The 71,196-nt window shown below is 42.8% G+C and overlaps 3 protein-coding genes across 5 annotated transcripts in view; 2 read left to right on the top strand and 1 right to left on the bottom strand.

Moving 5' to 3' along the window:
- sncaip (synuclein, alpha interacting protein) overlaps positions 1-9,418 on the top strand; it is a 12,518-nt gene extending 3,100 nt beyond the window's left edge. Inside the window, exons 2-12 of the mRNA XM_076731256.1 lie at positions 994-1,081; positions 1,534-1,606; positions 1,858-2,411; positions 3,062-3,230; positions 3,324-3,604; positions 3,783-3,962; positions 4,546-4,659; positions 4,890-5,015; positions 5,882-6,051; positions 6,455-6,544; positions 7,383-9,418. Of these exons, the coding sequence (XP_076587371.1) occupies positions 1,025-1,081; positions 1,534-1,606; positions 1,858-2,411; positions 3,062-3,230; positions 3,324-3,604; positions 3,783-3,962; positions 4,546-4,659; positions 4,890-5,015; positions 5,882-6,051; positions 6,455-6,544; positions 7,383-8,397 (2,829 nt within the window). The 5' untranslated portion in view covers positions 994-1,024 and the 3' untranslated portion in view covers positions 8,398-9,418. The remainder of the gene's footprint in view (positions 1-993; positions 1,082-1,533; positions 1,607-1,857; positions 2,412-3,061; positions 3,231-3,323; positions 3,605-3,782; positions 3,963-4,545; positions 4,660-4,889; positions 5,016-5,881; positions 6,052-6,454; positions 6,545-7,382) is intronic.
- A 12,869-nt stretch (positions 9,419-22,287) lies between these two features.
- rnf214 (ring finger protein 214) lies at positions 22,288-26,869 on the bottom strand. The gene is made up of 6 exons (XM_076730612.1): positions 26,608-26,869; positions 25,488-25,711; positions 25,227-25,360; positions 24,916-25,144; positions 24,572-24,781; positions 22,288-24,145 (listed from the first exon to the last, which is right to left on the bottom strand). Exons 1-6 carry the CDS (start codon positions 26,717-26,719, stop codon positions 23,336-23,338), a joined length of 1,719 nt encoding a protein of 572 aa, XP_076586727.1. The 5' UTR covers positions 26,720-26,869; the 3' UTR covers positions 22,288-23,335.
- An 820-nt stretch (positions 26,870-27,689) lies between these two features.
- On the top strand, positions 27,690-51,310 carry snx2 (sorting nexin 2). 3 transcript variants are annotated; one of them, XM_076730614.1, is made up of 16 exons: positions 27,690-27,918; positions 34,091-34,190; positions 34,463-34,623; positions 34,992-35,058; positions 35,936-35,979; positions 36,750-36,891; positions 37,102-37,180; positions 38,389-38,464; positions 40,861-40,974; positions 41,335-41,428; positions 41,703-41,908; positions 42,494-42,637; positions 46,055-46,066; positions 47,264-47,344; positions 47,427-47,498; positions 47,781-51,310. In XM_076730614.1, exons 1-16 carry the CDS (start codon positions 27,820-27,822, stop codon positions 47,829-47,831), a joined length of 1,542 nt encoding a protein of 513 aa, XP_076586729.1. In that variant the 5' UTR covers positions 27,690-27,819; the 3' UTR covers positions 47,832-51,310. The 3 variants fall into 3 exon arrangements, 2 of the variants coding, with proteins under 2 accessions (XP_076586729.1, XP_076586730.1); XR_013077177.1 differs by lacking the exon at positions 46,055-46,066 and having other exon boundaries at positions 42,494-42,657; XM_076730615.1 differs by lacking the exon at positions 46,055-46,066.
- The last annotated feature ends 19,886 nt before the right edge of the window (positions 51,311-71,196 follow it).

Raw genomic sequence — 71,196 nt, forward strand, 5'->3', positions numbered from 1 at the left:
CGTGACGTGCTCAAATGTCTTGTTTTGTCAGACCAATAGTCCAGAACCCAAAGATATTCAGTTTCTAATTATATCAGAGAAATGGGGGAGAAAAGCAGCAAATCCTCACGTGGGAGATGTTTGGCATTTTTGCTTGATTAAGCAACTGAAACAACTGTGATTATCAAAATTGTTGCAGATTAAATTAAATCTGTTGATTAAACACTTAATGTTTAACAGTAAACTTCTACTGACTGATGAAGGATTATTGAGGCCGCTAACAACCATTGAGAGTTTAAAAACATATTTGTTCTTTAACACGAACACCAAACGTGAACAGTTTGATTTTTAAAGATTGCAAACAGAGGCTCGGCCGTCTCGGGTGTTTGCTCAGTGTTATGTGACACATTTGTTTCAGAGTTCAGTCCGTCAGCATGCTCGGCTCTCGCTCTCGTGTTGGTTCAGCTTGCACGCTGCGTCTTTAAGTCTTTGTGCGCGCTGCGAGTCACACTGCTCTCTGATTAGTCCTGATTATCCTGCTGTTTGTTGCCTTTGATCACAACAGCTCAGGCAGTTTGTGCACTTGACAGTTTGGGCTTTAAACCGTTTTAAACCTCAGTGTTACCGACTGAGCAGAAACGGATTTGATTTCCCTCAAACGACACGTTTCACACACAGCCTTTGTTCGTTGGTAGGAGTGAAAATCCTCCTTTTTAAATAGAAGACAGATTTGTTATTTCCACAGCTTCCTCTTTATTCACTGAGCAGCAGTTCATCACCTCAGTTAGAAGCAGAAAGAAAACACTTTCGCCAGGACTGTTCTCCGTTTCCGGCAGCTAGTTCCTGTGTTTTATTCCTGCTGATCATATCACTGCAGCAGACGTGTTTTTCTTTATTGTATTTATGGATATGATGCTGCTACATAGAAGGCAAAGTACCAACGTATGCCACAGCTTTGGCTGCACAATGTGCATAAATAATGTTAATGTACAATGTGTGTGCTCCTGTTTGTAGCTGGTTGGACGGCTGATGATGTGGTGTGAACATGGAGGCTCCTGAATACCTGGACCTGGATGAGATTGACTTCTCCGATGATTCAGTGGTCAGTACGATAGAAACAAGCTAACGGCTGCTTACTGCTACACAACTGCTGAGTACAGCTGCCGAACTGATAACAAAAGTCTGTATCTGCCCAAAGCTTCATCCCATGGATCTGTGTGGGAGTGTCCTTATCTCACAACCACCAATGACAACCTAAACCTAAGCATTACATAGAGCGATTGGAAGAGAATGCATCCATTCTAACCCTGATGAAGGATTTACAGAGCCTGCATTAGTCTGAGCTCAGTGTAGAAATCTGGCCACTGTGAGAGTGTTTAATTACACAGCTGGAAGCTACAGCTGCCTAACTGCTCCATCTACTGAGAGCAGCAGAAGTGCTGCTGCAATTAACAAATATCTAAATATAACTGCTTTGCACAGCTGCTGCACTGCTGTGTGCAATTTTCTGACACGTGTCCCTCTTTATTTTTGTCTTTCTTTCTCGTCCTGCAGTATTCTGTGACGTCCCTGAAGAGCATCCCTGAGTTGTCCAGGAGGAGTGATGGCCAGGCCGAGGAGAGACCAGGTGACCACGTGTTATAGAAGTACAGCTTAGTGACAGTTTAAACTCTCTTCTTCACTAAAACTGTGAAGGAGAGTCGCTTCTCCTGAGTGTATTGTTTGTGAGTGTGTCTGAAAAATAATACCAGACCTCAACAATCCAGAATTTTAATGTCCTGCGCTACTTTTTATACATGTAAGCTTCAACTATTATCTATTCACGTCTATTCACCACCAAACTCAGTTGATCTCTCATCATGTCTCCTCCTCCTGCAGCTCCAGCCATCAACTGGAGTCGTGGCGTTTCCTCCCACAGCAGCGGCGGAATCAAACCCACGGGGCTCGCTGAGGTCCACAGTAAGTTCCGGCCGGTGAAGAGGGTCTCCCCTCTCAAGCACCAACCAGAGACCACCGACTCTGACTCTGATGGTAAAGTCCAGGTCCAGGGGCTGGGAGAGTCGGGGGAGGGCAGTAAGGATGACCCCAGCTCAGACAAACCCACTCAGGCCTCGACCTCCTCTGATGGGCAGGGAGGGAAGGCGAAGGACCTGGGCGGCAGCGTTGGTGTCGTTGGAGGGAACAACCCTCAGGCACTGTTTGGCGAGCTGGAGCACTACGATCTGGACATGGACGAAATCCTGGACGTGCCTTATATCAAGTCCAGTCAGCAGATGTCCACGCTGCCTCGCGTCCCCCATGACAAGCGCTCGGTGACGGGGAGCAACCTGGGAGGAGGCACATTGGAGAGGAGTCGGGGAGGAGGCCTGAAGAGCTCCGCTTTACCTCACAATGAGCCTCTGAGCCTGGGCAGCAGCAGCTCACAGACTCCGGTACACACTGATCAAGTTAAAAAAAAAAATTCTTTCGGTTGTTTATTCATGAATCCATCTACAGCCCACAGAGCCCTCGAGGGAGACTTCGGATGAAATGATGTGGAAATCATTATGTATGGATTGTTAAACTAAGCACACAGTTGAAACTGCAAAGCTTTATGTCTGCAAATTTGTCTGCAGCATATTGGAAAATATAGTTAAATATTTAATATAGTTATATATTTTGCAGTCCTTTTCTTCCTTTTCATTGTAAATCTTGCTCTTTAGGCTTTAGATTTTCCAGTTCCAGACCTCTAGTATGGGTTCCCGTTTTGTTTATCTCGTGCACATGCACAATGACGCACATGCAGGCATGCTCACACAGGTGATGTGATACAGATCTACCAATGGTGTCACACCACAGAAATGCACCAGTAAAGGTGGGGAAGGCACTGCAGACTAGTAAACATGGATGTAAACAGTGTGAGGAAATTCAGATGGCACCTTTAGCATTTATCCACTAAGCATGTTCCCAGTGTTCCTTTGGGGCTTCTGTTTCAACAGTGAATGTGTGAACGTGAGCTCTATTAATGAAAAACTTCATCGAGTGTAACGCTGTCAGGTTGGTTAGAAAAGTCATCCTGTTGTAATTCATGTGTTTCCTGCAGTATTGTGTCCTTTCTCCGGTGAAGTGGTCAGATCTGAGGAAGTCCAAGTCCATGGATCCAGACCTCCACCACCTCCACCGCTCCCCAGCTGGAGGAGGCTACCAGTCAGAGCTGCTCTCCTCCGGACTCCTCAGCTGCTCCTCTTCCCTCTCTTCTTTCTCTGATGCAGGTACGACCTTATGATACTCTCAGCTTGTCCTCACGTCTCTTTCACTCTTTCTTGAAGGATTGAAACACAGTCATAACATTGTGTGACTTCCAGACAAGCTGCTGTCTGCGCGGGTCTACCCAGACTCCCAGACCCAGAGGGCGGGCGTGGAGCCGGCAGGGGGCCCGGGGCTGATGTTCTCCCTGCCAGGCTGCAGCGTGAGCAGGCAGGACGCCTCCAAAGCCTGGCCTCCTGGACCAGGGGGAGGAGGTGGAGGCAGCAGTGTGCCGAGGGGTTTTGGAGGGGGTGGAGGAGCAGGAGGGGAGATGGATGAAGAGACCAAGAAGAACCAGAACATCATCAACATTGTCAGAGAGGGACAGATCTCTTTACTGGTAAGTGGGAGACCCTCTGACCAGTGGAGGAGTAGGAGGTGGGCAATGTAACATTTGATAATCACAACCGATGTTTTATCAACCTCTCCCTTCTCCACCTCTTGCTTGCTCACCTTCGTCCTTCTTTTCCTCCTTCTCCACCTCTTCTGTCCCTCCTCTGTGTCTCCTCCTCCTGCAGCCTCACCTGGCTGCAGATAACCTGGAGCTGATCAGAGATGAGGATGGTAACAACCTGCTGCACATCTCGGCCTCTCAGGGTCACGCTGACTGTCTGCAGCATCTCACCTCTCTGATGGGAGAGGACGGCCTCAACGAACGGAACAGCCAGCAGCTCACGCCTGCTGGTCTGGGAGTCAAGGTCAGTGTGCGTATGTTCACTTTGAGATGTAGTGTTGGGCAGACATATTAACTGTTTAGTTATTCCACAGTAGATATGAAATACTATCCATTACAACAGCTCTGCCCTGAGTGGTGTAGTTGGTGAGGGAAAAGAGGACCATCTGTAAGCTAACAAGGACACGCAGACATTTGATTGGCTGTTGGCAGCTGGTCAATGAGGTCATGAATAATTAAGATTGGAGGTTTTTGATAAAATGATGTAAACTTTTACCGCAGCTCCGGCAGCAGCAGGATGTTCAAAATGAGTTCCAGGAATGAAGCTGAGGAAAGTGAACTGTGTAAATACTCCACAGCTCCTGTTTTGTCTGCCATGCAGTGGAAACCAGGCTCTTGATTGGCTGCCAGAAAGGAAGTGTGTTATCTAGAGACAAGCAGGGCATCTGAATCCTGATTGGCTCTTATCAAGCCTCTTGTTTACTTACTCAGATTAATGGGATGACGGATTTCAAACCACCTGGTCCTAACTGAAACATGTTAACTGTGTGTGTGTGTGTGTGTGTGTGTGTATGTGTGTGTGTGTGTGTGTGTGTTTGTTGTTGCAGAATGGTCATCTGGAGTGTGTGAGGTGGATGGTGAGTGAGACAGAGGCCATCGCAGAGCTGAGCTGCACCAGAGAACATCCCAGTCTGATCCACTACGCTGCCCGCTATGGACAGGTAACATACCACACACACACTGATCGAACTACAGGTGTGAAAGCACCCTGAGAAGTCTTAAGAGGCCACCAGACAGAGGATTAAAGCCTTTTAATATTAGTGACAACAAAGCACAACCTGTACACTGTGTTTACTTATTCCTGTAAGTTTATCATTTAGCAACTAAATTGTGTTTAAGGTCAAGGCAGGTTAGGAAAAATGCCTTTACTGACTCCTGTGTGTCTCTGCAGGAGAAGGTCTTGTTGTGGTTGCTTCAGTTCATGCAAGAACAGGCGATCTCTCTGGACGAAGTCGACCAGAACGGAAACACCGCTGTCCACGTAGCAGCTCAGTACGGACACCTGACCTGTATACAGGTGTGTGCTAACAACTGTTTTCTCTCATCCAGCTGCGGTTGGTTTCATTAGGACTCTTCAGCACCCAGCACTTCCTGATGACACCTTACATCATGCAGTTTGGGAGGGGTGCCTGACTGGAGCAGAGGCTGAAAATGAAACACATTTACTCTTGAGCAGTCTTAACATTTTGAGTAGCGAATCATTGAAAGTGTTCAAAAAGGTGAAGAACAAAAGTTACTTTTAGAAATCTGTTCTCAGATTCTAATTATTGATGTTTGCCTTCTGTCACACATGGTGCAGAGGAAACGATGATTTAAAGCCTTCAATAATTCAACAATGTCAAAGTCGACATTAAATCCTTAATTTTAGTGCTATAAACTTTTATATTTTTCCAGGCTGGTGTGATAACCCACACATCCTGTTTCACTTGTTCTGCTCTACTAATCATGATAAAGCAGTGATTTGTAGTAAAATGTGTTTTACAATCCGAAGCTTATTTTCCTACAGTGGAGGCTGAGTGTTTTTTTTATTCCTGGTGGCCCACCCTGCTGAAGGAGAGGCGGATGTTATCAGTCTTGTCTGCTTCCTGTTGGCTAGCCAGGCCGACAGTCAAAATACTGGTTCAGTTAAAGGCAGAATGAGGAGGGTTTTCCTAAAGATACATATGGATTCACACAAGTAAATCCCTGTCAGTCATCACTTATGGTCCATTAGAGGTGTGTGACAGTGTCTGTATCTCTGCCACTTCCTTATTCTCTTCTTATTTTGCTATGTTCAGGGTGTTTGTGGGTGTCAGCCTTTGGGCAGTGGGTGTGTAGCTCCCAGCCAATAAAGATTACATAAAAAGGTAGCGAGCAGGTGCCAAACTCTGTGTCTGTTTCCAGACTCTGGTGGAGTATGGCTCTAATGTGACAGTCCAGAACCAGCAGGGGGAGCGGCCTTCCCAGAGTGCCGAACGGCAGGGACACACCACATGTGCTCGATACCTGGTCGTCGTGGAAACCTGCATGTCTTTGGCTTCGCAGGTTGTTAAACTCACCAAACAGCTCAATGAGTAAGTTCCAGTACTTTTAATTTTGTTGTAGTTTCTCAATTGTTGTCAGTTCACACAGTTCCTAACAATTTTAGTTGTTTAAAGTGTAAATTGCGCTACATGTCTATCCTGCTGCCTTTGAATGGCCTCAGTATAACTGAATTAGAAGGTTTTCATACAGTATAAAACAGATGCTGACCATGAAGTTTCCAAACAAACAGTTTCAAAATCAGCTGAACTGGTCTTAATTCTGCTAGGGAAGTTAGAGCCCATCCTTTTTGTCCCTTTCTGTTGCCTTTTATAGCTGAGATCAAGCTCATCCAACAGCCTAATGTTTACAGCCACATGCTGTTTACGCTGGACGTGACTCAGCAGCATACAGGCGGAGGTGTGTGTTAATCATGTTGTGTCATTTGTCATGCAGACAGGCAGCAGAGAGGATGACTCTACACAAACAGCTGCAGAGACTAATGGACCCCAACAAGGCAGAGGGCACACCGTCCAGATCACCAAGGTAACACACACACATACTGTATCCTGCAGGACCCTCGTTTTACACACTCAGAAACTCATTCTCCACGGCGGCTTCCATGAGTTTTGAGTTGTGTTATGTTATAATAACACGAATATTATGTGGGTATTTTATTTCTGTACAAAAATGAGTTTCTTCTCATCCATTGTGGCTACAAGACCACAGAATAAGACTAGCTTATCACCTGACAAAGAGAAGTCAAGGTGTTAAGGCCAAGATGTACAGGTCATGGAATAGTGACAGTGCTGGAAAACAGAGCAGTCACCTCAACGATAGTTTGTCACTCCCACACTCGGCAGTGGCGGCAGTTGTGATCAGAGCATTTACAGCAGCTTGCAGGAGGGCAGCACAAAAAAGAACAACACTTGAACCAGCTGTCAGGATTTTTCTCCATTGTTGAGCTTGAATCAGGTGGAAAACATGCAGGCCAAGAAGTACGGTGGGACATCAGGTCGACGCTTTATTATTTATTACAATTATTGCAGTTTTTTTTACCGTAGATAATGCTGTTTCAGAGCTGAAATGAGTTTACTTAGATTACCAATATAGTAGTGTTAGTAGCAGGTGCAGCTGTAGGAAGAGTTGCAGTAGTTGCATAAAAAGCAGTAGTGGTAGCACCAGTAGTGGTTAAAGTTATTATGGTAGAGAAGTACTACCGTAAGTTATAGTAGTATTAGTCATGGACCTAGCAGCAGTGAGGGTGTTGGTCTCAGTTGCAATAGCAGTAACAAGTTGTAGTAATGATTAAAGGCATTGATAATATACACACTAAAAAATATAAAAATAAATTCTAGCTTCTGTCTCCCTTTCTGGACTCCAGCTCCCATCAGCCCTCAGTGGAGGCGTGGCCAGAGATGATGTTGACAGCGGAGGGCACTCCGGGTGACGGTCAGTGGTTGGTTCGTCAGGGAGGGGTGGGTCCAGACTCTGTGCTGCGGCAGCTGCTGGGGAAGGACATGTCGGACACGCTGTGTCACAGGGACAGGCTGCCTCCAGCAGGTAGCCTGAGCAGAGAGGGTCCCTGTGGCCCCGGGGCCCCTGGGGCCCGCAGAACAGGTCTGGTGGAGAGGAGAGAGCTCAAACTAGCAAGATTGAAACAGATCATGCAGCGCTCTCTGAGTGAATCGGATTCGGATGGTTATCCACCAGAGGAAGGTAAAAATCAAGGAGCCGCTGCCTCAAACACACTGCGACCTGATAGGCCGTCTCACCTGCCAATCGCAGAGGAGGAGCCAGTGTCAAACCACCTTAACCTGATGATGAGGAAGCATCTGCCCTCCTCCTCCTCCTCTTCGACAGCTGAGAAGAAGCTGGCGTTTTCTCTCAGCGGGTCAAAGTCGGTGGACAGCATCGGTTACAATCCATCCCCCACCTCCAGCGACCCTGAGGCCACAGACGGTAAAACACCAGACACCTCCACCGAATCCCACGACACCATTAACGGCCAGAAAGTTGCCACCAGCCCCAAGAGCGCCCTGAAGTCGCCTTCGTCTCGCAGGAAGACGTCTCAGAACCTCAAACTGAGGGTCACCTTTGACGAGCAGGTCCACAAGAGCTCCAGTCAGGAAGCAGAGCAGACCAAAGGGCATCACACGAAGGAGAGGACTCCAACAGGTAGCTCCGAAAGCAAGCGGCCGTTCGGAGCGTTCCGCTCCATCATGGAGACACTGAGCGGAAACACAAACCACAACAACAACAACAACAACAACGGTGGTGGTCAGTCAGGCTCGGCTGTTAAACTGTCCACCTGTCAGAACTCACCTGGCAGGAAGTCAGAGAGTAAAGGCAGCCCAGGAGGAGGAGCCAGGGGCAAGAGCAAAAGCAGCAATGTTTAACCAGCTAGTGCCTACCGAAGGACAGAGAGCACATAACGAACAGACCACCACAAAGAACAAACAGCAAGAGGCAGTGAACATGACAAATTCAGAGAGATTCCATTGACTGACACATTTTGTGTCAAAGATTGTGTCCCTTCGTCTCAGTCTGTCTCCAGACTGAACACACATACACATCATGTGACATCAGCAGAACTCTAATCGAGGATTAACATCCAGAAATCCACTTAGAAATTATATTAAAAACACCTAAAATGTCAACAAATACAGGCTAAAAACAGTCTTTAGGTGTATCCCACAGGTAAGTCACTGGCCCAATCCCAGTGTCCCCAGTAGGATTCCAGTCCTGCTTATGCTTATCGATTCTGGTTCTTATCAATTCCCAATATTGATTCGAGTATGTTAAAGAAAAAGGCTAAATATTTCTTACACTTAGCGTATTTTATCTGTTTGATCAATAACTCTTTCTTATTTTTGTGACTCATGCTTAAACCGAACAGAACAACTAAGTCTCCTTAACTTAAACAGATAAAATAAAGTAACTCTTATAATACATCCGTGGGCTGATTACACAGTATCAGCTGCCTTTGCAATAATAAAGAGTAAACACATTTAGGAACCCACAAGCAGAACTGAAATCCATTTTTTATGGGTTTCTGATTCTTGGCATTTTTGATTCGGTGCTATTTTGGAATCAAATTTGATTTCCCTACTCTGCCCCTGAGGCTTTAAGCCCTGGTGAGTCGCTCCCTCAGGCAGTGTCTTCAGAAATGCAGACTTACACAAAGTGTGCATGAAGGGCTCAAATGTCTGTGGACAGAGCCCTCATGCTCTGACGGTTTGACAGTGGGACAGCTCCTTAGCCCTCGTGGACTTACCTGTAATGAGCCTCAAGGCCTGTGAATCAGTGTGTGGACATTGGGATTGGGTCACTGGCTTAATGGCAACATTGTACTTCCTGTTTACATAACCCAAAGTATCTTGGGAGCTGTAGTGCCAAAATTCAGAACATATTCATCTGAAAAAAATAAAAATAAAACAACAATGAAACATCCCTGACATTATCCATATGTTTATGTTTTTTTCAGTCCATTGTTTGACTGAACAGAGGCACACAGTGTCCCAGCAATGTTTGCTCTACCCCTGGAACAGCACTCCTCTCCTCTGTCGTTCATATACACATATTTAGTGTGCTGTGAAATCCGGTGAACATACAGGCAAAAATGACAGTATTAAATAATAATCAGATAATTTCAAATAATTTAAAGGCATTTCATAAATACTGTCCGACAGCATATGTAGTATGATGAGCTTATGCTGGACATTAGCGTCAATAAATGCCTGTGATACACCTGTAAATACAGGGAGTGACAACCAACAAACAAGCCAAGGGTCTGAAAGTTTTTCAAAGGACAGTGAACTACAGCAGCATATAAGACATCAGACACGTCATAGTTTAACAACTCAATTAGATGTTTGATATAAGTTCTAGTTATATCGACATCCACCGTTTGTTTATTTGGTCCAAACCACAGTGGTGGAAAGGCCCACTTGGCTTAATTTCTGTGTTTGCTTTGGATGCAGTGTCATCAGCTGATCACAAGTGGACCAGGTCCTGTAAACAAACAGTTTGTTGGATTGGATTGGAGTGTTTATGACCTGGCATCCTGCCAGTTTGACCCCTTTAACATGGGAGATTTCATTTGTTTGACAAAGAGTAAGAGTCAACATGTGTCCTCTGTCACCCATAACCCCTGGTTCACATTACCCTGACATCAGTTATCCACTGAGCGCTTTCATTTCAGTGATAACCAGCAGTATTTTATCGCACTTCTCTTAATTATACTGATGTTTTTATACTTGCAAATATAAGGTTTCTCATGTTCTTTGCCTCAAACGTTTGACTTTTGATGGTTTTTATACAGCTTAAGGACTGGAAGACAGACTCTGTTACTGTCTGTTAAAATGTATTTGATGCCGTCATTCAGAGGCAGGAACCCCTACAAAAACCTGTGTGTTAAATGACCCTGAAGCAGTTGTTTTTATAGACACACTGAAGGACATTTGTGTTGTAATTGGCATCCTACAGAGACCTCGCATCTCCATAATACAACTTTTCATGCATTTTTAGTTCTATCACATTTAGTTTGACTTTGTGTCAGACTACAGAACCTTCCCAGAGTTCATTGGCCCGCTAAAACAAACCAAAACAAGAAGTGTTGACGCCGAATCTTTGGAAATGGAGATTAAAGGTTTCTGTTTCTCTGCCTCTCTGTTACTGTACTCTGAACTACACTAAAGATGATTATTAGTATTTATGTTTATGCACACAATTATATGATTTGAAATTTGAAAACTGTGGTTATAGTCATGCACGTGGTTAACGTGCACCAGCACAGCAGTTTTAAAACCACTGTATATATATAGTAGTATTTAATTTGTTTTCATCATATTCCACACTTTTTTTTTTTTTTCATTTCCATGGTTATTATCTATGCAGTATTTTTTGGCATGAAGTAGAGTTTAGTTGTGTGATGTGTTTGAGACGGGGAGGTTTAAGGATGCACCTTCTACAGCGGCCGACAAACAGGCCGATTATATGAACTTTATGAGAAAGAGAGATTTTACACAGCTTTCAGGAGATTGTGAACATTAGCAAACTGTCTCAAAGCTTGAACCTGGAAGACTGAGGCTGTTATCTGATGCTCTGATCCAATGTTTAAATTTCAGTGTGGTAATAAATGGCGTTCAGAATTGGTGTATCCATTGAAATGCAGCAAAAACAAACAAAAACAAGGTTTTTTATGGCCGTATGACTGTTCTCAGCTCTTTTCTGGACCTTCAGTGATGAATACAGACTTTAAAGCCTCACTAGCGGCCCCAAGTGGCTGCAGTGCTCATTACACCTCCCAGTGTACCAGGGTCGGACAGAACAAACATGTTAGAATGAAGTTTTTTTTTTTTATAGTATTGGGAATAAAAATGTCATGTTCATTCGTCTTTCATATCATGTTTCAGGTCTGTGGTCAGTTCTTACCTCTGGTCATGTTTTACCTAGCTTAGCACAGATGTCATAGCATACATTTTAGCCTCGCTGCTAATGAAGCAAAACTCCTTCTGCTTGCCATTTCAGTTGTATTGTGTCAGCGATGTGAAAACACTCCTAACAGAAACACAGATTTCAGCCTCGGCTCTCTGCTTTGCAGCTTTTGGAGAAACTGGATCACATCTGTTGTGTTTTGGATGCGTGTTTACGCTCATACAAATACTGTGTTTGGATCTGATGCAGCAGATCTTTTCCTAATGCAGACTGCTCACTGTAGGACATCAGTTTTTCTGTCACGTTCCTGTATGTTTTTATATCTGTGGTTTGGATCAGTGAGATTCTGCTGTGCAGTTCACTCATCTGGTTTACAAAGACCTTTGTTGAGGTTTAAACACTCTTTGGCTGTTGTGGTTCTTGAGTCTGTAGGTGATGATGGTGGATGTTTTGGGGGCAGTACAGACTGGATCCAGGATCTGTGCATCCTGCTGCTGATTCTGACTTGTCAAAGGAATAGTCTAATGATTTTGGCGTCCAGCACAGATTTGATGCACACACTGATGCTGGTGATGAGGTCTGGCTCAAAAGCTGTGTTACAGTTCATCCCAAAGGTGTTGGATAGGGTTGAGCTCATAGCTTTGTGTAGACCAGCTAAGCTTGTTCTGATATTACTGGAGTCATACTTTATTGTTGTGGCTTCAGAAGTCTTGACTCAGACTGTGCTGTGAGAAATGAAACAGATGATAAAACTTTCAGAAAAGACCAATAAGGTCTTCCCAGGCCTCTCTGTTTTCTCTATTCTCCTGGCTTTTCAGTCAAAGTAGAATTGCCTTTTTCTTTTTTTGTCAACATCCTTGGAGACATGACTGTCTTGTTCCAATAAAACTTTGTCGGAATTGCCAATGGACACGACCAGTTCTATGCTTACACTGAGTGTGAGCAGCTGTGTTGTGACTGATCAGTCCACTGAGTGTGATCACAGGAGGTGCATGTGTAAAAGGACCAAAAGTAGTTTACCGACATGTCCGCATACTTTTGGCCATATAGTGAATCTGAACTGGATGCACAGAGATGTCCTCTTTCCTCAGAGTAGGTTTAATCCAGGCAAGTCTGTTCCCAAAATGTCGAGCTGTTCCTTTAACTACACAAACTTTTAAGCTGACTGGAGAGAAAAGTGGTTATGGTTGTTTTTGTCTTCCATCTTTACTTCATACCCAGCTCATGTAAAGGTTTGGTACCAACTGGCTCCAACCCAACTTCCAGTGATTTCAGTGGAGTCTCTGCAGTTTGGGTTGGAGCCAGTTGGCCTTGACCAAATTTGGAAAATGTGTAGTTTCACTCTGTAGGAGCAGCAAACAAGTAAACAAAGGCCATATTTAGCCTTAGCCCAGCCTGAGCTAGAACGTTTGGTAACACTTTATTTTATACATCTGTAATTTTTCTCTTAATTTTCCTTTCTTGGACGTTTCCCAGAAATAACCATGTAATTTGTTGCTAATTATAGAGGAAATACAGACCGTGCTCAGTTATAAGTTCCAGTTAATTGCTGGTGTAACCCGACTTTAATCAGTGCATGGCAGGTCGGCTGAACAAACAACAATGTCAAACTTGTCATCATGCAGGCAAATAATTGAACGTATTTAAAGAATACATTTTTCAATAATAGATTAATATGACTAAATATTTCATTGGTTTTAAATGGAGCTTTTCCTCTGGAGACCAACACAACTAGATAACAGGATAACAGAACGCTCTATATTTTCCTTTTAAATAATTAGTTGATTAGTTCTTTTCAAGACACACCGTTACAGACTTGTAAAATAAAGTTACCAAAAGTTTTTAGGAGGTTACCATGAAGGTTTCCAGTCTCTGTTGCGTCAAAATATTGCTGGCTGCCAAAACAATCAGTGTTGTGTGTGTGGGTTTGCTTTTGAAATGCAGTTTATTTTATTTGAAGTGTCTTCATCGTAGCTGCTCCTTCGGGACGAGGGGAAGGAGCTCGGCGTTGTTAGCGTTGTTTGACCTGTTTGTTGTCTTTTTAAGGAACTCTTCAGATGGACAGTGTTGCTGCATCAACTGCGATGTTTACTCTCAATGCAAAAAAAAGATGAAAGATGCAATATCAGTGAATGTTGGAGATGTCTGATCAGATTTTTTTTTACTAACCAGCGTGTACAGAGACAGATGGCGGCTCTACTGTCCTTCTGTTATTGAAGCTGTTGTGAAGACAAACTGAAATAAAATGTTTCCTTGAGCAAATAAATGTTACTGTTTTTGTTTTTTTTTAACAGACGATGTTGATGTTCAGATTGATCAGGTTCGGTCTGTTGGTGGGTCAAACTTTTTTTGTTTGTTGTCTGCTAAAAATTGTCACATGAAAAAAAATGTGAGTGGAAATTCAGAAAATTCAAAAGAAGTCAAAATATTGCAAAAACGTTTTTAGGCTTCACTGAGGTGGAAGAGTTAGATTGAAGCAAACTGTGAGTGCAAAGTGCAACGGACTCATGGCGCACATAAAGCATGTGATTTAAGCATCCACTTAAGAGACAAAACATCAGATCTGTAGCTGAGTTTCCATCTAAACGTGTCACAGATTTTAACCGAATTTTGAGAAAAGAAAATGTGAACAAATGCTTGTTTCCATCTGCTACCAGTTCTCTAGTCTAGCAACATTGCAGAAGAAGAAGGTGCAATAACGTGCGCAAGTTCGCATTTCTTTGCTGATTTTCTGAAAATCTGGCTAAGTTTGGATGGAAGCTTAGCTACGGACTCTAAACATTCAGTAACCGTAACTCAGTTCATCTTGAGGATGAAAATGAAAGGACAAAACCTTTACTAGTTGACTTGCAAACTGATTGAAGTGATGTCAGTATCACAGTTAAATCCTAAGATAGAGCTGAATGATCAACCAAAAAATCACACGAGACACATGAGTGATTCCAAAGCTCAAAGCCAACTTCTGCAAACTTCAGGCTCTTCCAGTAATGACTGAAGCTGGCTTTACTTTCACTGAGACCTCCTCCAACACTGTCGGAGGCCCTCTACAGGTCCCTGGACCCCACTTTTGACCACTCCCGACTAAGATGGATGCTGTGTGTGAATTGTGCTCTCTGTTAATTTAATGGACAATACATAACAGAGCGTATATTTATTTCTGCGCGCCTCAGCGGCATCAAAAACGGTCACTTAACGGGACAGGATTTATGGTGTTTGGGTAGCAAATTGGCCTTTGATGGTTCCCACGCAGGATCGGCTGCTTCCCCACGGAGCCTAATGGGGTTTGCTCTAATAGCGTCCCTCAATCATGGCTGCGAATATGAAACATGAGCTCGCCGGCTCACAATTAGCAAAACAACACAGAGAGACACAAGGACGTGAAATGTGAGGAACGCGGGATTTATCAGGATTTTCCAAACGCTCCTCGCCGGTTCATGTAACAAAAAACAAGAGCTATTTGTTTTCTTTTTTCCCACCCTCTCTCTTCCTCTTTCCTCCTCTTCTTTCAGGGGAGTGGGGGGTGAAGTTAAACTGATAAATTAGACCTCATTTATTGGACAACAGTTTGAGTCGATACCCAGGGGCCTCTGCTCTGCAGCGTGGATGAGGCTCCAGAGCCGCTAATTGGTTCGCTCTGTGTGGATGGAGGGGCTGTTTGGTGTTGGGGGGGGGGGGCTAAGGGGGCTGGCGAGAAGGGCGGGGCGGATGGGACGAGCGGTGCGTTTGGCCGGCGCTGCTGCTCACACACACACACAGAAATGGTTGTCTCGCGGCGGATGTCCGCGGCACACGCCATGAAAACCGACGAGACAAGCGCTTGATTTGACAGCCGGGGCGGAGGGGTGGAGGGAGGGGGGGTGGAGGAGTCATGTATAGATTTTTGTGTCTGTTGTTTTGGCTTATTTGTGTGCTTCTTTTACTCAGTCAATCAAATTTAATTGACACCGCTGGGCTGGGGCCGGGGGCCCCGCGGCATGCTGGGATGACAGGCCTTTAATGCCAAAGAGAGGAGAGGAGGTTCTTCTGCCTGTGAAGGATGGAGGGAGGGTGAGGAGGTGAGGGGGGGAGGAGGGGGCCGAGGGTGACAATTCCTCCGCCCGTCAACAGCATTAATTGATGTAACAACAGCGATGATGGATACTAATAAATACAACCTTTAAAGAAAAAAAGTAATTAGATGGCGTCCTGCTCAAACCGCCGCCGCTGATTCCAGACTGGCTGATAAACACCATTCGTCTTCTACGGAGGCCTTCAGACGGACATGAGGCGTCATTGACATGCAGATCAAACTCAACATTTGCATTTTGGCCTCAACAAGAAGACAGCAGTACACTCACGTCCCGAGAAACAAGTCTTTCAGTTTGTTTTCCCACAAAGAGCCAAACTCGCCCTTCAGTGTTCTTCATCATGTCCCAAAACTACAAACGCCCCATCTCCTCTGCACCCTTCATGCATCAGCTGTCTCCTTTCGTCCAAAGATGGGAACCTGTTGCTAACACACAGCGTCCGTCTGACTGACCTTTCATACGCAGGGTGCAAACGGGTTAACAGTAAAAGAGGCGAGAGCGTTGTGTGGACAGAGATAACCGGGTTCAACTGAGATCTATGATCAGCTGAAGTGTGAAGGAGTGTGAACAGAGCATTCCTGAAAAAGTCACTCAAGGGTCCAGTGTGTAGGATTTCAGGGCATCTGTTAGCAGAAATGAAATATGATGATCACAGTTCATTTGTGTATAATCAGCTGAGAGTAGAAATAGTTGAGTTTTCCTTTGCGTACAGTCTACAGAGGGAGCAGGCCCTCTTAAACGGAGTCTGCCATGTTTCTACAGTAGACATTACAAACAGCGCCTTTCGTGTTTTTGTGAGTTTGGTGGAGATGGTGAAGTGAGGGGGATTCAGCTGGTTGAAATCTGCAACCTCACTGCTTGATGCCACTAAACCCTCCAAACCTCTGAGGATAATTCCTGATGATTTTTGCAGTTTTGCACCATTGTCCATCATGTCTGCCTGAGATCAGGGACCACCTGACTGTCACTGAATACATTTACTCCAATTCTGTACCTCAGTACCTCAGTCAGCAACTCTTTACTTCAGTATATCCATTTTATACTACTTCTATTCTGCTACATGATTGTACTTTTTGCTTCACTGCATTTATCTGACATTACTTTGCAGATTCAGATTATTAATATATATATAGAAACATATATTATTGAGTGTAATTATACATGAAGTTACTCAGCAGTACACACAGTTGAAATTATCTCTACCAGCTGCAACATAGGTGATACTCGCACATTAATGCATAACTAATTGCAATATTTTTGTAGTTCAAGTATACTTTGATGCTAATACTTTGTACATTTACTTCAGTTTTGGGTGACGATACTTAGTCCACTAATAAAAAATCTGGGTACTTCTTCCCACAGTGACCAGTGGTGACGTCACTAAAGAGAAGTCAAACTGCTCATGTTTCTTGACCCATCCAGCTTCTTTTAGTGACGTCTCCATGTGTCCAGATCTCAGATGTTAAGTTGGTGACTGATATTATTATGGATAGAAATACAGTGACGAGGTTGGATTGTGAGGATCAGACTGTCCTCACGAAAGCTGGCTGATGCCATTTTTGATCATCAAACATTCAACAGTTGAAAATCTAGACCAAAAAAATAATAATTTTTTGTGTTTGTGAGCTATTTGTAGTATCGGCTGTTTTTCTGTCACATGAACAGGATCACATATAACTGACACAAACATTTAACATGATCAGAAAACATGAATGACTTTGATTTAGTTGTTGTCTGGTGCTTGTGTATTAAAAGGCCTGGTTTAAGCCTTTGTTCATGTTTGATCACAGGCTGTGTCTTTAAGGCTGTGACATCATTCATTTTTGTAGTTTAGTGGCTTTTAATGTGTGTTTGTGTTTTCTGTTGATCTACAAATATCATTTAAATGAATACCTGTGAGAAGAAAGTGACGGCGTAATCATTTATCACATTAACAGGTTTTACTTTATGTTTGGTCCAGTTATAATGTGACAGTCCAGCCTGTTAGTGAAGTTCAGTGTTTATATTATGAACACAGTATTAATAATCAGGCAGTGATATTGGCAGGTGAACACATAACACCAATACTCAGAGTCATGAGAGGACTCAGAGCTGAATGCTACCATCTGTTGTAGTTAGAATACTGACACTTAAAACTGATGAAGCTATGGGACTCAAAGGAAGAAAAAAGTGTTCAATTTTTCTCCTTGCAGAGCTTTCCGATCAGTACTTCATCCTCTGCAGAGTGTATTTGTACTGTGTACATTTGTACCATTCTTTATTGTATCTGCCAGCAGTTTCAAAGGCGAATCTATAAGAACCACAACCATTTCATTTCCGTTTCATGACCAAAAAAAAAAGAAACCATAACTTTGATATTTAAAAACAAAAGTTAAGTTAATGACTAAATGTGATTAATGGCGACTGAGAATTAAAATGAAACATTAAAATGCAAGTAAAGATGAAAACATTCAGGCAGTCTCTCTGTTTTAACCTCACAACTTCTTTTATTTTATATCACAGTCCCTGTGATATAAAATAAAAGAAATCAAGAGACATTTTAAGTTAAATCAAGTTTTAAAGAATCAAATAACTTGATGATTCATTATTATACTAGATGAGTTTTGGTCAAATGTGTCCTGATGTAAAGTGAGTCAGTAAACTGAGATGTTCGTGGTTTGTCCCTCTGCTGCTCTGTAGTTCCCCTGCAGGGTCAGCGGGGGGCAGCATTGCAGTTTTTAAGCTGCTGCTGCAGAAACAAACGCCCCTCCAGCAGCAGCAGCAGCGGCAGCAGCACTTTTGCTCTTTAGCAACCGTTTGGCATTTAGCTCCTCTGTCACGCAGTCGATTTTGTTGATTCTGAGCATGAAAACAGCAGCGGTACCTTGTTAAAGTGTTTGTTTGGCCTTCAGACTGTTTGTCCCCCGAGGACAAACACACTGAGAGCACATATCATGAATAACCTGCAGTAAACTGGTGTCTTATTTTAATTTGCCTCTGTAATTGACAGTGGGCTCAGTTTCCTTCTGAGCGCAGAAACAGTTTGTGACCCCGGAGACGAGGCCGAGCGTTGATGATGTTCTGTAAAATGTCAGAAAGACACAAGTGTTAAACTCAAAGAGATGATTGATTTTTTCCCCCTTTAATTTCTTAAAAGTTGTTGTTTGTGTGGAGGCAGGAGGTTTTCAGCAGAGACGGTCTTTAATAAACTGCTGCTCGTCTCTCCTCACACGGGCCGCAGAGAACATCTCGGTTACATTTCTGTGCGAACTGACTGAACCGAGACAGCGACACAGTTTGAGTCTGTCAGCCACAGACTTTGAGTATTTCTTTTTTCTGAGGACAGAATTTAAAATGTCACAGCGACATCGACAAACACACGATAACCATCAGATACTACTACAACCTTTCAAAGTGTCTGTGCGCTGACCATCCACCCTCACATGGTGGATTTAAGGAGTTTGACCAGTTTCAAGCTAAAATCTGACATTAGTGAAGAGTAATGTACTCAATTTTCAGGATGAGTGTGGGATGTTTGTGGTCTTTAAAGATGCACGAGCTTCCGCCATATAAACTCAATAAGGTGTAGGTCTGGTGTTTTTTAATTGTAGACTGAATGAAGACTGTGAGAAATCAGCTTGCAATAAAATGCAAAGTTTGATTTATCAGCTCTGTCCCTGCTGGGGTCAGCAGACCTTTAGGGCCTAAAACTGGTTTGTAAAGGGTCACAAAAACTGTTTTTTCTGAGGGTCCTGACACCAAAACCTGATGTTTATTGCTGCTCTTATGTCACAAAATTGCCAGAACAATCTTATTATATCATTGATATCAAGAATTTAATTGAAAACAAAACATTATTCTCTTTAAAAAAATTTTTAAATCTACTTGTTTTAAATAGCTTCAGGGATTTTAAAGATTTCCTGGAAATAAGAAGCAAGAAAAACAGGTTCACTGAAAAACAAACAAGAAAAACAAAACTTGATCGATAAAATGTTTTTATTGGAAAAAGGTTAAAATAATGTTACTGAGAAACTTTTTTTTTTACTTGTTTTCACTCAATTAGAGAAAAAAATACTTTATAAGAATTCATATTTTTACAGTGAACATGGACTCGTCATACCAAATCACCACCCGCTGGTTTTTAACAGCATGTTGAGTGTTTTTCGGTGGACTCCTCCTTTAAGTGGACACTATGTATCACACTCATAAAAGTTCTGGAGCCGTGAGGATTTTGTGTGTCAGTTCTTGTTTTGTGTGAGGACGACAGCAGAGACTCAAACCTCTGATCGCTCATTCTCGCTCAGTCTCTTCCTCCGCCTCCTCAATGAAATAATAGTCAAATAAAACTCTCTCATTTTGCTGAGGGGTCCCTTGGGAGACTCTTAGGGGCCCCTGAGGGTCCCCAGGCCCCACTTTGGGAGCGGTCGGTGGGGCCCGTGTTTACAGGCTGCGGTAATGGTGCTTGTTTGTCCAGCGGTCTGTAAATCACACCGACATTAGAGCTGTCACAGGATCCACTGGAGACACAGCAGACCATCACTAATACCCTGAACCCTGGAGAGGCTCCCCGCCGGATCTATAACACCAGCAAAAAAAAAAAAAGAAAGAAAGAAAGAAATAAAGAAATAAATGAAACACCACAGTGAGCCTGCAGAGGAGATAAAAGTAGTTTTAAACCAATACAGACCATCTTTAACAGGAACCTCTGGAGGTACAACTGCAAACCTCAGCTACACATCAGACCATTTAAGATGAGCAGTTTGACCTGGATCAAAGATCCTTTAAGCAGAGAGAAAGTCAATCAGTCAGAGTGTTGTGGTAAGAGGTAGTTTGCATGTTCACAGTAGCAAGCTGCTTCCTGTTTGACTGTAACACCTGCGTTTGCTTGAACCACTCTGCACTGCAAAGGGATAGTTCAACATTTTGTTTCTTAAAAGTTGTTGTCTGTGTGGCGGTTTTCAGCAGAGACGGTCTATAAGGCACAGCTGCTTTTCTCTGCTCAAACAGAGAAAATGAAAGAAAACCAGTCTGGTTTGTGTGTTTCTGTTAGAGGAAACTTTTACCAGACTCACACGGTTTGATTCTGTTAACATGTGAGTATTTCTTGTCTCTGAAGAGAGTTTAAAATGTCTCAGTAACAGCAGACAGGAACCTTCAGATATGATTTGAACATTTTAACAGTATCAGAAGGTTTCTCTTTAAAACAGAACCCTGCCAACGCCTCTAAAGCCGTGGTCACACCAGAAAGTGGCTCAGCAAAGGTGGAACTGGAAGCCTGATTAGGACACACAGGGACTATACAGCACCAGCTGGTGAACTGTCATAGCCAGCCAGGTAGTCCTTCCTTTATGCAGTCAAAAATAATGTGAGTGTGGTTTGTAAAATCATTCTTAATAGTTTTTTTTATCATCAAAAGGAAGAAAGCTGCAGTGCCTGTGTTACCCTGTAGGGAACCAAACAAAGCCTGCATGTTCTGGGCAGACAGAGCGTTGTTAGTGTCACTGAGGAGTAAGAACCACACCAGAATATAAACACACCAAAGGGACATTTGAAGGTACGTTTACATGCTGTTTAATGTGCTGCAGCTAATTAGCTATCCAGCCTGCAGGCTGACATTAGCAGTGCACGTTTCCACACTGTTTGTTTGGTGGCTCGCTCAACAAGCTAAGGTTCAACAAGCTAAGGTGCAGGAGGAGATGTGTGTTCATGTTTGGAAGTGAGCTGAGAAGGAGGCTTCAGCAGCTGATCTGGACTGTTGATCGGCCTGCTGTCTGACTCTGTGTGACTGTCAGTATGAACACTGATGTTACGAGATCTGATCTAGATCTCTCTTTTGGTTTCTCATTTTTGTGCTTTGCAGACATAAGTATGTTGTAGCAGACAAAAAATATGCAATTTATTATCAGTAGTACTTGTGAATAAAATAGATGTGATCAGTGGATTCACTCATGTAAACTGATTTTGCTGCAAAATGTTGGTGTTTCAAAAGTTCTGTTATCTGTTATCTTTTATTTTTCATTTGTTATGTGAACAGATAAAACAGAAAAGATGTCTGAATCATCTTTAGTGGTTCTGTAATGTGTATTTATGAACTTTGCGTAGAACCAGGCCGTTGTTTGCCCCTACTTCCACTCTTTATGCTAAGCTAGGTTAGCCATGTTCTGACTCCAGCTGTGTGCCAGAATTCAACTTACTCGCTGTCCTTCCAAACAGAACATGATCGATCTCGTGTATGTGGACACCAAGAAATTCATACTGAATAGAGGGTCTGTCAGTAGAAACGGATGATGGTTTCAGATGATGGGACTTCAATGCAGCTAAATATCTAAATTAACTCCTAAACACTGAATTGATGGTTTGATGCCAGTGTTTGTCATTCTTAGACCAGACCTGATTGAAAATGAGGCTACACGTTTAATTCATCACTGGAAGCTTTACCCAACAAATGGCCCTCACTTTGAGAGAAAACCCCCGTTCCTCTCAGCTGAATCCTCCTGCAGACCCTCACGGTCTGATACAACAACCTCTCCACCCTCAGCAGCGTTTTGTCTTTATTTTCTGCAGCGTGCTTCATTCATTACAGCAGCTTTGCTGGGAGACGAGCGGCTTTTATTGGCACTGCTGCCTGTAAAATCGGTCAGAGCCGGTCGAGAGACTAACCTTTAAACCGGGGGGGGTTGTTAGAGGAAAGATGGACGTTCAGACAGTAAACAGGAAGCAGCCCACAAACACACACGCTGTCATTATTTCACACACAAACAGGCTACACACAGAACTGCAGATAGACACGTTTTCAGCACTCTGCACCGTGTGTGTTATGATATTTATTGGGAAGCGACAGCTCCTTTAACCTCACCCATCGACCGCCCAGCACTCCCATTAAGGCAGACTGGGATGTCCACAGGGAGAGACAATGTGAGAGTGTGTGTGTTTGTCTTGGAGGGGAGTCTTTAAAAGGCAATAGGTTGTTTCTTGGAGTGTTTATGGGCTGATCTCTCTGTCTGAATGTTTGTGACTACAGTGTGTGTGTGTTTACAGCAAAGTATACAGTTTACTTCAAATACAGAGGGCAGCCCGGGACTTCGTTTAACACATCAAAAGAGAAAACCAGCTCTGTATTTCAGACTGTCTTCAATTTAAGATATGCCTTTATATGTAACTTTTGCTTTTTTATATGTATAACTGATCATGTTAGTAAGAATCCTGTTTTTTGATGTTCGCTGTTAATACAATCTCAAATCCTCACATCTACACAGTAAAATAAACGTTCAACATTTTAAAGAAATATGCTCATTTCCTTTCTTTCCAACAGTAAAATGAGAAGATAAATTTCTATTTCAGTCTCTGTATTGAGTGCAGACCTGGAGTCAGGATGTGGTTAGCATAGCTTAGCATGTCTGAAGTCTTATTTGATGCCATGTGTGAAACATTAGCATTTTAAATGCAAACTGTGCCCATGTTAGCATTTAGCTATCATGCTAACTGCTACATGATAAAATGCTAACCAGTGCCTGTTAAAATTCAATTAGGCCTGAGTATAAAAGCTCAACACTTTTAGTTTGCATCAAATGTTTGTTCAGATTGTTTATTTGTATCTATTCTTTGATCCTATATGTCCTAAAAATCTAAAGTTTCCAATTATTAGCAAACTGTATTTTGGCATAGTTCTTGTTTGGCTGCATGTGACAAGGCAACACAGCACAACAACAAATATTTGTTTTGTTCAACTGTTCTCTTCTTTAATGACCTTTATTGTAGGTTGTATTTAAATATATATATAAAAAACAAAAACATGTTGAGTGGCAGTGATTAGAGTCAGAGCGGCTGAACTTTCAGCACGTGGTTTTCTCCGTCACTTCCCCGGGCAGAAGGGACAGGTGTTGTTCTTGCTGAACTGCAGCCACATTCTGATGCAGTCTTTGTGGATGGTGTGGGAGCAGCTCAGAGGGTGGCGGTTCTCTGGATCCACGTGGTTCTGGCACATCAGGCAGAGTTTACGGGCGCTGACAGCCTGACCTCCACCTGCCGCTGCTCTCTGTGGGGGAGGTGTCGGCCTCTGGATGGGGCCAGGGGCCGTGGGCCGGCTGATGGGCCCCGGGGCCACTTTCTCATTCTGCGCCAGCTTGAGGCCAACCTGCTCAATGACCTCCTCCATGGACATGCCAGCCAACGTACCGCGGGAGCTCTTCACCTGCTGCAGCAGCGACGTGAGCTGAGCCTTGTTGCATTGTGGGAACCGAGCCCCGAGCTTCTCCAGGACCTTGTCTAGTTTGCCAGCAGAAGCGGAAGTGGTTGTGGAAGTGGAAGTGGAAGCGGAAGCAGCGGCAGCAACAGGGGGAGGTGAGGGAGAAACCACAGGCTGAATGGGAGGGGACGGGGAAAGACTAAGAGGGGGAGTCACCCGCATTGGAACTCTGATGTGGGGCTGGAGCTGAGGCTGAGGAGGGTGGGGAGGAGGTGGATACTGGGGTGGGAAGGGGGCATGGAAATGGTACTGGGGTGGTGGGTGGTAGCGGTGGCGGTACTGGGGATGGTGAGGGGGCTGGTACTGGTAGAAGTGTGAGTGTCTCTGCGGAGGGAGGGGTCGGCTCGCCGGGTTTGGAGGGGGCATGAACTGAGGGCGGAACAATGACTGCATCGTCTGATTGAATCTCAGGTCAGCCTGTGGGAGAAAGGAGGAGCCGTTACAGATAAGCCAGCACACACTTGGTGCTTCTTTGGGCTCTGGGATATCGTGATGAGACATTTTTCAGTATTATCTCAAATTTTGAGGACAAAACAATAAAAATAATTCATAGCTGCAGCCTTAAATATTATCTTGGCATACAGATATGTATTAAGATATAGTTTTTTTTCTGTAAAAATAATTTAAGAAACTTTATGAAAACCAGATAGGGATGCCTGCTTTGGGTTAGTCTAGTGAATTAAATACCTGAAAAATCAATGTATTGCATCACACAGATGCAAAAATCCAGTAAATTGAGAATTATCATCAAACAGTCACGCTAACTGATTTGCAACATCGTCCACCATGGTCTAATATACTCTTTTAGTTCTTTGTAGTTGACCTTGTTGTTGGGGGTCTTACCATGGGGACCTGTGGCAGAGACGGCACGTTGATCCTGGGGACCGATCCTAACTCTCGACCCTGCTGGAGTTGCAGCAGAACTTCCTGGAAACGGCTCTGGAGCTCCGCCTGGTTCCTCCGGACCAGACCTTCCTTCTTCTCCCACTTCTGCCTCTCCTGTGTGTACTGATGCGGAAACTCCACCCTGAGAGCGTTCAGGTACTGCCCCACCTGGGACAGGTAACCACAAAATCACCATCAGAGCAGTCGCAGAACTTCTACATCATTTCATATCACATGATTTCGAGTTCTTTTGGCATATTTGCAGTCACTGAATGTCGGATCACAATCATAAGGTTCTGTACCTCTCTCAGCCAGGCCTCGATGCGCGCCATGGCAACGTCTCTCTGCTTTTCCACAGCTGCGATCTCATCCTGTAAGGCCAGCAGCTCGGCCTCCTGCGCCTCCTTCCTCACCTGCTCCATCTCCTGCCTCAGTTCGTCCAGCTCCTCCTGCCACCTCTGCTGCTCCTCGCTCTGCTCCTCCATGAGAGCCGTTAGCTTCTGCTCACTCTCCTCCAGCTCCTTGGACAGCCTGAAGGAAGGAGGAAAGTCACATATGATTAGGCCTCCGACCTTTTAGAATCGTTTATTTCCACTGTGTTGTTGGTTTTTACCTGTTCCTCTCCTCCTCTGCTCTGTTCTTTTCTAAGGTCATTTCCTGATTCTTGGCTAAGAAGTTCTTCCTGGTGGCCTTGGAGTTGTTCAGCTGCAGTTTAACTCGCAGAGACTCCAGTTTGTCCAGGAGAGCCTGAAAACACAGTCACAGGCTGATGGTGGAGTACACTTACGTTATAGTGCCCTGTTTTGGACAACAGTGCCACATGCAGTCAAAAAAAACTCCACACTTCAACAGTGTGTGTGTGTGTCAGTCTCACCTGGTGCTGGCGGGTGGTCTCCTCCTTCTTCTTCTGCAGCTGTTGTTTGTCTTTCTCGTGTGCCACCTCCTCCTCTTCCTGCTTCCTCATCAGACTGTCATACTGCGCCGTCAGGCTGGAGCTGTACTCAAACATGGCCGCCACCTGATGCTCCCAGTCCGGCTCTGTGTTGACGGCCAACTCTTGTGTCGTGCTGTCCGTCTGCACAGCCTTCTGCTGCAGTTCTAGGGAAGGAATCAAGGAAGGGACAAGACCAGGACACAAGAGGGAATAACCAGTGACTAAAGAAGAAAACATTTCACTGATTTCAACACTCTGACTGGATTCTTCACCATAGAAATGACCACTGAGGCTCACTGGTACTGCAGTTTTTAAGGGGTCAGTGAGATCATTGTATTACTGCCTGATTTGTCACATATGTTCTCCTAAAAAGCAATTTTTAAGCTTCTCAAGGCTGGCAGGATGAGACTTTTTTTTTAATTTCTCATGCCCACAAACTGTTACTCATCTCTTTGAGTCAGCCGATGATCAGCCTTATAAAATCAGCTGTTGTTGTTTTAACTCCTCATGCTTGGGTGGTGGTAATAATAATTAGAATGATAACAATGAATTAAAACATAAGATAACTTTGTATTACTATCTACACTATTGGCTAGCATGTACTAAATTACCATCTGAAACGTATAATGACTTATATAGTAGCATAAATGTAAATACTCAAACTATCTAAAAATGTAACTTCAGTACAGCTGCTAACTGTTACATTTCATCACTGTTGTGGCACTATCATATCTGTATTATATACATAATATACCACAATCATTAGAACATCACTGGTGACTGAGCTAATTACCACCAGTATCTTGTCTAACCCTAACAGCGGCCGGATGAATATTTAACTGACTTCCTGTTTCATTTCGGGGATCTGAATGCTATCTGATCAAACTAACTTCTTGGGCGAGCTCGTGACTCTGCTATTTACCTTTAATAACAAGCCACTGGTTCACATGATCTTATTAAAAGTTACAAGTCGAGTAGTATACAACTGACACACGTGTAATGTTTCCGGGTGTTCCTGCCTGCATAAATCCGCTGTTCTCAAACACTGACATGATCTTACCTTCCACTGCCATGTTTGCTAACGCTAGCTCCAGGCTCTGCTCCTGCGTTAGATGCTGGACTTCATGCTCTTCCTCTGGGGCCACGCTTGCGGTTTCCCCGCCAGCGTCCATGCTAAAAGTTAAATCCTGCTGGGTTATGTTCACACAACGGGTGACTCTCTCCGCAACTACACTGTTATTCTAAATAAAATGTTTTGTTATATTAGCTGTTAGACTCCAGTTTACGGCTGCCGCCAGTAACTTGGTAACTACACGGAAGTGATCGTGCGTCGCTGAAAATGATCCGTCTGAAACGCCGAAACGGCACAAAGATCGTCTATAGACACTTTTTTTAATCAAAAACTTTATCGATAGAAATATTCACTTACAAGAAACAGTACAAAAGTATTATCAGCAAAATGTATTCATAATGTGTCAAAAGTTAAGTATTTGTTTGTCAGAATGGGTCAAGTCAATGTTTTATCATTATATTATTGGACCATTGTTAATGATGCATGAACGTGTAAACGGTACTTTCATGTTATAACTGGTTGAGGTGGAGCTGATTTTAAATGCATTACTTTTGAATTGTTAAATATAGCACAGCATCATATTTTATATCTTCCTCAAATGTTTTGTTGCTAAAATATTGATTTTGCAAAGTAACTAGACCAGCCGTCATATAAATGGGGTGAAGAACAGAGTACAATATGTCCCTCTGAAACGTATTAGAGACTTCATGGTTTATTATTTGTTTATTCACCACAGTATATGTATATTTATATGCATACCTGTCTACAAACTGTTCACACACACTGTGCACCTGTTTACATAACATTTATAGATTTTACGGTCACTCAGCTGGTTCACACAGTATTATATTTGATTTTAAATTTTATTTTATATTCTCTTCTATTTCTATAATCTAGCTTCTGCGCTGTTTTATGTCACACATGAATTAAAACACAAGATAACTTATGTTTCGATGTTTCGAATAGCGGTACCAAAAAACAGCGGCAGAGTGAGACCTCTTCTTTTTTTCTCTCTCCTTTCTGGCTCCCATCAGGAGTCCAGTAAGTCACATGACAGAGCTGGGAATACCTCCTGACTCCCCGCTCCTCTGCTCCTCCCCTCACTCTGTCAGTCGACTGTTTTCTCTGTCTGTCGGTGTGTGTGTGTCTATTAGCTAGCTGTTAGCTATCATCGCCATCAACCGCAGGAACGACGTGAACATGGCGGACACAGCCAGGGACCCTCCACTGCAGCACACCGACTTCCAGGAGCTGGAAGACGGGGAGGACCTGTTCCCAGAGCCGGCCGCCACACAGGAGGTGAGTAAGAGGAGGAGGTGATGAAGGGAGGCCGAGGGGAGCTGTGGCAGGCAGGGCGTGATGCTTCCAGCTGACAACAGATGAAAACTTAGAGGAGGGGGAGCAGGCAGGAAGGAGACCTCTAAAACGGTAAAATTTTGAATGAGGTTTGGTGTGTGGAAGCCTTTATTCATCCCTGCACTGTCATCATTCAGCAGAACAGCTGCTGAAGCGTTTACATTTCTCAATGTAACAACACTGACGGTGGCCTTCAAGGCGACACTTACAGGAGCCGAGGAGGGTCATGTTTGCGCAGAGAAAGACGCAGAGAAGGTGTGATTGCGTGCCGTCAGGTGACAGTCACACAGGTGTGGGTGATGCATTCAGGGCGGACTGGAAAAACGGATATCAAGAAGTGCAGTACAGCACATTAAAGATTGTTGTTTGTTGTGTTATGCTTTTATATGTGTGAAGTAATTTAGTAGAGTGGTTGACGTTTTGAAGTTAATTGCTCTTAGCAATCATAGCTTCTGTGTTTTTAAGTAAGTAAGCAATGAATCCAGCAGGTAGTTGCGTCCAGTGTTTCCACACAGTGTTAAGAAGTTACAAATGAAAAGACTCAAAACAACAAAATGTGGCCTGATATCAAGGACAGATTTAAGCTAAATGCAAACAGTTACTAATGCAACAACATAACAACAAACTACATGGAGTTGAATCACCTGTCTTTGTTACACAGTCTGAATCAAACTGACACCTTTGTCGCAGGGTTGTTGCTCTAGATTTGATTTAGATTGTGCTGGCTCATAATATTGTTTCCACATGATGTCTGTACGGTACGAGTCCTTGGCTGTGAAGGGAATTGGGTCCGCTAAATTGTCCGTGTGACAAAAACGCCTTTGTTTTCCCAGTTTTGGTCCAATTTTACCATCCAGGACAGCAGCAGATAAATGGGTGTTTTACATTGTAGACAGACAACTTTGGGAAAACGTTTCAGGTTTCAGCTTTTCAGAGACGATGACGAAACCTTTTATGACCAGTTAGATAAAGGACCAGTGTGCAGGATTTAGTAGCATCTAGGGGTGAGGTTGTAGATTGCAACAAACTGATTACCCCTCACCTCACCCTTCCCTTCCTAAGCGCCAGTGTTTGGTTTGTCCCTTCTGGGCTACTATAGAACATGGCCGACTCTGTGGAAGCAGACCCACACCGTCTGTAGATAGAAAGAGCTCATTCTAAGGTAACGAAAGAGTCACAAACAGCAGCCCAACAACTTTGTCACTTCCCTCCCCCAAAAATATTCATCTGATTGTTCCACAAATGACTGATAAGCATTTTCTCACCTGCTGTCCAGTTCAAAGGAAGTGAACAGTGGCTGTTTAAAGGAGGCGGGATGTGAACCGGGGCTTCCTGTGTCAAAGCCACAGCAGGCTTGTACATCTCTGTTGCTGCTATAGCTGCTAGCCAGTGCAGTCAACTGGTGTAATGTGTTGTTTATAGATACAACACATCTACATACTTTACTGCAGTCATGTTGACTTGTCGCTCATGCTAGCTGGAGTTAGCTAGCCAAGCTTGTCGTAGGACTGTTGTGGGACCACGGGATTGCTGCATCTGCTTTGAACGTCGCTTCAGCTGAGGTTTACTTGTTTATTTCTTTCACCAACACATTTTTGTCTGGCCCCGTTAGAGTAACCCCCTGAACAGAAGTAATCAGGTACCGAAACAATTTAATTTTTTTAATGTCAGCTCACCAAATTGCAAGAGGATATAAACTATAAGATAGAGAACATGAGCGGTAATGTGTGTTTTCCACTGACAGTCACATAGATGGAGGAGCAAACGACTGTAACTTTCCAGAGTGGTAAAATCCTGCCTCGTAGGATTATAAACCTGTGTTTTACCTGAGTCTTCAAACTCATGGATCAGTTACTCACACTGCACTTTCATTGTCTCATCGGTACATATGGCAGCATGCCCCCATCAAAGCAGCCGCCGGTGTTTTTTAATGCAGGTCAATCTCCTGCCGAAGTGCTTCTGAACAGGGTTTTTTCCTCTTCTTTCTTTTCCTTGATTTGGATGAACTGAGCGTTTAAGATTGAAGCAGACAGACAGACAGCGAGAGGAGTGAGACCTCTGTCTGTGAAAATATCTCAGATGATGAGTTTAAAAACACAGTTTCTTATTTGAAAAGTTTTTGAAAAGTTTCTTCTTCAAGTGTGTTGTAACCTCAGCTCAGAAACAAACTTGCAGACACACACACACACACACACACACACGCACACACGCACAGACGGGTATTTTTCTCGTTCTGTCATGTCAGCACTTTGGATTTCATTCCTGGTGATGATTGTCTTCCTTTGAGTGTCACAACAGCTCTCGTCAATGACCTGTGTATGTGTGTGTGTGTGTGTGTCTGTTTGTGTGTGTGTCAGTCATCCACTTCCGCTGTGAGCAGCAGAATGGGTCAGGGTGTGTTTTCATGGCCGACACGTTGCTTCACCAGGACCAATAAACAGATGAAGGATGTTAAACGCTTTAAGGTGGACTGGGGTTAAGTGGAGTGTTTGCTAACCTCTCACTCCTTCTCTTTCCTCCTTAAGTGTGTCAGTTTGCAGGAGTGTGAAGCAGATTCTCTCTCCTGACACTCTGTGATATCAATATACACTCAGGTGCCAGTTTATTAGGTACACCTGGCTGAAAAGAATGCAGTATAATGCAGAATCCTCCCTTCATTCAGGTTTTGTTGAAGCTGTTTCAGAGAGGTGTTGATTCAACTGTATGATTCTGACGCGTTTCCAGTATTTAGTTGACCATTACTGACCTAAATTAGGATTTGAACCGAGGACTTTGGGATTATGTGATAATAAGCCACCAGACTGATTGCAGTTGCACCTTTGTGTGTGTGAGCGTGTGCGTTTTTTTTATGTCATGTCAGCGTCGTTCAGCTCTGACATGAATTTCCTCTGTAGTGTCCTCATGTTCCCTTTTCACACAGCTATTTCCTGGATATTTTGGGCCATGCAAGCAGCTCCAGGGACAGCAGTGCCCGTCTGTCTGTCTGACTTTTCATCTAGCGCCATCCTAAGGTCAAAATTTCAATGTTAGTCGAGTTAGAGGTTCAAACATTGTTGAATGGAAGCACAGCTGACCTGGCGTGTGTGTGCGTGTGAGCGTGCACGCACAGTGTTTCCTCTGACCTCTCCGTGTGTTTGCTGAGTAAGGAGGGAGGAAGCTCCTCGTTATCATCACTCATTTCCTCTTCTCTCCCTCCACACTCTCCCTGCCATCCTCTCCTCTTTCTATCCGCTCAGCTAAAATCTCCACATCGCTCTCTTCCTCTTCGCTTCCTCCGCTCCAGCTGTGAGCCGCGTCAGGAATTCGCTTTTGAAGTCGTAGGTGAAGGTTGCTGAAACTGACTGGAGAAGCTTCCACCTGCTTTGTATGTCGTAGCTCATGTAGCTGTCACCAAAACTGACTGTTTTTTATCTCTGGAAATTCAAAAGTTTTGTACATTATTCCTTAAAGTTCACAAAAATATATCATTTTTCTGCAGGTTGAACCTGCAAAAACACACTCGTCTTATCCTCATTCTGAAGTGTATTATGAGGTCATGATATTGTGTTGGCAACATTCTTCAGGCTGTAAATTTGTAAAGGAAAAGGTGTCAAATCTCCAAACGTGCCTGATGTTTTCTCACAATGACACTGAAATACATCATGCAGTAAATAAGATATGGCAAGAAGATTAAGAAATAACTCAAGTGTTTTTCTTTCCTCCAGTATCCTAATTCACTTTCCCAGGAGTCCACACATTTTCATTTTCGAAATTCAGACGCATCTGATGTAACAAGTTTCACTCATTTCCTTCAGTGAATCATCACAAACATTTACAGTCAATTCAAGAATCGGTCCTTTGAGCTTGTAACTCCTAACAAATGGCCATAAAAGCTCTCCACTCCATTAAGGAGTAGGTGTGTGTATGCATGTGAGTTTGTGTGTGTGTGTGTTTGTGTGTGTGTGTGTGTGTGTGTGTGTGTTATATAAAGTTGCGAAACCTGCTGCCCATGTGATCCAGTAGCTGTGAACTGCGACATGCAGATGAAAAAGGAATTTCTTGAGTTGACTTATGAAGGCTGGTTCCTCTCCGCTGTGTCTGGAGGTGTAAAGCCTTGCTGAAGGGCAGCTCAGCAGAAGTCATTGCGGGAGACTGAAGATATAGACGTGGTTCTCAACATGTCTGGTGTCACTGCGTTTGCAAACATAGAGGCGATTTGTGGAAATCTGGCCAGTCGCTTTGCACAGACAGACCTTCTATTGGTTGACAGTCAATGTCCTCCACAGGTCCATACCTGTGAGGGCAAAGAGCAGCCGGTGGCACCTGAATAAAACCCACAGAGTCTCTGTGCTTCGTGGTTGGTGCTCTCAGTTTGCTGCTGTAACCCTATTTTTTCATTATTATATATTTTGTGCTGCTAATGCAGTAAAACAGAAACTCCCTCAGATATGAGTAATGTAGTATTAGTCACCCATGAATGATCTGAAGTTGGAGCCGTGACTGCTGCTGTGAGGGCTGCACGCTAAGGGTGAGGGATACGACCTGAAACTTACATTACGCTGTTTTTTCTGTTTCTTACAGCGATGGTGTTATATCACAGCATTACAAGAATAAAAGGGATATGCAACTCAAACATTTTGAAGTGAATCCTGCTATTGGCCCTCAAAGCAGTCTGAAGCAAAAAGATTAGTGCACACAAGATGATATGCTATGAACTGTTGGCCTAAAGCTTGGTTTAGGCTTCTGCGTCGCGGCGACGCCGTACCTACGCCGTCGACGCAGACCCCTACGCGGACCCTACGCCGTAGCCTGATGCGCACCTCCAAAAAATCCTGACTACGCGTCGCGTCGACGCGTAGTGACGTGAACGTCGAGGACTGTGATTGGTCCGTTCAGAACGTAATTTTCGGTTCAGTCGCAGCCCTATGGTCGCAGCACAACAACACCGCCATTTTCAAAGTTTCTGTGGTGAGAGCTACAAGAAAAACTGGACCAAGCCGAAGAAAGAATTATCGAGGAGGTACGCAAGTACGACCACCTCTACAACTCCTCTTCGCGGCAGCAAGAGCCCCCTGAAACCATACAAAGACACAGCCGCACCCCCCTAGCGGCTTGGCGGTGAATTGCGGAGCAACGCGTTCCCTCGACGCAGAACTACGAATGCTCAGTGACGGCGTAGGGTGTACGCCGTAGGTACGGCGTCGCCGCGACGCCGAAGCCTAAACCAAGCTTAAGAGTTCATTGTAATGGGGACGTCTTCGTCACTGGATCTCCACTTCCTCAGATGATGAGAATAGATGAAGACTTTTGTGTTCTTGCAGCAGAGAAACTACCGTGCATTGCTCATAATATTTCCCTCCACATCTTTGTGTTACTGGACTCACAGTTATTGTGTGGGAAAATGGGAGTGACTGGATGTAACTCCAGTTCTATGAGTACATGCATTGTCCTAGTCACATCACAGGATGTGTCAGGTCAAGTAAGGCAAATTAACTCAAACATGTCGTGCTACAACTTGTTTGCTGCTTGATACAAAAGGAAAACTTTTTCATAACTAACAAGTACAAGTGACATCTGTCTGATATATCATCATGTAGTCTGATTGAAGGGTTCTTGGATACACACCCCTGCACAGTGACCCACCTATCACAGTCGTTTTTGATCAGTTCATCTAACAACCAGAGCAGCTCCCGCTAGTCGTCGACCACGACCTGAAAATGAGCGAGGAACAGGAAGAAAACTCAGAAAAGGAAGATTCGGTTACAAAAGCTGGCTGTTTCCTCACTGGCAGGCAGGAAGTTCTGTGGTTCAGCAGAAGGATGACACAAGCTGCTGGAATCTTCTTCTTCTTCTTCTGTGGAATATGTTGACTCTGCACAGATACTGTACAGATGCTCTGCCTCCACTTTTCCTGCTCCGCTGTGCTAAAGGGGTGAAAGTTGAAAGACTCTGCTGTGACTGTGAAATAATGCAGTTCAGTCACTGTGGACCACAAGCTTACATGACAGTGTGCATGTTCAGCTACAGTTGAATATTTCATTCTGTAATTGAATGAAATACTTATATATGATTGGATCTAATTGTGTGTGTGTGTGTGTGTGTGTGTGTGTGTGTGTGTGTGTGTGTGTCTGTGCAGTCAGAACCAGCCAGTCTACCTGCTGAAGATATCAGCACCAACTCAAATGGACCCAAACAGGATTCACTTTTTGACGACGATCCAGAGGACCTGTTCGCAGGTACAAAGACACACACGCACGCACGCATGCACGCATGCACGCACGCACACAGAGACATGGTCTGGGTGAATACTCAGTAGTGATTGGCTGCAGGGTGTCCATTAATTCCTGATGATGTACACTGACTAAGTTGTTCCAGTGAAAGTGTCTATTCAACAGTCTGCATTAAGGTGCAGGCTGCGTGGAATCTGCCTGTAAAATGAGTAACTCGTAGACTCATCGCTGAGCCTCGTCACTCTCTCGCTGTCTCTTTCTGCTCGTCCCGTCTCCAGAGGCCACAGAGGAGGTCTCGTTGGACAGTCCGGAGAGAGAAGTCCTGCTGTCTGACGGCCCGTCGCCCGCCATCACCCCCATCACCCCTCCAACCTCCGTCATCACCCCCCGCATTGGCCTCACCCACGACGACATGTTCACACACTCCTCCTTTGACGAGGTGACTGCGCTCACACACTCGAGCTCCCTGTCAGGTTTCCACCGGGCACTTTTAGTGAATTGTAAATCGAAGTTCACGCAGATTTGGAGACGTTTCTGCTGGAAACCAGACATATGACCTCATTTATTAATTGTAATTGCTAAAAAATTATCCCACTCTTGTGCTGAGCGTTACTGTCAAGCACTGCCCAGTTTGTACGTTTTTATTTTTTTTACCTTGTCAGTTATTTTAGATCTTGCTTATTCTGTTGAGTGTGATGGTCGGTGTCCTCCTCTGCCCTCTGCTCGGTTCTCTCCACATGCGAACAGTTGTCTCTTGTTCTGTCTTAAAAAATGGCTCAGAAAGCAAACTCCTTTTTTTTCCCCTAGATTGAAGAGGAGGAAGGCGGCGATTCATTCGACATGCACATATCAGTGTCTGACCCTGAGAAAGTTGGTGAGTACGCACCGCTTTCACACCCCCGTGGTCCTGGAATATCCTGGATTGTCCTGGAGCGATGTGAGGTGTATTTCAGAGAAGGGAAGATCAGAGAAATCTCACTGATATCACTGAAGTTACTCATTTTTACAGCTGGAGAAAAGTGTTTTTCCAATTACTGTCTTGAATTTGATGATTTGTTTCTACGGACTAGCACTACATTTCCCATCAGCCCCCTTCTCTTCTTCGCCTTTCTCTCCCCTCCCTGAAGATAATAGACACGTTGGAGCTTTTCTCTGTCAGAGCTGATGTAAGCAGAAACTCTGAAAGTAAAATGCAGAGCAGGCAGTGACAGAGGCCAACGGTCCGCTCAGTCATCCTGTTAGTCATCACACTTTATTATTGTACTGATGGATTATTGATGGAACACTGAAGCCCTGTGACTGCCCCCTGCAGGCTCCAAGGTGTCAGTACAGGACACACTTTAGTAAAGTGTGCGACAGAGCAAACAATTGATGATTTAGTGGCTTTGAGCTAAAAATGTGAAGTGTGTCCTGAGAGTTATGAAGCAGTAATATGTGTGGTGACCGTACGGGACGTTCATTTTGTACTCTGGCTGTTAATCACTCAACTGACCTGACAGTCCCTTTTTGTAAATATGAACAGAAAGAGACAGTAAACGAAACTGGTGAAACACTCAAGAAAAGACATTTAACCAGTTAAACCAGTTTGATGTCTGAGCTGAGTGTGCTCCTGTTTCAATCACCAGGTCTTCTATGTTTAGATTATTAATGCTACGTGAGGATGTTTGGATGTGTGTATTCTACTGCTTAGTGTCACTACCATAAAGGTCAGTGCTGATGAGATAATGTGTGTGTGTGTGTCTGTGTTCCAGGTGATGGAATGAATGCGTACATGGCCTACAAAGTGACAACCAAGGTGAGATTTATATCAAACTGTGTATTTCCAGGTGTCTCATACAGTGTTGTTATATTCATCACGTCTGTCAGGCGCAAACAACATGAGTGAAACTTGTACTATGACAGTCATTAGTCAAGCACATCAGGACAAAAATTTGTTCGTGTGACAAAAAACAAAGCAGCACATTAGATTTAGACATTATTACACACACACACACACACACACGCACACACACACACACACACACACACACACCTTGGCCATTAAAGAACATCTCAGTTCTTGATTCTCAGCTCTTCACTGTCAGACTCACCTGACTTTGTGAGACTCAGCTTTACGTAGGCTCAGCTGTGCTCTGAGTTGAATACTCACTGTAGTATGTCAGCACAGCTAATTAGCATCCAGCTGCCTTTACAGTGAGATGTCTTAATAAGCTCCCGTATGATTTTTTAATTCTCATCAGCTCAATCCTTGTACTCCGTTCGTGCATTATGCTGTTTTTTGTGTGTCTTGTTATTTGTGCAAATTAACTAAACAGCTCTTTACTTTGTTTTCTGCTACCTTCTACTTGTCAGAGGGGAACATACATATAATGAAGGTTCTCGAGCAGTAATGTGAACATTCAGACCTTGTTTGTCTTGTAATAAACAAATGTTCCTCTACTGTTTGACATTTGAGAACGGCAAAGCCAGTTCTATTTACTTACTCTCTCTCTCTCTCTCTCTCTCTCTCTCTCTCTCTCTCTCTCTCTCTCTCTCTCTCTCGCTCTCTCTCTCTCTCTCATCCAGACCTCCATGTCTCTATTTAAGACTAACGAGTTCTCAGTAAAAAGGCGTTTCAGTGACTTTCTGGGTCTGCACAGTAAACTGGCCTCTAAGTACCTGCACATAGGCTACATCGTCCCCCCAGCACCAGAGAAAAGCATTGTGGGTAAGTAAAGTCATCGCCACACACTCCCTCAACTGTACTCACGTCCTAACTGCACTGCTAAAGGAGAAGATGACTCATAGAGTAAATAGAGTGTGTAGGCTGTCAGTGATGACAGATCGTACCTATGCATGTGTGTTGTGTTAATTAGTTGTGACTGTCCTCGTCCCGGTTGTTAATCAGCTGTATTAATGAGTGTCTCCTCGCCTGCAGGCATGACCAAGGTGAAGGTGGGGAAGGAGGACCAGTCGTCCAATGAGTTTGTGGAGAAGAGGAGGTCGGCACTGGAGAGGTACGAGAAGAAACTGAGAAACACAGAAAAACACAGCTGCAGTTTATCTCTGCTGCTCAGTCTGGAGGATTTACAGAGCCACACTGGATTCTCCATGTTTTAGGCTGGAAGATGGTCAGCACAAGCTTGACATGGGAACAAGAGTAGTAATAAAAAGTACAGAATTAGGAAAGTGTAGCAGCTAAATGGAATTAGAAGAAAAATTGTGACCATTCATTCATTTAATCCAAAATGGAGACATGATGGGGTCAAACAGACGCTTCAAAGGAACCAGTCTGAACACAGATGGTGTCAGTGTTGCACTGTGCAATCAACATTTCCTTCATAATGATACAGTACATTAAACCTGTGTGTGTGCGTGTGTGCGCGCGCGTGTCTGCTGCGTGCAGTCGTGGTAAAGACCAACTTGGTCAGAGCTTTACAGGCCTAAAGGTTAAACCACAAATATTAGATACATCATTATCACAACACACATGTTCGTGTGTGTGTGTGTGTGTGTGTGTGTGTGTGTGTGTGTGTGTGTGTGTTGAATACTGAGGAGGTGGGGGAGAGGTGGGTGGGGCTGACATTCTGCTGCCCTTTACTGATGGTGTTTGATTGACAGGAAGGTCAGTCACTGACAGCTGATGGAGCTCAGAGCTGCAGAACTCCATGCTGATGGACACACACACACACACACACACACACACACACACACACACACACACACACACACACACATGCATGAATGAACATTTGAAATTTTTCTTTCTTAACTTCAATTTTTCATTAATGTTTTATGGAAATAATGACACTCAGTTGCAGCACAGTTTGTAAATAGTTTGTGTATTCACATATTTGATTAGAAAATCATAACTCTAAATTCCTTAAAGATCAATTCTATTTTTTATGTTTGTGGTTGGAGTAGGGCTTGAAGATTGCTCATGTTTTAGCAGCATTTTAAAACACACAACTTGTTACAGTATTTTCAGACTGCACCGTGGGTTAGAGACTAAAGGCGGGTTTTTTTAATTAGAGCTGAGAACCTCTAAATGTTTTGCAAGGTTGCAGTTTTGACATCAACCAATGATGTCAAAGAAGAAGAAGAAGAGCAACAACAACAACCCAACAAGGAGAATAATGAGTCCCTGGATTAGAAACTGGTCATCATAATAAAGTTCTGCCCAAAGCAAAAGCATCTTTTGTTGATTAATTCTGCTCTGTTTCAGGTATCTGATGAGAACAGTGAAGCATCCCATCCTGCTGAAGGATCCTGATGTCCTGCAGTTTCTGGAGAGCTCGGAGGTAAACAAAAAATTCCACGTTTTACCAGAAGATCACGAACATGTGTTCAACACATGAGCATCAGCAAATCTGTACAAGCAGGACATGACAGACCTCCACAGTCCTGTGACCAGCAGACAGACTGTCTGCGCTTCCTTGTTTCCCCTCAGAAGTGATTTTGTTTCAGCAGCACTTCTTACAGCCTGCTGCCTGTTTAATGTCACCGGCAAACTTTAAAGGTCCAGTCAGCCTTTAAAAGTGGACTACAGTCTGCAACTTCATCTTCATCAGTGCTTCACTGCAGAAAATCAACAAAACCTGCAAGCTGCAGTTTGGCTCTGTCAGACCACACGTCTGCTTTTGTCTCAAGTCCTGCTCCATCTCTGCAGTTTAATCTTCAGCTGGACGGCAGAAAACTGGGTCAGAGCTGAAAAGGCAGGCTCGTGTGTTAGTACAGTAAACTAGATATAACATTTATTAAGAATAACTCCATGCTAGATCTTTTAAGGAAGAAAAGCGTGGCTGGACTGACCTGTGCGGATGCTGTAATGGACACAGAGTGACACTGGTGGAAAGGTCATGGGGTCAAAAATGATCCATCCTGTTTACATCCACTTTAATGTCGTGGTAATCTGACCAGTAGTGTTGAGATCTCTGGACCAAAGAGTTGGACGCACAGACGGACTGATCAAATAACTGATAGAGGGTCTCAGCCCCTGCCTCAGACAGGGCAAAAACAAATAACTGACCCCCAAAACAGAAAAAAACTCTGCCTGAGTTTTCTGATCTCTTCACTTCTTTTTCTCAGCAAGCAGCAAAACATCCCGACAAGGTCAAACCGGCGAGTCTGCGCCTGCTGGCCGAGCCTCTAAAAACTGCCTCAGGGTTTAAGGGCCTGTGGTGTTTCCTGTTTCCTCATTTTATTGTCCACTCCAACTAAATCCTCTGTAACATTTCATCTTGTTGGTTCAAACTGTCTCACTCCCCCCGCCTCTGCCTCTGCCTCCGCCTCCGCCTCCCCCTCGTCCTCATCTCCCTTCTCTGCAAACCACCTAACTGTTGGTGGTATTGTGTTGGGAGAGCCGGCGGTTGTTGGGTCCAGAATAAATGGCCTCATGTCACAGATTTAACAGATGAATCACTCGGACGCTTGACCGAGCGTGTCGGTCCGTCCGGCCCGCTTAATGAAACACAACCAGAGGAGGTGGGAGCGGGAGGGAGGGATGGACCGGGCAGCAATTGAAAGCTATTTTTACCCCCCGCCCAGCACATTTACATTTGTCCCCCCCCGTCAGCGAGGGCCCCGGGGACCGAGCTGTCCCCTGGCTGCTGCCGCTCCTGTTAAATGAGATTGGAGGGTGGGGAAAGCTGGGTAAATGTGCGCCAGCATCAGAGGAAAACCCTGTATGTCCGGGAAAAAAGTAAAGTTTTCCAAAATGAAGAAAAATGAGCCTATTTTCAGACGGACGTCCAGGCGTTTGCAGAGTGACGCGATGGGTTCTGAGTCGGTTTTTGCGGCTGTTAAAGTTGCTCGACACATAAAGCGGCCGCATTAAATCTGATTGGAGCTAAAACGTGGGAGACATTACAATCAGAGGGGAGGAGGGAAAAGACCACAGCTGTGATGGAGTTAGAGATGGAAAGAAAGATGGTGCAGAAAAGAGAAAGAAACAAGAGAAACTGAACAAAACAGTCAGCAAAAGAAAGTGAAAATCAAAGGAAGGAAGGCGGATCATGAAGGTGAAGGAAGGACAAAGACAAAAAGTCATTCAAAAAAAAGAGGACAAGAGTGAAGATTTGAAATGAGATAAACAGAGAGCAGGACTTGTGGAAACTGAGGGATGAAAAGAGCCAGAGAGAGTAAAAGAAATAAAGAGATGACACGATTGAAGTGAATACTGTAAAGCCTCAAGTATAAGCCCAGGTGGAATTACCTGTACTGTAAAGGCTCACATGGTAAATTCAGTATGAAGATCATTTCCACAGATTTGCTGTTCTTCAGTCTGTGTACGTCAGTGCGGCTCAGCTCTTCCTGCACATGTTTCAATGGAAGGCCTTCAAGCCGCTTTAAGACTTAATGTGAAACATCAGTGCAGGAAGTGTTTAGTTTTATCGATGTTAAGCTAAAAAAACACCAGCCAAATCAAAGCGACTGGAAATAATTAGTGAACGTGTTCCAGCTGAGTGATGAGGATGACTTGACTGTGGTTGTGCAGATGGAGGTAGCTCTGTGGAAACAGACGTTAGACTGAATTTATCAAGACAGGGAAGTTTGCATCCACAGCAAATGAAAACAGGGAGCTTTCAAATGTCATGAAATACACCTTAAAAAGTGGAAGTGAGCTACGAATCAAAGCCTGCCTGTTCCCCAGCTAAAGCGCTCATCCTGTTTGTTTTTTGTTGTTGTTGTTGTCCAGTTGCCGCGGGCGGTCAGCACTCAAGCTCTGAGCAGCGCCGGACTTCTCCGAATGGTCAACAAGGCTGCAGACGCCGTCAACAAGATGACCATCAAGATGAACGAGTCAGACGCTGTGAGTGAAGGAGGGAGGAGAAGAGGAAGGAGAAAGATGGCAGGTTGAAGGGGATGAAAGAAGGATGGAGAGAAGATGGGAAGGGAGGAAGAAATGAAATATGAACTAAGCAAGCAGGGATGTGGAGGAAGGGAGAACGAAGGATGAAATAAAGAGTCGGGAAGAAAGGATGAGAAGAAAGGAAGGGAAACGTGGAAATGAGGAACTCGAGAGGAAGAAGGAAAGGACAGAAATAAGGCAGTGTCAAGGAAGGAAGGAAGGAAGGAAGATGACAGCACAGGTTTGAAGACTGAACTCCTGATAACCTGTGTGTGTGTGTGTGTGTGTGTGTGTGTGTGTGTGTGTGTGTGTGTGTCTCAGTGGTTTGAGGAGAAGCAGCAGCATTTTGAGAATCTGGATGTTCAGCTGAGGAAACTTCATGCCAGTGTGGAGTCTCTGGTCTGTCACAGGAAAGGTAAAGTCTTCTGTCATCAGAACCTTCTGTTCCTGTTTGTTTTGGTTCACTCACTGCTTATCACAGACTGATAAGTGACGTCCAGTCATTTTAGTCTGCGTTTCAACCCATTAAAGAAGAAGAAAATGTTTTATTTTGTTTGGTGTTTTTTTGAGGGCAGAGCAAAAACGTCATTGCAGCTATTTGTATTAATTAGCTCTTTAGGAGACGTCAAAAAGCAGATATTTGGGACATTCCTCTGGCGTGTACTGAATCTCTCTGGTCTCCTCTGCAGAGCTGTCAGTGAACACGGCACAGTTTGCCAAGTCGGCGGCCATGCTGGGGAACAGCGAGGACCACACGGCTCTGTCCCGAGCTCTGTCCCAGCTGGCCGAGGTGGAGGAGAAGATCGACCAGCTGCACCAGGACCAGGCCAACGCAGACTTCTACCTCTTCTCCGAGTTACTGGGCGACTACGTCCGCCTCATCACTGCCGTCAAGGTACGAGCGAGTCTGCAGGTAGACTCAGCTTCACTCTACTGAGAGGAACACAAACCCCACAACACAGGAAGGGGGTGTAACCTTTCACCTGTGAGAGCCTCAGTCCCTCTGTAGAGCAAACCGGGTTTTATTTAGGACAGTGAAGCTAAAACCAGGAATGAAGATAACTGTGTCCTGCTGGACACGAAACACCTGCGTCCAGGTAGGAAGAGAGACAGGATGTGAAAGAGGAGAGGAGGAAGAACCAGAGTACAGTAGAATAAAGTTGTGGTGGGTTGTATATTTGATTGACAGCTGTGTATTGTGACCGCAGCTATTGAACCTTATTTGATGGAGACAGACAACCACGAGTCAGCAGTCCTAGTTGTGGCTAATTTAATGTCCTTTTCCGTCTCATGAGGTCAAATAAATGAAACCAAATAACATTTTTCAGTATTCCTCATTACATTTCAGCAGATTAGATGTTGTCAAATCGGGAAAAAAAGATAAGAAGCTACAAATGATCTCCATGATAAATAAATAATGTGTCTTGTAACTGGAGGGTTGGGACATTCGGTGTGTATTAAACCGCGTGTGTGCTTGCAGGGTGTGTTCGACCACCGTATGAAGACGTGGCAGAAGTGGCAGGACAGTCAGATGCTCCTGCAGAAGAAACGAGAAGCTGAAGCCAAACTGCAGTTCACCAACAAACCAGACAAACTGCAGCAGGCCAAGGACGAGATCAAAGAGGTGAGACGGACAGACGGAGGGCGAGAAAGATGGTTTGATGATGGTTTGACTGTTAACAGTCATCAAAGCACTTCAGGCTTTTTTTCTGTCAGCAGTAATGCAGATTTTAATCTCACGTTCAACACCGTAGCTGAAAAGCCAAAAACAGCCGATGAATGCTATCGACTAATAATGATGACAATATCCTTTGTTAGTTTATTTCACAGCAAATATTCCAATAATAATCACACATCTTAAACGTGGTCTACTTCCAGTGCATTCATTGACACTGGCCTCTTAAGACAGCCTGATGTAGCAGGCGCTCAGACGTCTTATGATTGGCTTCATCACACCTGCAGTCATGATGGTATTGTTTTTGTCCTCGGACTTCTTCATCTTTTTGCTTTTCATTTTCACATTTCAAAATAATTAGTACAACTTATAATTATGTACCATATTATTATGAGTGTGGTAATAATCTATGTTTCTACGCTTAATAGCTGAAATCCTAGCCGCTCCCAGGAATCACTCTCCCCTCTCTGAGGCTGTAGGTGTGTCCAGTCAGCTAAAACAAGCGCACCTCCACAGCTCAGTCATGTGAAAACTTTTTTTTTTTTTGTATAGAAATCTTGTTTTCATTCCGTCTGCAGGCTTCACACGAACTCAGTACGACAAACAAGAGCAGGAGAGAGTAGAAAAGTACTTTATTAGAGCGTCTGTTGAAGCTGTCACCACACAAATTCATCCTCTCTGTCAGGATACAAAGCGCGCACACACACACACACACACACACACACACACACACACACACACACACACACACACACACAGAGTTGGCATGGTCGGGGGTCTGGTATTAGAGCAGAGGAGCTGTCAGATGTGGGGTGTTGGGAGGAGGACGGGGGAGTTTTGGGTGAGGCTGTCAGAAGCTGCAGACGAGGACAGATCGCAGTAGAGTTACAACCAACATTTATTTGGAGCCGACATGAGTTTTGCCGCCTGTCAGGAGTCGGGTTTCGGTTCACGCCTTGACAACAGCCAACAGAAAACACACAGCGGCTTTTTCTGAAGTCAAAAAAAGAGAAAAGAGTTTTACTTCACACTGCTGCTGCTGCTGCTGCTGGAAACCCGCTGAACAGCTGCTGCAGACAACGCATTAAGGCCAGAGATAGGACCTCTTCACAAAGTAAATGCATTTATCGCCAATGATGTGAAGAGAGGGTGATTCTTAAAAGGCCTGAAGAAATATTTTGTACGACAGACTGGCAGCAGAGGGAGTGAAATCTGTGAACACATGCCTGTGAAAGCAGCAGAAACTCTTCAGGCGTCTTCTTTTCTGCTGGCGGTGCCACGTAGTTCCCTTTTTCTCCCGACAAACGTATCTGTTGTCCTCCTTACAACAACAAAGAAATGGAAAAGTTTGGGAGAGCATTTGAGTCTAGGTCCACCCTAAGATGACCAATTTAAAAAAAAAAAAAGCAACAGAAGGACACTATGAGAGGTCAGACCTCCACTGAGGCCAATAGTCCTCTCTGCCATCATATGCAAATCTACAAGCACAACCACTATACATGTATATGTATATTTCCAAAACAATTAGAATTTCACATTTGGATGTAAGAGTATACTTAGCATGTGCACGTGTCGACTCCCCCAGAGGATGCTGGTACCAGTGTTTAATGGCTTTCCACCAAGTTTCATGAAAATCCTGCTGACAGACAGACAAACAAACAAACCAAGAAACAAACAATGGAACCGGAAAGATAACCTCGGTAGTGGAGGTAAAAAAAAACAAACAACAACACAGTTAAAATGCAAAAATGTTTTTCTTTCACATTCGTGTTAAAAGGTCGTTTTTGCTAAACTCCACTAAAACACTTCCCTTCTTCTTCGTTAGCCACCATGAGCTGATCAGAGCTACAGTCGGGTTCCTCCGCTGAGTCCCAGCTGCTTTAATACATGTCGAATAGCTTCTTATGCTGCCTGAACAAGAGCTTCTGCTCTGCTGCACTGATGCGTTAATCCAATCTCCACACAGACAAAATGCAAATATACACAAACAAGCTTTAAATAGAAATAATCAGAGATCAGTGAAAAGAAACGCAACTGTGGCTCATCTTTTTCAGCCACATCCTCACAGATGTGAAGCATCTCATCAGCTCTGTTAAAAGGTTTTCTTTGCTCAGGTGAAATTAGAGCTGAAACAACAACAAAGGTGTGGACACTGAATGGTTTTGAATAGATCCTCTCAAACATTTAGTTTTGTACGTTTACTCAAGTAAAATTTGACTGCAGGTCTTTTACTTGTAGCACAGTATTTGTACTTTCACAGGTCAGAGATTTAAAGGCAGTGGTGTGTTTAGTGTCTGTCAGATTATTACACCACACTGCCCCCTGTGGGCACCAAACAGAAACAACAGCTGGAGTTTGAAACACTGCTGCTGTGAATCTGCTGCTGTCTGTACGCTGTGGTGTTCTGAGACATTCCAAAGAGCTCTAAAGGTTTGAATTCTGAAATCAGAAATACATATTTTTATTTATTTATTTATTTTTGTTTTTTGTGGATTTGGCAATTTAGAGGTACACATAATGTGTTTTTTTAAAGGACGATACCAGTATTATTTGGACTTGAGGGGTTTAAATTTGACAGTTTGAAGACCAAGAAAATTTAAGAAATGCTTGAATAAATGGAACAATTTAATAATTAGCAGAATTTATCCCCTGGGGGAATAGAACGATCTAAGGAAACAGCTTTTACATTGACTGATAGAAAAACTCTGCAATTTACAGCTGTTTAAAGAATTAAAAAATCCAAATTATCCACATTAATATGAACTTTTTTTTTTGGTACATTTTCATGCCTCTGTTGGGTGGTTCATTGAGGTTACAGCCTTCTCTGAAAGCCCAGATGTGCTGCAGCATCTTTGTGTGTGTGAATCATTCAGATTAATTCAGATCATTTCAGATTAATGTCTCTAAAAAGAATCTGAGGCAGCGACACCAAACCCGATGTTCACTGTTGGTGCTTTAAGATGGTATTGATGATATCAGTGTGATTAGGTCAGGAGCTCACGGTACACACAGCTGAATATTAGAAATACAGAGCTGGGATAGTACAATAATACAAAGCAGCAAAACATCTGACCAAAGATTCACTTCCAACCTTTAGTCTGTGGCAGTTTTTTAAAATTCTTTCTCCACACACGACTCAGTTTTGGGTCTCTGCTCTTGTGGCTTTACAATGAAAAGCGTGCACATGTCATCCAGGTAGAGCCTCCGGTCTACAGGCAGCTCGTTTCCTCACAGTGTTTCCCTTTGGTTTGAGGTTTTGTTTGCTCATGTCTCTGGATCTTCCTCTATGATTTTGGAAGCTCTGAACATTTTTTCCTGCCTCTTAAATTTTGTTGCGTTTTCCCTGCCATGCCTTCCTGCAACCAGGAGATTGAGGAGGTAGGACTGCCCCGTCTGTCTGTCTGTCTGTCTGTCTGTCTGTCTGTCTGTCTGTCTGTCTGTTCGTCCTTCTGTCTGTCTGTCTGTCTGTCTGTCTGTCTGCAGTTCTGTGTCCACCTGCCTGACTGCCTGCTTCACACCTTTTATTTGCCTCATTGTCCCATTTGGTTCTCATATTTATCATCGTTTAGTTGAAGTTTATCATGATCCCGTTCATTTTTCGTTTGTTTGTCCTGCTATTAAACAATCGCGGTCACATGAATTAGTTTGTCAGAGCAGGTGAGATTTCCTCAAATTCGCCTTTTGGAATAACTTTCTGTTAGTATTTTTCTGAGCATCAGGGTTAAAAATGTTCATTCTGGGTCCAAATTCTAATTGAAAGTTAAAGTCAAATAACAGACAAACCCTTTCATGTGACGGCTTAGATCATCTAGTCACAGTTTTTTTGGTCTTTTTCCATGAAAGCTCCATATAACCCGCAGATTAAGAAGATAAATCAATTCCATCATTATTTCAGCCTTTCAAAGACTCATTTAACCAGGTGGTTGTTGACTTAGTTCAGTAAATATCAATAACTTCAATTAATAAACGTCATCTAAACTGCAGGTATCAACACTGTTCAGTTAGTTCACTACACGGATGGAAATACAGGAAAGATTTATTACTTGATTGGTTTGAAGTTGGTGCTGGTTGGACTTGCCAGTATAAAAGCACGTTATCTCAATCAGGTCAGTCAAATCTCATAAACTAGCCGCAGGAAATGTTTATTGGTGACGTTGTATGTTTTCTCCTTTGAATCTTTTTTTAAAAGATGATCACCAAACCGACATGTGAAGGAGAAAATGTGTAGAATAATTAATTCAGAATTGAAATTTGGGCCAACATTGAAATCAGTGTCAGCCTTGAAAATCTGGTATCGGTCGGGCAAAGATCAGTAGAGTCACACAGTACGGACGGTCTGTGTGTGTGTGTCCATGTTGCTGCAGTTTGTGTAAACTGACAAAAGTCCAACATGTGTAACAATCTGATGGATTACAGATTTATGACTCGACAGTTGAGAATTTACTCATCAGATTATCTAAATGGACCAACGTGTCTCCTGAACAGACAAAATACCAATTTAAACATAAATCATAAATGTTGTCTTCCTCTTTGTGTGTGTGTGTGTGTGTGTGTGTGTGTGTGTGTGTGTTTCAGCTGGAGGGGAAGGTCCAACAGGGAGAGAGAGACTTTGAACAAATCTCCAAAACCATACGCAAAGAAGTCAGCAGGTTTGAGGTGAGGAGGCGTGATGGATGAGAGAATGAAAAGATGATGCTCTGCGTGTTCACGTCCTTCATCCTTTGTTTGTCTTCAACAGAAAGAGAGAGTGAAGGACTTTAAAACCATCATTATCAAATATCTGGAGTCACTGGTTCAGACACAACAGCAGGTAAAGACGAAGGCAATGTTAATGTTATGGTTTTCAGATTGATGTTAGAACCAAAATAAATCCATTTTGGCATTCATTTTTGGAGTACACTGAAATTATTTGTCAATCAGAATTTAATTTTGGAAGTAATTCTATGTTTTAAATGTTATTTTGGCAAAAATAACATTTCAGATTTTCTATATATAACAATTTAAGTATACAAATTTACATGCAAATAGAACCAGAAAACATAATGGCAGATAATGAAAATTGAATAATTTCCTTTTTCTTTTTCTCCTACAGCTGATAAAGTACTGGGAGGCCTTCTTACCCGAGGCCAAGGCCATCTCATAGAGTCCACACATACACAACAGACAGTCCTGACTGGCTCCGGTCAAACTATTCTACCCATAATGCACCTGTCCTCCCGGGTCACCCTCATCTTCTTGTTTATGCCCAGAGTGAAGAAGAGAAGTGAGGCAGCGAATCAGCTCGGAGCGACATTTCTGCTGTTAAAAAAAATCAACAACCAAACTGTCTTGAATTCACAGTTCACCATCTTTTAGTCTTCTTTCTTCTGTCCGCTCTTCTTTCGCAACTGAACGTGCTGCGTTGACGTCCTGTGAGAGTCATTGTCGTTCTCATCATCAGTGCTTTCATAACTATAAGAACAGTTTTGCTCTCCTGAAACTGTTTTCTTCTTACAGTTATCAGATTTCAAGAAGTCAAAGCAAAACGAAAAACAGCAAAGTCTGACTTCCCTTGCCTGATTTTTTTGTAATATGAAACCTGCAGTGAGTGTTATTTTCAAACCTCATAATCCCATAGAACATGAACGCAGCATGAGTTCTGACCCTTGTGATGGCTTTCCTCACCACATAAACAGATTCTAATATGGTGTCAGTTTTCACAGCTGGAGCACTTTGTTCACACGTGGTGAATGGGTGAGTGGAGGAGTGGGTGGAGGAATTGCACTCAATAAACTGCTACTGTATTTTTATTTTTTTTTCTGTTCAGTCTTTGGATGTATGGAAGCACATCGCCGCCACAAAAATGAAAAAGAAAAAGATGAAAAGTTAGGAATGCTAAAAATATTTATTGTCAGAATTATTGTACGATTTGACTGAGTTATTGGAGAGGTTTAAAATTGAGATCAAAGTTATGACACTGAATGCCTTCATCAGAAAAAATACATGGGTGTGTATTTAATGCCTCACACCACTTCAGTCTTTTTCTGCTGTTGCCTGTTTGCTTTTACAGAAATGTTTCTCTCTCTGTCTGTTGCTACCTGGTTTGTTATACTTTATTTTATACATCACCACAAAAAATAATGTTTTTACGCTAAATGCATGACTGAGAGAATAAGAACTCATGAAGAACGCTGTGCGATATAGTCAAAAACTCTTGGAAAAAAAGCAGAAATTAGAATATTTTAGTACAGATATACACAATATTACTTTAAGTCCCCCTGTTTAGCATTTTAAGCAGTATATAAAAAAACAAAGAAATGGTTAGTAACACGCTAATACGTAGTTGTAAACAGATATAATTGTTGACTATTTGCGTTGTGTTCCCAGGGTCAAAACTGATCCGCCACGCTCATCATGACGGTTTGGACTTACTATGACAATATTTATGTTCATCATTCCTGACTCATCCTTTTTTTTTTCTTGGCAAGAAAGGGCTTCCATACATTGACCCTAAATTCTACAGTACCCATGAGCCTCTGCGGCAGTGGCTCTGGAAGAGGTTGGAGTCAAAGCTTTGAAGTTGAAGTAGTAGCATATTGAAAAAATCAAATCTCGAACTTCACCCACATCTCTCGGAATGTTGGCTGAACACCATTGACTTTTGTTTTTTCGATGAGACAAAAATGTTTTTAAGTCTCGGTGTTTGAAAGCAGGGTTACGAGCTGTTGATTTTGATCCTTTATGCAGCACTGTCCGCTGTCATGCTAGCAGTGTTAATGTGTTGTTTTTTTTAAAGAACAGCGGTTAAGCATGGGAACTTTTGTCTGCTAAAATCCCCCAAACGCATCTTTAATTCAGAATATCTCTGGTTTTATTTTGGAGTTTGGAACATGAGCTGTGAAACTGATCCGGAGTCAGTGATGAAGGACGACTGACTGCATCCTTTGCTATATTGTGTATTGTACTTTCTGTCACCTGTTCAATCCCCTCACTTCCCATCATGCCTTTGAAAACAAGCGCCCTTATTTCCGTTGCTGTATGATCGTGAGTGAAGGCAACGTTTTCTGTTTCTTCCCTCTTTGTGCTGGTGGGAGCGGAGTAGGAAGAATCTCACTGTTTGGTTCAGTTCACTGCTCCTGTCGGACGAAAATTTCCAAACCTGGAAAAGCTTCTCTCTTTTTTTTGTTGTTGTTTTTAGATCTCTCTTCTGTGTGAAAAGGTCTGATTAGTATCCATAGTTAATAAGATTAAACTCTGTTTTTAATGTATTCTATGATGGTGAATTTCCCTCGACACACTGAGCCCATTTTTTAGTTTTTTAGACACTGCCAGTACATACAACTATTGTTAAAACATCATGTAGACAGGACGTATTCAAACTGAAATACAGTCATTTAAATGGACTTCACCAGAGGCAGCTCTGATAGTAAAATGAAGTTTGGTGGATGGGGAACCAGCGACATCAAGATTTTGAATCCTAGAAATTCTAACATTTTACTACTAAATACTGTAATACAGTGTGTTCATGTGCATTACTCTGTAGAATCACTTTTGACCTCAGTTCATGTCCAGTGCAGCTTTTACCCATAACATCATTGTAGTTTTTCCTTCGTAAGTGCCCAAAGGGGAAGAAGTTTGTCCCCTGCATTGCTCCTGTTACCATCAGTTGCGTTTGCCTGTCTGAACGAGGCATGAAGTGGCCAAAAACAGTGTTGCTGTGGTTCCTGCCGTTTTCCCTGCTGATGACTCTGTGCCTCAGTTCAAACCTGAAGAATCATACCAAAACTAGAGGGTTAAAAAAGTAAACTAATCTCTGTTAAATAATGTGCTCAATTGTAAAATACAAACTAACAGTCAAGTCCATAATAAGAACTGAGCAGTTAAGAACCTAGTGTGAAAACTTGCTTTGTGAACAGAACCGTGGTGTTTTTCTTCCTCCTGTCTGTTTTCCTCAAAGAGGAGACGTTGATGTTTTGGATTTTGGTTTATTGAATTTAAGATGAAGGATTTCCTGTTGAAGGAGACTGAACTAAAGCCAATATTCAGAGTCTCAGAGCAGTTTCAGGTGTGGAGGAAGTGAGTGACTGTCAGGTGACAGTGTGTGTCCGTCCAGAGAGCAGCCTCAGACTGTGAGGATTATTTTTACCGGCTCTTTCTTTTTGTACTGATCAGTGTGAGGGCTGTCGTTAGAAATATTCAACTGCAAATTTTACAGAATCTGTTCTTGATTTCATTTTATTTTTTTTAATTAAAGCACATTTTATTATCAGAATCCAATATCCTGAATCTGTCAGAGAAGCTACAAATCTGATACTTGTCATCTCTTATTAGATTAAAGTTCAAATTAAAACTAGAAATATTTCATGTTTTTTTCAGCCCTCCTCCCGTCTACTTGTCAGTCTTAAATCATATTACACTGTGTTGATTGCGACCTTTTGTATCTTATTCCATGTTTTATTCCACATTTTTTGCCGCCTAATGATGTGCAATGGTTGAGAATTTTCAGTTGATTTTTTTTTTTTTTGTTTTCACAGATGATGAAATGCTTTATCTGAGCAGATTTTTTTAATCTCTTTTGGCATTCCTGCAGCGTGGCAGAGCAGGTGTTTGAAAACTTTAATTACAATAAAGGAATGTATCTCATCCTTGGCTGCACTGGGTTTGAATTATTCAGGAGTCACAGATCGCTTGAACTCATGGACAACTCAAGGTAGTGGATAACTGAAGGTTTTTAACCTTTCAACTGATTATCCTACTATCCATCCATCCATCCATCCATCCATCTATTATCCTCTGTTTATCCAGGTCAAGTTGTGGTGGCAGCAGGCTAAGCAGTAGTAGTTCAGACATCCCTCTCCCCAGCAATGGTTTCCAGCTCCTCGTGGGGGATCCTACAGCATTCCCAGGCCAGATAAAATGTGTAATCCCCCCCCAGAGAGATCTTGGTCTACCTTGATCTCTCCTCCCTGTTAGACATGCCCAGAAAACATCCAAAGGAAGGCGCCCAGGATGCATCTTAATCAGATGCCTGAACCACCTCATCTGGCTCCTTTCCATGCGATGAAGCAGCGGGTCCGGATGGAAGTGCCTCACCCTGTCTTTAAGGCCAAGCTCGAGGGAGCAATCCACTGTTTTCCAGCAGAGACCTGCAGCCTCAGACTTGGAGGGGCTGACTCTCATCCTGGCCACTTCACACTTGGCTGCAAACTGCCCCAGTGTGTGCTGAAAGTCATGGTCAATGAAGCCAACAAAACTCCATCATCTGCAACAATCATCTGCAATTCTGAGTTTCCCTAACTGTACACTCGCCTCACCCTGGCTGCACATTGAGATCTTGTCCATGAATATCACAGACAGGATCGAAGTTAAGGGCTGAGCTTGGTGTAGTCCAACACTCACAATAAAATGTGCTGGACTTTGTGCCAAGAATATAGCCACAGCTTTCACTTTAGGTCATACAAGGACTGGAAGGCTCATAGCAACGGTCATGGTGCCCCATACTCCCTTTGTAACTCCCACAGGATTTCCCAGGGGATATGGTATGCCTTCATCAAGAACCTGACCATGAACCTGACCATGACCCCCCAACAACTCCGCAACGTTAAAGAGCTGGTCCGCTGTTCCTCGACCAGGACAGAATCTGCATTACTCCTCCTGAATCTGCAATTCAAAATTTGGTCTCAGCCAGTGTAATACCCTGATAATTGGAATACACCCTCCAGTCCCCCTTTTTGAGAACAGGAACCACCACCTTCATCTGCGACTCCATAGGTACTGTCCCCAACCTCCACCACCGAGGAATCATGTCAGTCAAGACCGCCCAACGATGTCCAGAGCCTTCAGCATCTCAGGGCGAATCTCATCGACACCCAGTGTCTTGCTCACCTAGGAGGTTCTTCACCACCTCAGCAAATCTTGACGAGGAAGTGTTGTCCAGGTTCAGGCGTTCCTCAAAGTTCTCTTTCCCTCGCTCAACAATGTCTCCAGTCTGGATCAACAGTTCTCATCCTTGCTTGAGCAGAGCCTGAGCCAAACAATGCTGTCCCTTCCTGATTCATTAAATTATTTGCCAGAACAGAAACCCAGGTTTTTGCTTCTGCACTGCTGAAGATGGAGCCCTCCTGGCCTCTCGGTACCTTGGCCCTGGGCCATAAAGATGCGTTTCTGTCAGGAGATGCTATATAAAAAAAAATGCTGATTATTATCATCATCATAATATCTGCTTTCAGTGGGATAATCATTATTTAAGCAACTGACAGAAAAGAACTGAGTAGAATTTTATTTTACATTTACAATTATTAATGTAAGTTTTCTGCAGACAGCAATTTTGACATTTTCCTCTGCTTGAAATTAAAACTCACAACACCAGATGTTTTTCAAGTACTTCATGTACTGTACAGATTGAATAGAAAACAAGACAACAAAAACAAACAAAAACTCATGACTTACTACCAAGTGTTCTGTACAAATTAAATATTGAAAAAGATGTTAAAAGATCATTTGTGCACCTAAGATAAAAACATTTTTTTTCAGTACACTGGGGCCTCCATAAGATACTAATTTTTATAGGTATTTTTAGAAGATGAAGAACTGTCATTTCTCCTTTCCTCCTTAGTTACAAGGTAAGTCGCAGATTCATTACAGGCAGCCAATCCTTCGCTAGGTACCTGTCCTGTCCTGTCACCTGTCCCTTGTCCCTGTAATCGCCTGTGTGTTGTGTGAGATGTGTGGCTCTTATCCAGCTCTATTAATTTTGCCAAATAGTCAGTCTGTCAGAACCTCAAAGTGATACTCAGAGTGTTGAGACTGGAAAAGATTCACACAGACTGTCAGGAGGCTTCACATCAGCTCTGCATATACCACCCACCCACACACACACACACACACACACACTGAGCATATAGGCAGAGTGCTGTCAGAAAATGGGCTCTGCCTTACTTTGCATTGTGGCTGTCACAGGATCGACTAGCTGTCATATTCTAGCTGCAGGTTTCTGTGGAAGACGAACAAATTCACATCTGACTTTATTAAGAGACACCAGAGCAATATTTAGTTCATACACACTGTGTGTGTGTGTGTGTGTGTGTGTGTGTGTGTGTGTGTGTGTATAAGAGAGTGAGAGAATTCATACCTTACAATATCATGCAGTCTAGTAAAACACTACCTCAAACTACAGAGTGGTGTATTGAGTTGACTCAGCTCCTTTACGACAGAGTTAGACATTTTTAGCACCATCAGTATTAACTGCAGAGTTCTATTGACTTGTACTGATTTTACAAATCTGGGATCATTTTAAAAGTGATTAACTTCATCTCAATTGTCCAAAGTGTAATCCCAGATCACACTGGTCTTCATCATCTCTGATGTTTTTTGTCACTGTTGAGATTTCATCTATCTCCTTGTAGCGTCACCAACTGAGCTGTTGCCATTTGAGGTAAGTGAATTTTTCAAAATGAATTGTCTTAAATTTCTGTCTAAATTAATTTCATGATAAAATGTTTAATTTTGTTGTTATTTTTGCATTTCATTTTTTGTAGAGTTTTAAAATGTGAATCAGTCAAATCAGATCAGATCCAATCAAACTGTCTGCAAATGTATGATATTCTAAGCATGAAATCTTTATTAAAAATGTTTATCAAGTTGTTATTGATATATATATATTGATTTGACTCTTAGTTGATGTTGTGTAAACACATCAGGGACAGCTACAGTTGATATTAAAAATGACTGCAGAGTTTTTATTTTGCCATACCACCCAGAACACCATCCTAATAAGTTAGCAACGTCCAGGCAGCCACTACAAACACTGCAGCCTCAGTGGACACGGCAACCAACCAGTAACACCACAGCTAACACTTAAAAACCTCAAGCATCTTCGCCAACCCGAACAACCACTTCAGACACTCAAGCAACCACATACATATACATACATTTTTTTCTTTATTTTTATTATTCTCTATGTACAACTGAAGATGTCAAAACTGTGAAAAAATATGTGGATTCTTGTGATAAACAAAAACATGTTAAAGTATGTTATATATTTAAGATTCTCCAAAAATACCCTTTGTTTCTTCAATGATAGTTTTGCAAATTTTTGGCATCCTCTGAATGAGCTTCATGAGGTCATCACCTGGAATGCTTTCCAGTTAACAGGCCCATTGTCAAAAGTCACTTAGTGCAATTTCTTTCTGTCTTAATGCATTTGAGACCATCAGTTATGTTGCCAAGATAGTGTTGGTATAAAGGTTAGGGTCAGCAAACACTTGATACCAATAACCATAGCCTTTGCTCTTGTGTGTCTGCTTTAGGTACACTCTACAAATCCTCCTCTCTCCATATGATCTTCCCTTTAACAGCATACAGAACCATTTATATCTAGCTGCTCACACACTGACTGTGGTCTTCCTGTCTCTTTCAGGTTGAGAATAATGTAGGTAAACCTGCATCCTTAACCTCCCACTATCACTTAAACTGAAGAGTAATGGTGCATCCACTTTTCCAGCTTCACCTCCACCTCTAGGATTTTCACTTTGACTCCAGAATAATGTATCTGCATCTGTTTTCCTTGCTCACTCTAACCTCTCGCTTTCATGTGACTCCAGAATAATGTAGACGTATTTATTTTTACACTCCCCGCCTTGACCCCGGTCGCTATCAATCTGGCTTTAGAATAATGTAAGCACATCTGTTCTGCTCACCCTCCTAACCCCTCAATTTCCCCGCCACTTCAGGATAATGTAGGTGCATCTATTATCTCTGCTTACACCAGCACCGCTGCCTCCGACCGTTTTTAGAATAATGTAGCCGCATTTACAACCCCAGCCAGCCCTCATAACCTCTCACTGTATGGTCAGGAAAAAAGATAAAACACTGAACATATGAGCTGAAAGTGCAGCTTTTATTTAAGCGTCAAAATTGTGCACACATATTTATTATTTCAGCTCATCATTTACACCAAACCATCAGATGCTCTCAGGATTTCATATTCTCTCCATTGGCTACTTTAACTTTCTCCTCTTTTCTCCGGAGAGACACAAACACAGACGAGGTGCAAGGAGGGAGGAGAATGAAACAAAAAGCACTTGGTAGCAGATAACAGTGTTGTTGCGGCGTAACCCCCAGCTTTTATTTATCATATCTCCAAATGGCGGTGTAGCTGTTGTGCTGTGGTCAGGATACAGTGACCTTAGTTGATCAACTACCCCCCTCAGCAGCCTGATAAGAGGGCTAATATAACAGCAAGCAAGGGGGGAAGGCTGTACTGTAATTATTTCTGCGCTGTCAGAGGGGGAGCAGACCGCAGCCCCCCTGCCGATTCAAATCTGAGGGGAAACTAAAAAGTGGAGGAGGAGGAGGAAGGGCCGCAAACAACAACGCCAGTGAGACAAATATCAGCCGACCGCCGCGACACGCCTGAAATTGGACCAGTTTGTCATGCACAGGACTGCCCCATACACACACACATCTGAGAGGCTGGACAAGACTTAATTCAAACTTTACACACAAACGCGAAATACTCACAAGTAGATGTGTGAAAAATTGTTGGGAACATGTACCATATCATGTCAGTGCTTACTACACTGAGTTACATAGGCCTACAAAGAGACCATGAATGAATGCTTACATTTAAATGTTTTACACTCAGGGAGCCGTACCCACATGGACCTCCAACAAACTTCAAACATTACACACAGATGCAAGAGAAAATGGCAAACACCAAGATGAATTCACAATGATTATTTACTGTATTGTCAGATAATACCAATAATTCTAGCTGCTCATTGTACTGTATGAGATACCTTCCTACTGATGATGAACATCTTTACAAACAGCTTACAATTATAGTTAGATGTTTAAGAAATATAAAATAGTAATTTTCTGCAACATGTTCACTGTAGTTTTTAGCAAATGACAGAAAATAGTGCATTTCTTGGGGACTATTTTCAGCGGTGGATTAATCCACATTTGGGTGAGTGAGTATTTGTGGCAGCAGAACGCTGCAAGTGGCATTCAGTCAAAATGAACCACGGTGTGAGTTTTCATGTTAATGAAGAGAACATGTCACCCAGTCCAACAGTGTGGCCCATTGATGTGTTTTTAAGAACTTCTGGAAGTCAGTGGAAGTGTATATCACAGAGGAATAAGATGCATCAGGCTTCTGATATCACCAGACTGATCCTGTACAGCAGTGGTGCTCAGACTTGGTTCTGGAGAGCTGCAGCACTACCTCGTTTCTATACTGTAATTCATTTGGAACAGCAATTCTAGAACTTCCAAAAACTTTCCAGATGGAATTTGCCCACCTGGAAAGCTTTGGCAGTGCAGTTGTTGTATGTCACCTATAGCATGCTAGCTGGCTTCATCTGCTGAGCCACGTTTGCTAAGCTCCTGTAGGGTTGCTGCAGTTGGAATGACAAACACAAATGAGAGGCCAGAGCTGGAGGATCCTCCCATGACGTTCAGATCCACTCTGTGAGAGTGTCACGGTTTAGTTGAGTTAGTTGCAGCGAAAATGGACAAAAATTAGCGGATTAGTGAAAAGGTTATGCTGTAATTGCTCAGTTGAAGGCGGGTATGTATGTGGAAACTCTTCAAACATGCTCAGTCATTTATGTGTTTCAATGAACAGAACAAGACAGAAACTGATTGAGAGGCAAGTCCTTTTCTCCACAGCATGTAAGACTGCCTCTCACTGCAGGTTTGGACCCTGCTATAACTAATGCTATAGGAGTGTTTATGGCTGGGAATATGTGACTTAAGTGTATGGTCAGTGTGCCTGAGCTCTGCTGCAATATGCTTTGACATGTGCATTTTATTCGGTCCTTTGTGCCTGCCCTGTATAAACGACTGAAAGCTGCAGTTGTTCTGGAATTATCAAGTGCACTGGCAGTTGCACTAACCACCGATGGACGGTCCTTCAGGGCTACAGAGAGCCACTTAACAATGACTACCCACTAAATCACTCCCAAGTGGGAAATGAAAAGTCCAGTCCTGCAAACTCACCCTATTTATGAACAGTATAGCCTACAAGCGCACATCTGGCAGAGAAACGACAGGAGGTAGTATCAGAGTGGAAATTGGAGAGGCCAGTGACAAGTATAGCAGTCAAAACTAAAAATGAAAAAAATATTGTCAGTGCTGTCCATAAAGAGAAGAACAGCTGCCAGCCATGTGTCAGACTCATCGCAAGAATCACAAAGGCTGTGTACTTTTTCCGCCGCAGCACAGTTGCTGCAGAACAAGCAGGTGATGCTGGATGTTCATGACGTTCCCACTTGCCGGAATTCTAGTTACAACATGTCGGAGCTTTACATAGAACAGTAAGCTGCAGAACAAGCACTCAACATCAGACATTGTTAATTTGTCTGGCCAAAATGTGAGAGTGGCCACGGATGTGACTGGGATCTCACAACAATAATGAGCTCTGAAACTACACCTTCAGTATCAACGATTCTACCTTACAAAACCGTGATTCTGAAATCCAGCTCTATTAATTTATCCAAATAATCAGTCTGTCAGAACCTCAGTGATACTCAAATTTAGGATGCTGTCAGACAGAACCTGCAAAAATGCTCTGACCCTGAATTTCAAGACTTTTCAAGAAATGCACAGCGCCTCATCTAAGGCTCAGGACCCTCCCTCACATGGATGGTGCGTGCCCATGAGAGAATCTATGACCACCTCACAGATTGTGTCTAGCTGAGGATATCGTTAGCCAACAGATGTATTCTCACTCAGACGATGTGGACAAACTAATTTGTCTGGAAGAAAAAAACCCTGAAAAGACGAGAGTAAAACTTGAAAATGGTCGAGAGTGACTTAAGTTAAAGGCTGAAATTGCACCGTTGGCTTTAATGCTTATTTAATTGAATTATTAAAACCCACTCTTAAATGTTTGAATATTTCAGAATAACAGGCAAAAATCCTATTTTCTGCATTCCTTTTGTTGTCACTGCTGTATCTAACTGAACCAAACCTTGCATTTCATTGACCTTGACACCTCTATTATTCACATGTAACACAGAAAGTCATCTCACCCGTCACTCCTGTCACGATGTTTCCATGTAAATTCATGTTTTAAGTGTGTATGTTAATCGGTTGGTGGTGCGCTGCTTCAGCCTCATTGGACTCTGTTTCAGGTCTCTCTGCTCTTGTTCCCACACCATCCTCTCGTCCCTTTTCTGTCTTTGATGAAACGGAAACAATCACGGTCAAACTTTTCTCAAACACATGTAATTACAGACAGCTGCCGGGTGATTTATGAGCGACTTCAGCAGTGTTTCAAAGCCATCGGGAACTCTCGAATTCAACTCAAGTTTGTTTGACCTTCAAACAACAAACAAGAAACCGAAAGCTTCTTTGTAGCTGCTGCAGCATATAATTGTTAAGAAACCAAAAAAAAAAAAAATGTCAATTGTGGCTTTTATTGTGAAGCTGGGAGGATGTATGGGCCGGTGTCGCCCGGTGATAGATGACACGATACCCAGCTTTCCTGATTTCGCAAATTTCTATGAAATGTGTCCTGAGTTCACGAAGGCGAGGAGATAAGAGGCTGGAAGAGGTTCGCCGGCCAATAGGATTCATCCATTTCTGCCTCTTATCTGCTGATAGAGTAGGACCCTCTCTCTCCTTTCTCCTCCTTCTCTTCTCTCCTTTCAACTCATTTCCTTTGCTTCTTCATCACCATCCGTTACCTCTTGTCTCCTTCTCACTTCTTTCCTCCCCGGCTCTTCTTTCATCTTCCTCTTTTTGTCTCCTCTCTTCATCTCCTCTACCTTGTCACAAGTCTGTTGTTTTTCTCCTCCCCTTCCTTTTCTCTTCCCTTCTCCTCCTCGTCTCACCCCTCTTGTTTTTCTTTCTCCACCTCTTATTACTTATTACCTCCTTCTTCTTTTCTTCCGATTTTGCTCTTTTTGCCTTTTTTTTTTTTTTTTTTAAATACAGCATTTAGCAATTTAGCAAAGACATAATGATTAAGGATTTGAGTATTTAGATAGGACAGTTCAGGAATACAGTGTTTAGATAAGACGGTGAAGGAACACAGCTTGCTCTGACACATCGACTAATGAACAGCTTTTTTGCTGCCAGTTGATAACGACATCATTTAGACACATAACAGTTCAAAATTACAGTGTTCAGCCTGAACACAACAGGTAATCTGTTGATACAGCATTTGATGAAGAAACCACAGTTTAAGAAAAGTACGAGGCAGCTGTCACTGTTCGTCAGACAGAACATGAAATGATTTTTAACGATGGCATGATTGCATTTAAGTCAATGGATGCAATTAGATGTAAATTATCTAACATTTGTACCGTTGGTAACCGAAGTTTATGGCTGTTTGGGTTGAATAAACAGACAAAAACATCAGCCTGAAAACTAGCTGGACTGAAGTAGTTGTTAGCCAGATGCTAAAGGTTCACTTGAATATGTTCATTTCAGAATTTACTGTTGGCCTATACGGCAAAGAGAAATACAGACTCAAGATTAAGTGAAATTATAGAACACAATAGAATTTAAATTTTAGTAGAATGACAACAAGATTGAGCTCCACTGAATAGACACTGGAATGTAAACCAGCTACAACAATGGTGTCTGAACCTCTGCAGCACTTCCTCAGTGTGTTGGCAGAGATCTCCACTGATTCACTCTGTGTGTTTTACTGAAAAACACGTTCCAACTGTTTGTCTTTAAAAACCTCAGAGGCTCGCCACAGTTTCCGGTAAAACTGCCAGCGCTGCCGTTCTTCTGGCTGAGACACTAGATCTTCTTTAAGACACTTCAAGCCTTTTTTCTGTCTTTTTGTTTTTTTAAAAATCCCTTAAAACAACATTGATCGTTTCCCAGAATGACTTTCTGTCGCTGTGCTAATGATTATGCAGATGTGGCACAACCTTTCCGTTTGACGAGCGGTTCCCACGGGGGAGGTGGTGACATGGCGTCTGCAGCTATGCCGACAGGTGACCGACATGCCCCCTCCCCTCCATCCCATCCCACCCCACCCCTCTCTGCTTAGTGCCTGCTTAGTCTGGCCTTTTTCTGGATGATGCAGGAGTGGCTCTGCTGAAATCAACACTGGTGCTGTTAGTTTAAAATGAGTGCTTCTATGACAGCAAATTAGCTGAAACGCACTGAAACATCACAAGGACAAAACCTCAGTCAGAACATTGTTCATTATAATTCTATGTCAAAAAGTGTGTTAGTATTATAGTATTATTGACGCTTTTCATCACACTCAAGATAATTATTATGATTACTTTAATTCTCAGAGCTTCAGAATAGAACATAAGCACCAGAAGAAAAACTACTCACAGCTGTGACATTGAGAGGATCAAACAGATCAAGGCTTAGATTTCATTATAATCCAAAAATATTAAAAAGGTAAGACAAGTAAAACAAAGTCAACTAATTCATAGTGCAAAGACTTAGTTTGCATATTTAATACATTGATTCTTGACATATAAATTATGCCAGATAGAGACTACAGTATCTCTAATTTCTGTGTTTTTTAACACAAAGACAATTATTGTGTTGTGGTTGTTTCAAATATTTAGGAATTATTTTACTTAACAGACTACATTTTAAATTTTTAAACTAGAAAACATCATGTATCAATATTACACATCCTAGAAAATATTACATGAAACTTTTTCTTGCCTCTGTAGAAATGTTATAGTAATGACATATTAAAAAAAAAAAAAACCTCCTTAGTACAAGCATGTGTATGCGACATCTGATCTGACTCCTGCAATACAAAATACAGGTTTCGTAAAGAAAAATTTGACATGTGTCAAGTAAATATGTTTGGACTGTGATGGAGTAAAACCTTCCCTCACGTCTCTTGGCCTCTCGCTGCTATTCCCTCCTCCAATGACAGCCCTGCACTGATTTATTCTCTCTGATGATTGGCCTTCTGCCGTCTCATTGACAGCAAACCTTCTTCATCATATCTCCACTTTTCCTCTCCTCCTCCTCCAAATCATTTTTCCTTTCATATTCAGTTTTTTTTCCCTCCCTCTGCTGTGCCACTGGATTTTATTTGACAGGAAATATTCCAGGCGATGTGGTGTGGTTGTAGATCTCGGGCTGTGGCAGACAGTATTGATCCAGCTTATTTGCATACATAAATCTATTGGCTATCTGACACTTGCCAATATTCTAGGCAGCAGGGAGTGGTGGTGCTGAGTCGGCCAGGTCACATTATCATTGGTGATGGAGCTTTGATGAAGTGTGACAGCGCTGCACAGCTGCTGACTGACTGGCTCAAAGACCACACTGTAAAAAATGATGGGTGAGTTTTACAGCAGTATGTGGCTTTTTAAGGGTATATTAGGATATGTTTATATTCATAAATGTTTTCAATGTTTTCAGCTATCTCTGAACAAAGCACAACATTATAAACACAGATTTTACATCATAGTCTCAACAAACAGGACATTTAAAGTTATTATCTTGAAGAGTTTCATTTAAATAAATGTCTGTTAGGTCACGATCTATGGCCAAATGAGGTAACACAATGGTGACTGAGTATATAGCCCACAGATGAAAGTGATGGTAGACTTAAATATTTTCAGTATTATGAACTGGGTGTAGGTCTGGACAATCGCAGAATAAAAGCTGTGTTAAGTTACCGGTGTTACAAAATGAAGATTTCCTACTGCTGCAACTTCACATTAAAAGCACTTGGCTGGCCAAACACAAGCTGACTTTATGGCATAGTCACAGGAGATGCGTGTATCAAAAATGTTTTCACAGAACAAGACAATTGTATTTGTATTTTTGAGAGCAGATCAGTTGCAAGGAGTAATGGAACAAGAAGCCGCCACAGTGAGCTGTTCGATGACGAGCTGCACACCTCCAACTTCTCAGCAAGGTTATAAACTCCTTTCAGTTTGATTCATGATGAGCAGCATAAAATCAGATCACGTTTGCTCACAGAATGATGGAAAAAGGCCAATTGTTGTCTGACTTCTTTATTAATATGATAATATTTTGTTTTGAATGATATGAATTATATGGCCTGTAGCATTAAACCACATTCGGTGCTGCCGCCAGTAACTACAAGTGTCGCCAAATCAGCCGGGACTGAAACCTTCAAACCTGCCACTTTAAGTCTGGTCACACGGTGTTCAAATTTAATTTTAAAGCTGCACAGAGTGGATTGTTAAATCTCAGTGCAATCAGCAGGCGGAGTGACACTTTCTCAGTATGTAACACAACATGTTGACAGTACCCTTTAACGCAGAATGTGCTGATTAATACATGTAGTCATGTTTGGTCTATTGTCCTTGTGACTGCACTCAATTCTAACGTAGCATTGGACAATCGTACATTTTGAACTGAGACAGAGCATGTACAAAGCACTAGATGGCAACACAAGCAAGGTCGCTAGCCTGGATTTAGTTATCCTTAAAGATCGTGACAAACTCACTAAATGGCTGATTTATTTACTGGATAAGTTAAAAAATGCAACCCAGGAGTGTGTCTGTCTTGATGCAGGACTAAACTGTTAACTGTTAAGGAGGGTGTAAAGGATGCATAATGAAAGAATGAATGAATGAATGAATGAATGAATGAGCAGATACATAGCCGACTGGCTGACTGTCCTTTTGAATAACTGTCTGGACTTAGTTAGGCCAATGAAAATATTGTTTTTATTCTGACTTTAAGTGGCCTCTTTTGGATCAGAGATCAATAAAAGTGTGAATATTTTTATATTTAACAGGCAGAATCTGACGTGTTGCTGTACCTGGCAGTGAGCCTGGAAGGTAACAAACTCCAACCTGACTTTAGGACAAATTGGGCTGTTTTCTCAAGCAAAAACACAAATCTCCTCAGCTTGAGCTCTGCTGTGCTGCTGCAAAGGAAAACGACAAGTCAGGTTTGAACTTTTTTCAACTTGGAAGGTGCATTTCTATTCACTCATTTGCCCATCTGTTAGCAAGATGCCACACTGAAGTCATTTTAAAACAGATTTGGCTTAGATCTGTTGGTCAGATCACCTTGAGCAGAAGGATGAGCTGATTAGAGTTTAACCTTTGGAACCTTTTTTGAAATGTAATGAAATAAAATAATCAGATACAAAATCAATGCCCCACCATCCCGATTTCACATGTCCATATGATTTTTTTCCCTGTTTTATCTGGATAATGTTCAAAGATGTCTGAAAAAGGAAACACCCTTTGCAGGTTGTTAACCACTAACCTAAGAGATCATTACTATACTTGATAAATGTTACTTTTTAAAAGCAGTGCAAAGGAATATATTAGAAATCATGGTGTATGTTTTGTGAATACATATTACAGCATGTGAACAGAGTGCATTGCTACATCTTTGTGTGTGTGTGTGTGTGTGTGTGTGTGCGTGTGCATGTTGGTGAAGCAGTGCAGCATCCAGTTTCTTTGTTTCTGTCGGAGGAAAAGGTCAAAGCAGCAGAGAGAATTAATTGAAGAGTGAGAGAGCACAGCTGGCTCTGTCAGGCCAACCAGGCCTCGGCGTGTGTGTGTGTGTGTGTGTGTGTGTGTGTGTGTGTGTGTGTGTGTGTGTGTGTGTGTGTGTGCGTGCACATGCTGCATTGTGCAGCTTACTCACTCACTCAGAAACCATTTAAAACTTAAAGTCCATAAAGGAAAAAAATCTGTCAAAAACACAAGGCATTCACAGTTTGGGTATAGAAATCTTGTTTGTGTTAACATAGATTTATGTTTCTGTGTTTTCTCTGTCTGTTTGCTTCAGTATGTGTACTTAGACTTATACTTATACATTATGAGAAATGTGTGTTGATGACCAACCACAAGTGCGCATTTCTGAATTTTGTAGGGTATTTTTGTGAACCCCTTTTTAGAAACCATTACAAAGAAATCAATGGTTTCTTCATTGTCAAAATGTTTATGGCCATGCCATTAGTTAATCAATCAGTTAATGAGGTTGTGAATTTTAAGCTTTACTACTTACCTGTCTGCATGTGGGGTGCTAGCTTCCATGGACTGCTAGTGCCCTACATGAATATGAACATATAGTATACAGTATGTACTTGTGCTTGAGCATTTCCATTTCGGTGTGTGTGTGTGTGTGTGTGTGTGTGTGTGTGTGTGTGTATTACTCACATTGCAGGGACATAAATCTGTTTACACAGTCACAGTATTGGGATGGAAGTCCCCATAACATAAATCATTCCATTTTAAGGTTATGGTAAGGTTTGGCCTAGGTTTAAGTTAAGGTTAAGGTAAGGGTTAAGGTGAGGGTAATTCTCCAGGAAATAAATGTAAGTCTAGGTAAAGTCCCCAAAAGTGTTGGAAATACGACTGCGTGTGTCTACTCCCTTGTTACCTGGCAGTGTTCCCGGTGTTGTGCCGTCGTGGGAACGTTCCCTGACAACCTGCTGCTTTCGTATGCAAGAGCACAGCGCTGATGGCGGAGCAGAGTTAATAGCTCTTCTGTGGCGAAGCTCCGATCCTTCAACACCCTCCCCACGCACATCACCACAACCCCCCTCCACACTGTGATACAAACACCGAGTGGCACAATTTAATGAAGTTCTGTTCTTTAAAGCAAGTGGCGGTTTGCAGGGATGGAGGGGAGGTACAAGAACCTCTGTGCTCCTTCAGCTCATCTGTTTCTTTGAATAGTTTCCACGAGCCGATCGATGCGCCGGTTTTCTCCTGGCCTTTCAGCGCTGTCACCCGTCATTGAGGGATGCAAATTCATGTCAGAAACTAGCCTGACACTTTTCCTGTCGGGGCCCAGCTCTCGAAAACGCCGCAGCTCAGCAATAAACGGGGTGAAGGCCTCGTTTCTCAGAAGGCCGACGGAGAGAAAGAGAGACCTTTTCCATCAAAGTTTTCTCCCTCCTTCCTGACAAGATGAGGATGTGAAAGGACACTTGGTAAAGTTCATCTCTTTCGAGATGGAGAAGCAGGAAAAAAAGGAATAAGTTCTCTGATAGTTGACTGCTGTGGTGGGTTGAGGTGCGAATTGTGATGTTACCAGATACCAGATACACGTATATATAAATGGGTAGATATAGATTTCAATTTGTAGATTCATATTATTTGAGAATGTGAAGAGAACGGGACACACCCATATCACAAGCTGATTTTTTCCACACAGGTCTATAGGTCAGGTCCTAACGTCTGACTGATGGGTTATTCTAAACCTAACCTAACATTTTCGTACATGCATAGAACAAGTCAGGGTTCCAGTACAGATCGGGGAGCAGGCCTGCTTGTGAACAAATGATGTCTCCTACAGGGCAGGATCCAATAGGTTGATGCTTCACTTCCAAGGGAAATCAATGAGTGGCCGTGGATTGGCATGCAGTTCGTATAACTTTGATGCGGGAGTCTGGAGGTATTTGCCATAACTATGATGGTTCCCAAACCTTATCCACAATGTACTTGCAAAGTGCAAATATTATAGAGAGAATTGTAAAAATGTTGACATTGGATCATCATTGCATCACTGAACATAACCCTGTTTTACAGACTCATCCAGTATCAACGTTCTATCTGGCGATATTGTTGGGCAGATTGCAACACAAAAATCAAGAATTTTGAGCAGCTCAGCTTTCATTTGGCACTGCTGCTGCTGACCGTACTGTGTCAAATATTTCTGCAGGAAAGAGACACAGAGAGTCAGAGACAAAAGACAAAATGAAAGTGAAGGACCTTTTCTAGAAAGTTTGGTCAGTCGATCCTGCCAGAATGAGAATGTGAAACAGCTCCCTGTAAAGTTCACCTCTGTCTGCTGGAGGATAAAACTGAGAAACAACAAATTAGGAAAAAAGTGCAAAAGTAAAAAGAGCAAAAGAGGAAAAAGAGAGTAAAGAAGACCTCATAGTCCAGGTAGGAAACATAATAACTTACCTCAGATACTTTGCTGGATATCTGATTTCATGACATTTAAGTGCTTCAAGACTAAGCTCAAGCTTTATATTTCACTGGCACTACTGCGCTTTTTAAATTGCTCTCTCCTTCAATGTGGAGGTATTTTTGGCTGAAGTCCTTGTTGACACGACCAGTATTTCCCTGCAGGCCAATGTAACAACTGCAGAAGTTGTCTGCATTATATATTAAATACAAGTTCCACCATAAGTTACCGACCATGTTTCACTAAGTCCAGAGGTCTTTAGATAATATGTCTCCATAGATTTATTTTCTTTGTTTTCTGTCTGATTTTTCTGCAGTGGAAACATTCTGGGTGTAAATTTGGGAGGCTCATAGTTGCTCAACATGGAGAACACAAAGCAAAGATCTGGAAAGAAAACGAGACGGAGGACTCATGTTGCTGCATTTGGTGAGTAATATTTTTCTTTTCACAGACTCAACACAAACTTCTTGGCGCTCGCTCACCACAAAACTTGCCTGCATGACACCGTCTCTGTCAGAACGTGGTCTTGTTAAAGCTGCTTGTTGGGCATCCACACTCCGCCGAGAAGAGCTTCAGTTTTATCAAAGCACATCTGTCCTCACAGCTCATACTTTAGCATGTTTGTAGCCATTTTCATCACTGCGAGCACGTCCCCACAAACTAACTTTAGACACACTAGCTTGCCTTTTATGTCAACAAAAAAAGTAACTGTTTGTCCATATCCCTTGCGAAACGTGACACTTTGTTGACTGGTACCATGATGCATTGACATGATGCGAGCCACAACATGTGTGTTGTGTTCATGGGACACTCGGAAAGTATGTGCTTTTTTGTTTTTCTGAAATGCCTTCCAGGGCCTCTCCTGGCAATGTACGGCCCAGAAGCTGGAGGTTCCCCACCCGTGATCTTGGGGATCCAACCATTTGGTCATTTGTTAAAATTCAGTAATCAGAGAAAACCTGAAGAATTCTGTACAATATTCAGGCAGGATGTCGAAGCAGTTCAGCTGTCCCACTCTATGGCTGCATTTTTTTCCTTGTGGTGAAACTAGTTCAAACATCTGAGCACTTGCACCAACCAGAAACTTTCAGAAACATTAACCAAAGAAACAAATCCCCATTGCCCCAGTCATCCAGAAACTCTTCCATCTGACCCCTTTTACCAGCACTCAGAATGATATCACAGTTGCACAGCCCCTTACCGTCCTCTGATCCCTGCTGGCAAGAAAACTCTTTGGGATACCTGGCAGAGGAAACGGGATAATGGGAGGACTTTTTACGCAGTGCACTTTTCTCTTTCTGACCCACTTTAAAGTTGTTCAGTGAAGTGAAGCTTTCTAAAATCTGAGCCTTTTGCCCCATTCAGACAAAGATGCCACACAGCTCCTGCTACTCTCCTGCACATGTTGAGTTGTTGAGTGTAAAGACTAACGTCTGAGTTCATTAGTTTGCCAGTTGAGCACTTAATGCTCCAAAAGTCTAATTTTAAGTGTGATATGCACCTTTCATGCTCTTAAATGTGTCTTTTTGTTTGCAAAGAGTAAATTTTGACCTGAGTCAAGAAGTCACCAGATTCAGCCCCTGTAATAACTTCCACCAAATTTCAACTTCTGAATACATCAGCTAGTTGCTGAGATACTGTATTTCATTCTGGGCAGGAAATCAAGAATGTGTGTGGGCTCTGCCGGGGCTCTCCTTTGTCACCCATTCTGTTTGTGCTCTTTCATGGACAGACAGAGTCTGTGGTGTCCCCAGGATTGTGTGTCTGCTCTTTGCAGATGACATGTTTCTGTTTGCTTTATCAGAGTCCGTTTGAAGCCGAGTTAGAAGCAGCTGGGATGAGAATCAGCATCTTCTGGCCTAGTTGTCACAGTATATTTAGTCTTTATCAGAGTGGAGGATGTTCTCAGCTGGACCTCCATGACGGCCAAGGCTGCCAGGAAATTTGACCCATTTGATGTGTTTGAATTCAGATAGTGTCTCTACTCCTTCATCTTCGTGTTTTCCTGTTTCCTCTTTTTTCTGTTCTAATGACTTCTCTCTCTCTCTCTCTGAATATTCTTTTTCCTTTCTTCCTCTGCCTTTTCTTGTTTTCCTCTTCTTCTTCTTATCTCTTACTTCTTACATCATGCCCCCTCTGCTTTACCCCCTTTTCTCATCTCCCCTCTTCTTCTTTTTATCTCACCATCCTTCTTTCCTCCTATTTTCTCTGCTTTCTCCCTGTCTCCCTTCTCTCTTTTCCTTTCCTCTGTTCTTTCTCTTTTCTCCTGAAATCATCATTTTCTTTTTCTCATCTCCCCCCTCATCCCCCCTTCTCTTCTCATCTTCTCTCCTCTCTCCACTCACCACCTTTAATTGTCTTTTTCTCCTTTCTGACCTCTTCACCTCCTCATATCTCCTCTTATCAGCCTCTGCCCTTCCTCCTAAAATCCTCCTTGTCTCTTTTCTCATCTCATCTTTCCTTTCCTACTCTCCCTCTTTTGTTGATTCTCTTTCCCCTCTTCCCATCCCTCATCACCTCCCCTCCTTTCACCCTCATCAGCTCTTCCTCACCTCCACCTTCAGTCTCTTCACCTCCTTCTCCTCTTCCCTGTTATCTCCTCTCTCCTTCCTCCCTAAATCATGCTCTTGTTTTTCTCATCTCCTTGCCTCCTCTCCTCTCTTTTCCACTTCTCATCTCATCTTCTCTCCACTTCCCTCTCTCTCACACCTCACTTCCTCTTAGTACTTCTCTTTGCCTTCATCCTTCTCTCCTCTCTCTTTGCCTTTGGCTTATTAAGATTTCAAAGATACAAATGGCGGCGGGCTGATTGCTTTCAGGGAATCTGCCTTTAATAATTACATGTGGAGATGCTCGGGGTAATGTTGGCGGGGCAGAGACTAATGGAAAACTAGATTTTTTCACTGAATTAGAGCAAGGGGTGTGTGTGATCTATATATTGACAAGCCATCAACGGGCCGTAGATCAGGAGAAGTGCTTCAGACTTGTTGTAGAAGGCGGCAAACTGGCTGTGATGCTCCATGGCATCTTGATACGCTTCCTGCAGCCACCGCCGGGCTGTGAGGAGGATCAAACCCACCTTCATCTCCAAGACTGTGGTGGGAGGAAAGGATGGAGGGGGAGGAGGAGAGTTAAAAGGCTGCAGAGTTAACCTTTTTTTTCTGATGACTCCCTCCTCCTCCTTCTCTTCTCATGGAGGACCTGAATCAAAATGTAAATGCCGGAGCCTCTGAGGGAGCGGGGCTCTGGGATCTGCTCGTATTGATTATATGAAGTGAGTTGGAGTCGTTCTGTTCAACAACCAAATGTGTTTTCCCCCGATGCTCTGTGACAGGAATTACCCAGAGTTCAGCTGGCTTTGGGCTCTGTTGCTAATGACATTTCTGATTTCAGAGCACACAGGCTCACTTTGGCATAAAATTCAAGGACTCCTATATACCCCCCTCCCCCAAAAAAGGGTAATTTTTTACACTGTGACGTGACATTTCTCATATTATTCAATAATGACTATTTCAGCACCCAAGATATTGTGGTTTTGTTGATGGAAAAGGTTAAAAAAAAAAAATAAATAAAAAAAAGGATTAGGTATGACACGTTTAATGACATCAGAATCAAATCACACAAAACCAAATAGCTGGATGGATAAAAAATGGAGAAGCAGCTTTCTTATTTTAGATCTTTACCAATAATGGGATATAAAATGCAGTTTGTTTGGATGGCAGAGGAAAAGGCCTTGTCGTTACATCCTTCAAAAGTGTTTATTCACTGTATTGGCAGCCATTTTTGGACTCCCTCTCAACCAACCCCGGGGTGGATGGTGGTCTAAGAGAGATTTGACAGTCCAGCCTTGTAAACCTGGACTCTGTGGAACAGCTTGTGAAAGCGTCAAAGTTTGTCCTAGTTTGTTGACAGATCTTATTTCATATGATCACATGCAGACTGCAGAGACAGCACACACATATTCCTGCTGCTGATGGCTGCAGGTATTTAACAGAAAATAACTTCATTCATTCTGCAAACATTTGTGAGTGCTAGAACCAGCCCCTTTTTTGGGGGGGATTTAACACCACAAGCTGAAGCCATGACCATGACCTCTGACCTCTGTGTGGAGGAGGGATGTCCCTGCAGGGATCAATTAAGGATCATATCATTAACAAGGCTTTAGTTGGTTTATTGTCAGATTCAAGCTCGATATCTGATTTCTCTGACACATAAAGGAAAACAGGTCGTATCTGAGACGCCTGGCTAATGAACATGCCAAGACCTTTCAAATGCTTAGATATATCATTTTTGCTTGTATTTTTCTTGATAAAGCACAATTGCTTGCTTACCTAATGTTATTGGGTTATTTCTTTGAGCTTAAATACACTGAACCTTAAGTGAAATATGTGTCATATTACAGTGTATTACATTTCCAACCATTTAAAGTGTCCATTTCTACCCATTTGTGGACAGTGATGATGATACAATTATTAAGATGTTGCTACCAACAAACTTTTTCCAGAGCTTCTCACGGCCATCAGCAGATGTAGTTTGCTCAGTTGTCAAAACAAAAGCTCGTAAGGGGTCCTTGAGTTAAGATTATTTTGTCAGACTCAAGGTCTAGAATGAAGATTCATGCTCAGATTGTTCATCTTATTTCTAACTGCTAAGCACAAAAT

The sequence above is a fragment of the Chaetodon auriga genome, chromosome 5 (genome assembly GCF_051107435.1).
Source record: "Chaetodon auriga isolate fChaAug3 chromosome 5, fChaAug3.hap1, whole genome shotgun sequence".
Taxonomy (NCBI): domain Eukaryota; kingdom Metazoa; phylum Chordata; class Actinopteri; order Chaetodontiformes; family Chaetodontidae; genus Chaetodon; species Chaetodon auriga.

Bases quoted from the DNA above. Each gene is read 5' to 3' on its own strand.
- rnf214 (XM_076730612.1), bottom strand. From the start codon at position 26,719: ATGGACGCTGGCGGGGAAACCGCAAGCGTGGCCCCAGAGGAAGAGCAT. The intron at 25,712-26,607 runs GTAAGATCATGT...TTCCTTCCCTAG, and splicing joins AGCAAACATGGCAGTGGAAG to AACTGCAGCAGAAGGCTGTG. The intron at 24,146-24,571 runs GTAAGACCCCCA...TTTCTCCCACAG, and splicing joins CTCTGCCACAGGTCCCCATG to GCTGACCTGAGATTCAATCA.
- snx2 (XM_076730614.1), top strand. From the start codon at position 27,820: ATGGCGGACACAGCCAGGGACCCTCCACTGCAGCACACCGACTTCCAG. The intron at 34,191-34,462 runs GTACAAAGACAC...TCCCGTCTCCAG, and splicing joins TCCAGAGGACCTGTTCGCAG to AGGCCACAGAGGAGGTCTCG. The intron at 47,499-47,780 runs GTAAAGACGAAG...TTTCTCCTACAG, and splicing joins TGGTTCAGACACAACAGCAG to CTGATAAAGTACTGGGAGGC.